The following is a 72,089-nucleotide window of genomic DNA, read 5'->3' as shown; positions in this document are numbered from 1 at the left end:
GGTCCAGCCTATCCGGCCAGTTCAGCAGAGCCCTCCATTTTCCTCATGGACAGACAATGGCCCCTTGCGTCTTTGGCCACAAAATCGAGGGCACCCAGGGAATAACTTCACAGTAGGCAACCCCTGATGTGAACACCTTCGACACACTGGGACAGCAGGCAGGTACCTCTTTTCCACCTACGCTAGGATATCAGTAGGCAAGGCGCCCTTCCTCTGCATCTATGGCCTCTCTGTATATGTTCATTCAGAGGAATCTCTTCATTCTACCCCTGAGACACATCACAAGTATGAGGGGCCTGAGAGAGAGCCTGGAGATGAAACGGGGGAGGCTTCTGGCTGGACCGCTCCCCAGTGGGTACAGAACAGCAGGTAGTCTCTCTGGAAGGTCTTAGCTTCTGTTGATTGACATGTGCAATACAGTAGGGGCGGACCCTGGCCAGGTGGAGCTTGTGGGCAGATGCAACATCTCTGGCCACGAATAATTCCGCTGCTGCTTTGTATGGCGAAAACCTCTCCCCGCCAAGGGGGATGGGTAGAGAACATTGACCCACACCCACCAGGGACCTTTCCTGGGACTAAAGATTACCAACATGGTCTCAACGTCGTCACCCTCTCAGCACACACCCTTCCTGCACACGTAATCCTGCCTTTCTCCGTCAGGGCCCTATCCCACCAGGAAAAAAAGCAAGCTGCTCAAAAAGGCCAATGTCAGGGAGATCGAGGAAACACTGCCATTTTCCACATTTTTGCTGTCTACATGTCCCCGCCTCCGGTGCAAGGCTGCGTATGTGGCCGGGCTGCGAAGGCAAGGCCGAAATCCTGGCAGCCTGGGCCCCAGCAGACCAATGGTTTATGGACATGGGGACACGGATGACCTGTTTGCCACATACAGGAGGGATCCTTGGGCCCCTCACTGGCTCGCCATTCAGCTCCACGACGTCCACTGCTGGCCCTGGCCTTTGCTTTGGCTGGTGCCCCATTGAACGTGTGCTCCGGAGCCATGTTTCTCCACCCATCACTATCATTCTGCCACCAGGGGATATGTGAGTGTGGGAGTCACCATTTGTCACTGGCAGCAGTGTCCCAAGTCACTAGACTTCCAGGTACCCGCTGACCTAGGCTGCCTCCTGCCCCAGGCAAGGTCCCCAATCCTTTATCCCACATGCTGACACCTAGGCACTGGCGGACATTCATTTTTATCAACACAGAGGTCTGAGTGAGGGTCAGCGGGCCAGGTAGGTGAAGTCAAGGCCAGGTGGGCGGGGCTGAGGATTCTTTGCCATCACCATAGAGACAGTCCCCCCACCGCAAGAGTGGGCGGAGCTTGTGATGGGCCTGGTGACAAGACTCAGCCAATGGCAGAGATCCGGCCCGCCAGGTAGATGACACAGGGCCCTCCATTGTGACCTATGACACCTAGTGGCCACAGCGTTGGAGCACACCCTGGGAAAGGCTACGTAGGCACAAGGGAGCCCCTGGTGCGGACTGCTTCAGGGCAGTGGCAGAGCAGGCCAGATACCTCTTTCCCACTTTCCTGAGGTTATCAGTACGCAAGGCATCCCCACTCAGCATCTCTTCCCTCTCTCTCTCTCGGTCTCTCTCGGGATGTTTTCATTCTCTGAAATCTCTTTCCTTCTCCCCCTGAGTCACTTCATAGCTTGGAGTGCCTGACAGAGTGCCTAGAGACAAAAGAGCAAAGGGGGAAGGCCTCTGGCTCTACTGGTTGCCCATGGGCAGAGAAGATCTGCTCGTCTATCTGGAAGGTCTAGAGAGTAGTGATTGATTGGGGAGCTACATCCTGGGCGGACCTGGCCAGGTGAAGCTTGCTGACACGTGGCAGCCTCTCTGGAGACTACTAATCCCACTGATAACATTCTATGCAAATAGCCGGCTGAGTGCCATGGGCAGAAAACATTGACACATACCTGCCAGAGGCCTATTCTGGGTCTCAAGAGTCCACCCTGGTCTCCAGCAACTCATCATCTCAGCACACACTTTGCCTGCACGCATGGAAACCGCCTCTCTCCACGAATGCCTTCACCTGCTAGGAAACACACGATATCACTCAGCCAAAGGACAGCACAGGCAAAGTCAACTGAAGGCCCCATTTTCAAGATTTTGCCCTCTGCTGCTCCACAGCCTCTGGTGGCACACTGCATGTGCGTCACTTCTCGGTAGACAAGGCCCAAATCCGGGCATCCAGGGCCCCAGCCCTCCACAGTCTACGGATGGCGGCATATGGATCACCTCTTTGCCTCGTACGGCAGGGAGGCCTGGGTCCTAGACTGGCTCTGCTAGAGCTCCATGACCTCAGCTATTTTCCCTGACCTTTGGCCCGTGCCCTCGTGAGCGTGTCATCTCTAGTTACACTTCTCTTCCGACCACACTGAATCCGCCACCTGCGGATACCTGAGCGTGGAAGTCAACATCTATCACTGGCTGCAGCGTCACAGGTCACTAGGTGTCTAGGCTCAGGCTGACCTTGGCTGTCTTCTGCCCAGGCAAGGAGCCTAATCCTTCCAAGGAAATCAGGACACGTGCTCTCTGGCCGACTTCCTTTCTTTCATCCACACAGCGGTCTAGATGAGGTTAAAGAGGCCAGGTAGGCCAGGGGAAGGCTGAGTGCGGGGGCTAAGGCTTCTTTCCCAATCACCATGGAGACACCACCGGAAGGCTGGGCGGAACTTCTCACAGGGACGAGTCACAAACACTGAGCCAATAGGAGAGGTCCAGCCTATCCGGCCAGTTCAGAAGAGCCCTCCATTTTCCTCATGGACAGACAATGGCCCCTTGCGTCTTTGGCCACAAAATCGAGGGCACCCAGGGAATAACTTCACAGTAGGCAACCCCTGATGTGAACACCTTCGACACACTGGGACAGCAGGCAGGTACCTCTTTTCCACCTACGCTAGGATATCAGTAGGCAAGGCGCCCTTCCTCTGCATCTATGGCCTCTCTGTATATGTTCATTCAGAGGAATCTCTTCATTCTACCCCTGAGACACATCACAAGTATGAGGGGCCTGAGAGAGAGCCTGGAGATGAAACGGGGGAGGCTTCTGGCTGGACCGCTCCCCAGTGGGTAGAGAACAGCAGGTAGTCTCTCTGGAAGGTCTTAGCTTCTGTTGATTGACATGTGCAATACAGTAGGGGCGGACCCTGGCCAGGTGGAGCTTGTGGGCAGATGCAACATCTCTGGCCACGAATAATTCCGCTGCTGCTTTGTATGGCGAAAACCTCTCCCCGCCAAGGGGGATGGGTAGAGAACATTGACCCACACCCACCAGGGACCTTTCCTGGGACTAAAGATTACCAACATGGTCTCAACGTCGGCACCCTCTCAGCACACACCCTTCCTGCACACGTAATCCTGCCTTTCTCCGTCAGGGCCCTATCCCACCAGGAAAAAAAGCAAGCTGCTCAAAAAGGCCAATGCCAGGGAGATCGAGGAAACACTGCCATTTTCCACATTTTTGCTGTCTACATGTCCCCGCCTCCGGTGCAAGGCTGCGTATGTGGCCGGGCTGCGAAGGCAAGGCCGAAATCCTGGCAGCCTGGGCCCCAGCAGACCAATGGTTTATGGACATGGGGACACGGATGACCTGTTTGCCACATACAGGAGGGATCCTTGGGCCCCTCACTGGCTCGCCATTCAGCTCCACGACGTCCACTGCTGGCCCTGGCCTTTGCTTTGGCTGCTGCCCCATTGAACGTGTGCTCCGGAGCCATGTTTCTCCACCCATCACTATCATTCTGCCACCAGGGGATATGTGAGTGTGGAAGTCACCATTTGTCACTGGCAGCAGTGTCCCAAGTCACTAGACTTCCAGGTACCCGCTGACCTAGGCTGCCTCCTGCCCCAGGCAAGGTCCCCAATCCTTTATCCCACATGCTGACACCTAGACACTGGCGGACATTCATTTTTATCAACACAGAGGTCCTAGTGAGGGTCAGCGGGCCAGGTAGGTGAAGTCAAGGCCAGGTGGGCGGGGCTGAGGATTCTTTGCCATCACCATAGAGACAGTCCCCCCACCGCAAGAGTGGGCGGAGCTTGTGATGGGCCTGGTGACAAGACTCAGCCAATGGCAGAGATCCGGCCCGCCAGGCAGATGACACAGGGCCCTCCATTGTGACCTATGACACCTAGTGGCCACAGCGTTGGAGCACACCCTGGGAAAGGCTACGTAGGCACAAGGGAGCCCCTGGTGCGGACTGCTTCAGGGCAGTGGCAGAGCAGGCCAGATACCTCTTTCCCACTTTCCTGAGGATATCAGTACGCAAGGCATCCCCACTCAGCATCTCTTCCCTCTCTCTCTCTCGGTCTCTCTCGGGATGTTTTCATTCTCTGAAATCTCTTTCCTTCTCCCCCTGAGTCACTTCATAGCTTGGAGTGCCTGACAGAGTGCCTAGAGACAAAAGAGCAAAGGGGGAAGGCCTCTGGCTCTACTGGTTGCCCATGGGCAGAGAAGATCTGCTCGTCTATCTGGAAGGTCTAGAGACTAGTGATTGATTGGGGAGCTACATCCTGGGCGGACCTGGCCAGGTGAAGCTTGCTGACACGTGGCAGCCTCTCTGGAGACTACTAATCCCGCTGATAACATTCTATGCAAAGAGCCGGCTGAGTGCCATGGGCAGAAAACATTGACACATACCTGCCAGAGGCCTATTCTGGGTCTCAAGAGTCCACCCTGGTCTCCAGCAACTCATCATCTCAGCACACACTTTGCCTGCACGCATGGAAACCGCCTCTCTCCACGAATGCCTTCACCTGCTAGGAAACACACGATGTCACTCAGCCAAAGGAGAGCACAGGCAAAGACAACTGAAGGCCCCATTTTCAAGATTTTGCCCTCTGCTGCTCCACAGCCTCCGGTGGCACACTGCATGTGCGTCACTTCTCGGTAGACAAGGCCCAAATCCGGGCATCCAGGGCCCCAGCCCTCCACAGTCTACGGATGGCGGCATATGGATCACCTCTTTGCCTCGTACGGCAGGGAGGCCTGGGTCCTAGACTGGCTCTGCTAGAGCTCCACGACCTCAGCTATTTTCCCTGACCTTTGGCCCGTGCCCTCGTGAGCGTGTCATCTCTAGTTACACTTCTCTTCCGACCACACTGAATCCGCCACCTGCAGATAACTGAGCGTGGAAGTCAACATCTATCACTGGCTGCAGCGTCACAGGTCACTAGGTGTCTAGGCTCAGGCTGACCTTGGCTGTCTTCTGCCCAGGCAAGGAGCCTAATCCTTCCAAGGAAATCAGGACACGTGCTCTCTGGCCGACTTCCTTTCTTTCATCCACACAGCGGTCTAGAAGAGGTTAAAGAGGCCAGGTAGGCCAGGGGAAGGCTGAGTGCGGGGGCTAAGGCTTCTTTCCCAATCACCATGGAGACACCACCGCAAGGCTGGGCGGAACTTCTGACGGGGACGAGTCACAAACACTGAGGCAATAGGAGAGGTCCAGCCTATCCGGCCAGTTCCGCAGAGCCCTCCATTTTCCTCATGGACAGACAATGGCCCCTTGCGTCTTTGGCCACAAAATCGAGGGCACCCAGGGAATAACTTCACAGTAGGCAACCCCTGATGTGAACACCTTGACACACTGGGACAGCAGGCAGGTACCTCTTTTCCACCTACGCTAGGATATCAGTAGGCAAGGCGCCCTTCCTCTGCATCTATGGCCTCTCTGTATATGTTCATTCAGAGGAATCTCTTCATTCTACCCCTGAGACACATCACAAGTATGAGGGGCCTGAGAGAGAGCCTGGAGATGAAACGGGGGAGGCTTCTCGCTGGACCGCTCCCCAGTGGGTAGAGAACAGCAGGTAGTCTCTCTGGAAGGTCTTAGCTTCTGTTGATTGACATGTGCAATACAGTAGGGGCGGACCCTGGCCAGGTGGAGCTTGTGGGCAGATGCAACATCTCTGGCCACGAATAATTCCGCTGCTGCTTTGTATGGCGAAAACCTCTCCCCGCCAAGGGGGATGGGTAGAGAACATTGACCCACACCCACCAGGGACCTTTCCTGGGACTAAAGATTACCAACATGGTCTCAACGTCGTCACCCTCTCAGCACACACCCTTCCTGCACACGTAATCCTGCCTTTCTCCGTCAGGGCCCTATCCCACCAGGAAAAAAAGCAAGCTGCTCAAAAAGGCCAATGTCAGGGAGATCGAGGAAACACTGCCATTTTCCACATTTTTGCTGTCTACATGTCCCCGCCTCCGGTGCAAGGCTGCGTATGTGGCCGGGCTGCGAAGGCAAGGCCGAAATCCTGGCAGCCTGGGCCCCAGCAGACCAATGGTTTATGGACATGGGGACACGGATGACCTGTTTGCCACATACAGGAGGGATCCTTGGGCCCCTCACTGGCTCGCCATTCAGCTCCACGACGTCCACTGCTGGCCCTGGCCTTTGCTTTGGCTGGTGCCCCATTGAACGTGTGCTCCGGAGCCATGTTTCTCCACCCATCACTATCATTCTGCCACCAGGGGATATGTGAGTGTGGGAGTCACCATTTGTCACTGGCAGCAGTGTCCCAAGTCACTAGACTTCCAGGTACCCGCTGACCTAGGCTGCCTCCTGCCCCAGGCAAGGTCCCCAATCCTTTATCCCACTTGCTGACACCTAGGCACTGGTGGACATTCATTTTTATCAACACAGAGGTCTGAGTGAGGGTCAGCGGGCCAGGTAGGTGAAGTCAAGGCCAGGTGGGCGGGGCTGAGGATTCTTTGCCATCACCATAGAGACAGTCCCCCCACCGCAAGAGTGGGCGGAGCTTGTGATGGGCCTGGTGACAAGACTCAGCCAATGGCAGAGATCCGGCCCGCCAGGTAGATGACACAGGGCCCTCCATTGTGACCTATGACACCTAGTGGCCACAGCGTTGGAGCACACCCTGGGAAAGGCTACGTAGGCACAAGGGAGCCCCTGGTGCGGACTGCTTCAGGGCAGTGGCAGAGCAGGCCAGATACCTCTTTCCCACTTTCCTGCGGATATCAGTTCGCAAGGCATCCCCACTCAGCATCTCTTCCCTCTCTCTCTCGGTCTCTCTCGGGATGTTTTCGTTCTCTGAAATCTCTTTCCTTCTCCCCCTGAGTCACTTCATAGCTTGGAGTGCCTGACAGAGTGCCTAGAAACAAAAGAGCAAAGGGGGAAGGCCTCTGGCTCTACTGGTTGCCCATGGGCAGAGAAGATCTGCTCATCTATCTGGAAGGTCTAGAGACTAGTGATTGATTGGGGAGCTACATCCTGGGCGGACCTGGCCAGGTGAAGCTTGCTGACACGTGGCAGCCTCTCTGGAGACTACTAATCCCGCTGATAACATTCTATGCAAAGAGCCGGCTGAGTGCCATGGGCAGAAAACATTGACACATACCTGCCAGAGGCCTATTCTGGGTCTCAAGAGTCCACCCTGGTCTCCAGCAACTCATCATCTCAGCACACACTTTGCCTGCACGCATGGAAACCGCCTCTCTCCACGAATGCCTTCACCTGCTAGGAAACACACGATATCACTCAGCCAAAGGACAGCACAGGCAAAGTCAACTGAAGGCCCCATTTTCAAGATTTTGCCCTCTGCTGCTCCACAGCCTCTGGTGGCACACTGCATGTGCGTCACTTCTCGGTAGACAAGGCCCAAATCCGGGCATCCAGGGCCCCAGCCCTCCACAGTCTACGGATGGCGGCATATGGATCACCTCTTTGCCTCGTACGGCAGGGAGGCCTGGGTCCTAGACTGGCTCTGCTAGAGCTCCATGACCTCAGCTATTTTCCCTGACCTTTGGCCCGTGCCCTCGTGAGCGTGTCATCTCTAGTTACACTTCTCTTCCGACCACACTGAATCCGCCACCTGCGGATACCTGAGCGTGGAAGTCAACATCTATCACTGGCTGCAGCGTCACAGGTCACTAGGTGTCTAGGCTCAGGCTGACCTTGGCTGTCTTCTGCCCAGGCAAGGAGCCTAATCCTTCCAAGGAAATCAGGACACGTGCTCTCTGGCCGACTTCCTTTCTTTCATCCACACAGCGGTCTAGATGAGGTTAAAGAGGCCAGGTAGGCCAGGGGAAGGCTGAGTGCGGGGGCTAAGGCTTCTTTCCCAATCACCATGGAGACACCACCGGAAGGCTGGGCGGAACTTCTCACAGGGACGAGTCACAAACACTGAGCCAATAGGAGAGGTCCAGCCTATCCGGCCAGTTCAGAAGAGCCCTCCATTTTCCTCATGGACAGACAATGGCCCCTTGCGTCTTTGGCCACAAAATCGAGGGCACCCAGGGAATAACTTCACAGTAGGCAACCCCTGATGTGAACACCTTCGACACACTGGGACAGCAGGCAGGTACCTCTTTTCCACCTACGCTAGGATATCAGTAGGCAAGGCGCCCTTCCTCTGCATCTATGGCCTCTCTGTATATGTTCATTCAGAGGAATCTCTTCATTCTACCCCTGAGACACATCACAAGTATGAGGGGCCTGAGAGAGAGCCTGGAGATGAAACGGGGGAGGCTTCTGGCTGGACCGCTCCCCAGTGGGTAGAGAACAGCAGGTAGTCTCTCTGGAAGGTCTTAGCTTCTGTTGATTGACATGTGCAATACAGTAGGGGCGGACCCTGGCCAGGTGGAGCTTGTGGGCAGATGCAACATCTCTGGCCACGAATAATTCCGCTGCTGCTTTGTATGGCGAAAACCTCTCCCCGCCAAGGGGGATGGGTAGAGAACATTGACCCACACCCACCAGGGACCTTTCCTGGGACTAAAGATTACCAACATGGTCTCAACGTCGGCACCCTCTCAGCACACACCCTTCCTGCACACGTAATCCTGCCTTTCTCCGTCAGGGCCCTATCCCACCAGGAAAAAAAGCAAGCTGCTCAAAAAGGCCAATGCCAGGGAGATCGAGGAAACACTGCCATTTTCCACATTTTTGCTGTCTACATGTCCCCGCCTCCGGTGCAAGGCTGCGTATGTGGCCGGGCTGCGAAGGCAAGGCCGAAATCCTGGCAGCCTGGGCCCCAGCAGACCAATGGTTTATGGACATGGGGACACGGATGACCTGTTTGCCACATACAGGAGGGATCCTTGGGCCCCTCACTGGCTCGCCATTCAGCTCCACGACGTCCACTGCTGGCCCTGGCCTTTGCTTTGGCTGCTGCCCCATTGAACGTGTGCTCCGGAGCCATGTTTCTCCACCCATCACTATCATTCTGCCACCAGGGGATATGTGAGTGTGGAAGTCACCATTTGTCACTGGCAGCAGTGTCCCAAGTCACTAGACTTCCAGGTACCCGCTGACCTAGGCTGCCTCCTGCCCCAGGCAAGGTCCCCAATCCTTTATCCCACATGCTGACACCTAGACACTGGCGGACATTCATTTTTATCAACACAGAGGTCCTAGTGAGGGTCAGCGGGCCAGGTAGGTGAAGTCAAGGCCAGGTGGGCGGGGCTGAGGATTCTTTGCCATCACCATAGAGACAGTCCCCCCACCGCAAGAGTGGGCGGAGCTTGTGATGGGCCTGGTGACAAGACTCAGCCAATGGCAGAGATCCGGCCCGCCAGGCAGATGACACAGGGCCCTCCATTGTGACCTATGACACCTAGTGGCCACAGCGTTGGAGCACACCCTGGGAAAGGCTACGTAGGCACAAGGGAGCCCCTGGTGCGGACTGCTTCAGGGCAGTGGCAGAGCAGGCCAGATACCTCTTTCCCACTTTCCTGAGGATATCAGTACGCAAGGCATCCCCACTCAGCATCTCTTCCCTCTCTCTCTCTCGGTCTCTCTCGGGATGTTTTCATTCTCTGAAATCTCTTTCCTTCTCCCCCTGAGTCACTTCATAGCTTGGAGTGCCTGACAGAGTGCCTAGAGACAAAAGAGCAAAGGGGGAAGGCCTCTGGCTCTACTGGTTGCCCATGGGCAGAGAAGATCTGCTCGTCTATCTGGAAGGTCTAGAGACTAGTGATTGATTGGGGAGCTACATCCTGGGCGGACCTGGCCAGGTGAAGCTTGCTGACACGTGGCAGCCTCTCTGGAGACTACTAATCCCGCTGATAACATTCTATGCAAAGAGCCGGCTGAGTGCCATGGGCAGAAAACATTGACACATACCTGCCAGAGGCCTATTCTGGGTCTCAAGAGTCCACCCTGGTCTCCAGCAACTCATCATCTCAGCACACACTTTGCCTGCACGCATGGAAACCGCCTCTCTCCACGAATGCCTTCACCTGCTAGGAAACACACGATGTCACTCAGCCAAAGGAGAGCACAGGCAAAGACAACTGAAGGCCCCATTTTCAAGATTTTGCCCTCTGCTGCTCCACAGCCTCCGGTGGCACACTGCATGTGCGTCACTTCTCGGTAGACAAGGCCCAAATCCGGGCATCCAGGGCCCCAGCCCTCCACAGTCTACGGATGGCGGCATATGGATCACCTCTTTGCCTCGTACGGCAGGGAGGCCTGGGTCCTAGACTGGCTCTGCTAGAGCTCCACGACCTCAGCTATTTTCCCTGACCTTTGGCCCGTGCCCTCGTGAGCGTGTCATCTCTAGTTACACTTCTCTTCCGACCACACTGAATCCGCCACCTGCAGATAACTGAGCGTGGAAGTCAACATCTATCACTGGCTGCAGCGTCACAGGTCACTAGGTGTCTAGGCTCAGGCTGACCTTGGCTGTCTTCTGCCCAGGCAAGGAGCCTAATCCTTCCAAGGAAATCAGGACACGTGCTCTCTGGCCGACTTCCTTTCTTTCATCCACACAGCGGTCTAGAAGAGGTTAAAGAGGCCAGGTAGGCCAGGGGAAGGCTGAGTGCGGGGGCTAAGGCTTCTTTCCCAATCACCATGGAGACACCACCGCAAGGCTGGGCGGAACTTCTGACGGGGACGAGTCACAAACACTGAGGCAATAGGAGAGGTCCAGCCTATCCGGCCAGTTCCGCAGAGCCCTCCATTTTCCTCATGGACAGACAATGGCCCCTTGCGTCTTTGGCCACAAAATCGAGGGCACCCAGGGAATAACTTCACAGTAGGCAACCCCTGATGTGAACACCTTGACACACTGGGACAGCAGGCAGGTACCTCTTTTCCACCTACGCTAGGATATCAGTAGGCAAGGCGCCCTTCCTCTGCATCTATGGCCTCTCTGTATATGTTCATTCAGAGGAATCTCTTCATTCTACCCCTGAGACACATCACAAGTATGAGGGGCCTGAGAGAGAGCCTGGAGATGAAACGGGGGAGGCTTCTCGCTGGACCGCTCCCCAGTGGGTAGAGAACAGCAGGTAGTCTCTCTGGAAGGTCTTAGCTTCTGTTGATTGACATGTGCAATACAGTAGGGGCGGACCCTGGCCAGGTGGAGCTTGTGGGCAGATGCAACATCTCTGGCCACGAATAATTCCGCTGCTGCTTTGTATGGCGAAAACCTCTCCCCGCCAAGGGGGATGGGTAGAGAACATTGACCCACACCCACCAGGGACCTTTCCTGGGACTAAAGATTACCAACATGGTCTCAACGTCGTCACCCTCTCAGCACACACCCTTCCTGCACACGTAATCCTGCCTTTCTCCGTCAGGGCCCTATCCCACCAGGAAAAAAAGCAAGCTGCTCAAAAAGGCCAATGTCAGGGAGATCGAGGAAACACTGCCATTTTCCACATTTTTGCTGTCTACATGTCCCCGCCTCCGGTGCAAGGCTGCGTATGTGGCCGGGCTGCGAAGGCAAGGCCGAAATCCTGGCAGCCTGGGCCCCAGCAGACCAATGGTTTATGGACATGGGGACACGGATGACCTGTTTGCCACATACAGGAGGGATCCTTGGGCCCCTCACTGGCTCGCCATTCAGCTCCACGACGTCCACTGCTGGCCCTGGCCTTTGCTTTGGCTGGTGCCCCATTGAACGTGTGCTCCGGAGCCATGTTTCTCCACCCATCACTATCATTCTGCCACCAGGGGATATGTGAGTGTGGGAGTCACCATTTGTCACTGGCAGCAGTGTCCCAAGTCACTAGACTTCCAGGTACCCGCTGACCTAGGCTGCCTCCTGCCCCAGGCAAGGTCCCCAATCCTTTATCCCACTTGCTGACACCTAGGCACTGGTGGACATTCATTTTTATCAACACAGAGGTCTGAGTGAGGGTCAGCGGGCCAGGTAGGTGAAGTCAAGGCCAGGTGGGCGGGGCTGAGGATTCTTTGCCATCACCATAGAGACAGTCCCCCCACCGCAAGAGTGGGCGGAGCTTGTGATGGGCCTGGTGACAAGACTCAGCCAATGGCAGAGATCCGGCCCGCCAGGTAGATGACACAGGGCCCTCCATTGTGACCTATGACACCTAGTGGCCACAGCGTTGGAGCACACCCTGGGAAAGGCTACGTAGGCACAAGGGAGCCCCTGGTGCGGACTGCTTCAGGGCAGTGGCAGAGCAGGCCAGATACCTCTTTCCCACTTTCCTGCGGATATCAGTTCGCAAGGCATCCCCACTCAGCATCTCTTCCCTCTCTCTCTCGGTCTCTCTCGGGATGTTTTCGTTCTCTGAAATCTCTTTCCTTCTCCCCCTGAGTCACTTCATAGCTTGGAGTGCCTGACAGAGTGCCTAGAAACAAAAGAGCAAAGGGGGAAGGCCTCTGGCTCTACTGGTTGCCCATGGGCAGAGAAGATCTGCTCATCTATCTGGAAGGTCTAGAGACTAGTGATTGATTGGGGAGCTACATCCTGGGCGGACCTGGCCAGGTGAAGCTTGCTGACACGTGGCAGCCTCTCTGGAGACTACTAATCCCGCTGATAACATTCTATGCAAAGAGCCGGCTGAGTGCCATGGGCAGAAAACATTGACACATACCTGCCAGAGGCCTATTCTGGGTCTCAAGAGTCCACCCTGGTCTCCAGCAACTCATCATCTCAGCACACACTTTGCCTGCACGCATGGAAACCGCCTCTCTCCACGAATGCCTTCACCTGCTAGGAAACACACGATGTCACTCAGCCAAAGGAGAGCACAGGCAAAGACAACTGAAGGCCCCATTTTCAAGATTTTGCCCTCTGCTGCTCCACAGCCTCCGGTGGCACACTGCATGTGCGTCACTTCTCGGTAGACAAGGCCCAAATCCGGGCATCCAGGGCCCCAGCCCTCCACAGTCTACGGATGGCGGCATATGGATCACCTCTTTGCCTCGTACGGCAGGGAGGCCTGGGTCCTAGACTGGCTCTGCTAGAGCTCCACGACCTCAGCTATTTTCCCTGACCTTTGGCCCGTGCCCTCGTGAGCGTGTCATCTCTAGTTACACTTCTCTTCCGACCACACTGAATCCGCCACCTGCAGATAACTGAGCGTGGAAGTCAACATCTATCACTGGCTGCAGCGTCACAGGTCACTAGGTGTCTAGGCTCAGGCTGACCTTGGCTGTCTTCTGCCCAGGCAAGGAGCCTAATCCTTCCAAGGAAATCAGGACACGTGCTCTCTGGCCGACTTCCTTTCTTTCATCCACACAGCGGTCTAGAAGAGGTTAAAGAGGCCAGGTAGGCCAGGGGAAGGCTGAGTGCAGGGGCTAAGGCTTCTTTCCCAATCACCATGGAGACACCACCGCAAGGCTGGGCGGAACTTCTGACGGGGACGAGTCACAAACACTGAGGCAATAGGAGAGGTCCAGCCTATCCGGCCAGTTCAGCAGAGCCCTCCATTTTCCTCATGGACAGACAATGGCCCCTTGCGTCTTTGGCCACAAAATCGAGGGCACCCAGGGAATAACTTCACAGTAGGCAACCCCTGATGTGAACACCTTGACACACTGGGACAGCAGGCAGGTACCTCTTTTCCACCTACGCTAGGATATCAGTAGGCAAGGCGCCCTTCCTCTGCATCTATGGCCTCTCTGTATATGTTCATTCAGAGGAATCTCTTCATTCTACCCCTGAGACACATCACAAGTATGAGGGGCCTGAGAGAGAGCCTGGAGATGAAACGGGGGAGGCTTCTGGCTGGACCGCTCCCCAGTGGGTAGAGAACAGCAGGTAGTCTCTCTGGAAGGTCTTAGCTTCTGTTGATTGACATGTGCAATACAGTAGGGGCGGACCCTGGCCAGGTGGAGCTTGTGGGCAGATGCAACATCTCTGGCCACGAATAATTCCGCTGCTGCTTTGTATGGCGAAAACCTCTCCCCGCCAAGGGGGATGGGTAGAGAACATTGACCCACACCCACCAGGGACCTTTCCTGGGACTAAAGATTACCAACATGGTCTCAACGTCGTCACCCTCTCAGCACACACCCTTCCTGCACACGTAATCCTGCCTTTCTCCGTCAGGGCCCTATCCCACCAGGAAAAAAAGCAAGCTGCTCAAAAAGGCCAATGTCAGGGAGATCGAGGAAACACTGCCATTTTCCACATTTTTGCTGTCTACATGTCCCCGCCTCCGGTGCAAGGCTGCGTATGTGGCCGGGCTGCGAAGGCAAGGCCGAAATCCTGGCAGCCTGGGCCCCAGCAGACCAATGGTTTATGGACATGGGGACACGGATGACCTGTTTGCCACATACAGGAGGGATCCTTGGGCCCCTCACTGGCTCGCCATTCAGCTCCACGACGTCCACTGCTGGCCCTGGCCTTTGCTTTGGCTGGTGCCCCATTGAACGTGTGCTCCGGAGCCATGTTTCTCCACCCATCACTATCATTCTGCCACCAGGGGATATGTGAGTGTGGGAGTCACCATTTGTCACTGGCAGCAGTGTCCCAAGTCACTAGACTTCCAGGTACCCGCTGACCTAGGCTGCCTCCTGCCCCAGGCAAGGTCCCCAATCCTTTATCCCACTTGCTGACACCTAGGCACTGGTGGACATTCATTTTTATCAACACAGAGGTCTGAGTGAGGGTCAGCGGGCCAGGTAGGTGAAGTCAAGGCCAGGTGGGCGGGGCTGAGGATTCTTTGCCATCACCATAGAGACAGTCCCCCCACCGCAAGAGTGGGCGGAGCTTGTGATGGGCCTGGTGACAAGACTCAGCCAATGGCAGAGATCCGGCCCGCCAGGTAGATGACACAGGGCCCTCCATTGTGACCTATGACACCTAGTGGCCACAGCGTTGGAGCACACCCTGGGAAAGGCTACGTAGGCACAAGGGAGCCCCTGGTGCGGACTGCTTCAGGGCAGTGGCAGAGCAGGCCAGATACCTCTTTCCCACTTTCCTGCGGATATCAGTTCGCAAGGCATCCCCACTCAGCATCTCTTCCCTCTCTCTCTCGGTCTCTCTCGGGATGTTTTCGTTCTCTGAAATCTCTTTCCTTCTCCCCCTGAGTCACTTCATAGCTTGGAGTGCCTGACAGAGTGCCTAGAAACAAAAGAGCAAAGGGGGAAGGCCTCTGGCTCTACTGGTTGCCCATGGGCAGAGAAGATCTGCTCATCTATCTGGAAGGTCTAGAGACTAGTGATTGATTGGGGAGCTACATCCTGGGCGGACCTGGCCAGGTGAAGCTTGCTGACACGTGGCAGCCTCTCTGGAGACTACTAATCCCGCTGATAACATTCTATGCAAAGAGCCGGCTGAGTGCCATGGGCAGAAAACATTGACACATACCTGCCAGAGGCCTATTCTGGGTCTCAAGAGTCCACCCTGGTCTCCAGCAACTCATCATCTCAGCACACACTTTGCCTGCACGCATGGAAACCGCCTCTCTCCACGAATGCCTTCACCTGCTAGGAAACACACGATGTCACTCAGCCAAAGGAGAGCACAGGCAAAGTCAACTGAAGGCCCCATTTTCAAGATTCTGCCCTCTGCTGCTCCACAGCCTCCGGTGGCACACTGCATGTGCGTCACTTCTCGGTAGACAAGGCCCATATCCGGGCATCCAGGGCCCCAGCCCTCCACAGTCTACGGATGGCGGCATATGGATCACCTCTTTGCCTCGTACGGCAGGGAGGCCTGGGTCCTAGACTGGCTCTGCTAGAGCTCCACGACCTCAGCTATTTTCCCTGACCTTTGGCCCGTGCCCTCGTGAGCGTGTCATCTCTAGTTACACTTCTCTTCCGACCACACTGAATCCGCCACCTGCGGATACCTGAGCGTGGAAGTCAACATCTATCACTGGCTGCAGCGTCACAGGTCACTAGGTGTCTAGGCTCAGGCTGACCTTGGCTGTCTTCTGCCCAGGCAAGGAGCCTAATCCTTCCAAGGAAATCAGGACACGTGCTCTCTGGCCGACTTCCTTTCTTTCATCCACACAGCGGTCTAGATGAGGTTAAAGAGGCCAGGTAGGCCAGGGGAAGGCTGAGTGCGGGGGCTAAGGCTTCTTTCCCAATCACCATGGAGACACCACCGGAAGGCTGGGCGGAACTTCTGACAGGGACGAGTCACAAACACTGAGCCAATAGGAGAGGTCCAGCCTATCCGGCCAGTTCAGAAGAGCCCTCCATTTTCCTCATGGACAGACAATGGCCCCTTGCGTCTTTGGCCACAAAATCGAGGGCACCCAGGGAGTAACTTCACAGTAGGCAACCCCTGATGTGAACACCTTCGACACACTGGGACAGCAGGCAGGTACCTCTTTTCCACCTACGCTAGGATATCAGTAGGCAAGGCGCCCTTCCTCTGCATCTATGGCCTCTCTGTATATGTTCATTCAGAGGAATCTCTTCATTCTACCCCTGAGACACATCACAAGTATGAGGGGCCTGAGAGAGAGCCTGGAGATGAAACGGGGGAGGCTTCTGGCTGGACCGCTCCCCAGTGGGTAGAGAACAGCAGGTAGTCTCTCTGGAAGGTCTTAGCTTCTGTTGATTGACATGTGCAATACAGTAGGGGCGGACCCTGGCCAGGTGGAGCTTGTGGGCAGATGCAACCTCTCTGGCCTCGAATAATTCCGCTGCTGCTTTGTATGGCGAAAACCTCTCCCCGCCAAGGGGGATGGGTAGAGAACATTGACCCACACCCACCAGGGACCTTTCCTGGGACTATAGATCCCAACATGGTCTCAACGTCGTCACCCTCTCAGCACACACCCTTCCTGCACACGTAATCCTGCCTTTCTCCGTCAGGGCCCTATCCCACCAGGAAAAAAAGCAAGCTGCTCAAAAAGGCCAATGTCAGGGAAATTGAGGAAACACTGCCATTTTCCACATTTTTGCTGTCTACATGTCCCCGCCTCCGGTGCAAGGCTGCGTATGTGGCCGGGCTGCGAAGGCAAGGCCGAAATCCTGGCAGCCTGGGCCCCAGCAGACCAATGGTTTATGGACATGGGGACACGGATGACCTGTTTGCCACATACAGGAGGGATCCTTGGGCCCCTCACTGGCTCGCCATTCAGCTCCACGACGTCCACTGCTGGCCCTGGCCTTTGCTTTGGCTGGTGCCCCATTGAACGTGTGCTCCGGAGCCATGTTTCTCCACCCATCACTATCATTCTGCCACCAGGGGATATGTGAGTGTGGGAGTCACCATTTGTCACTGGCAGCAGTGTCCCAAGTCACTAGACTTCCAGGTACCCGCTGACCTAGGCTGCCTCCTGCCCCAGGCAAGGTCCCCAATCCTTTATCCCACATGCTGACACCTAGGCACTGGCGGACATTCATTTTTATCAACACAGAGGTCTGAGTGAGGGTCAGCGGGCCAGGTAGGTGAAGTCAAGGCCAGGTGGGCGGGGCTGAGGATTCTTTGCCATCACCATAGAGACAGTCCCCCCACCGCAAGAGTGGGCGGAGCTTGTGATGGGCCTGGTGACAAGACTCAGCCAATGGCAGAGATCCGGCCCGCCAGGCAGATGACACAGGGCCCTCCATTGTGACCTATGACACCTAGTGGCCACAGCGTTGGAGCACACCCTGGGAAAGGCTACGTAGGCACAAGGGAGCCCCTGGTGCGGACTGCTTCAGGGCAGTGGCAGAGCAGGCCAGATACCTCTTTCCCACTTTCCTGCGGATATCAGTACGCAAGGCATCCCCACTCAGCATCTCTTCCCTCTCTCTCTCGGTCTCTCTCGGGATGTTTTCATTCTCTGAAATCTCTTTCCTTCTCCCCCTGAGTCACTTCATAGCTTGGAGTGCCTGACAGAGTGCCTAGAAACAAAAGAGCAAAGGGGGAAGGCCTCTGGCTCTACTGGTTGCCCATGGGCAGAGAAAATCTGCTCATCTATCTGGAAGGTCTAGAGACTAGTGATTGATTGGGGAGCTACATCCTGGGCGGACCTGGCCAGGTGAAGCTTGCTGACACGTGGCAGCCTCTCTGGAGACTACTAATCCCGCTGATAACATTCTATGCAAAGAGCCGGCTGAGTGCCATGGGCAGAAAACATTGACACATACCTGCCAGAGGCCTATTCTGGGTCTCAAGAGTCCACCCTGGTCTCCAGCAACTCATCATCTCAGCACACACTTTGCCTGCACGCATGGAAACCGCCTCTCTCCACGAATGCCTTCACCTGCTAGGAAACACACGATGTCACTCAGCCAAAGGAGAGCACAGGCAAAGTCAACTGAAGGCCCCATTTTCAAGATTCTGCCCTCTGCTGCTCCACAGCCTCCGGTGGCACACTGCATGTGCGTCACTTCTCGGTAGACAAGGCCCAAATCCGGGCATCCAGGGCCCCAGCCCTCCACAGTCTACGGATGGCGGCATATGGATCACCTCTTTGCCTCGTACGGCAGGGAGGCCTGGGTCCTAGACTGGCTCTGCTAGAGCTCCACGACCTCAGCTATTTTCCCTGACCTTTGGCCCGTGCCCTCGTGAGCGTGTCATCTCTAGTTACACTTCTCTTCCGACCACACTGAATCCGCCACCTGCGGATACCTGAGCGTGGAAGTCAACATCTATCACTGGCTGCAGCGTCACAGGTCACTAGGTGTCTAGGCTCAGGCTGACCTTGGCTGTCTTCTGCCCAGGCAAGGAGCCTAATCCTTCCAAGGAAATCAGGACACGTGCTCTCTGGCCGACTTCCTTTCTTTCATCCACACAGCGGTCTAGATGAGGTTAAAGAGGCCAGGTAGGCCAGAGGAAGGCTGAGTGCGGGGGCTAAGGCTTCTTTCCCAATCACCATGGAGACACCACCGGAAGGCTGGGCGGAACTTCTGACAGGGGCGAGTCACAAACACTGAGCCAATAGGAGAGGTCCAGCCTATCCGGCCAGTTCAGAAGAGCCCTCCATTTTCCTCATGGACAGACAATGGCCCCTTGCGTCTTTGGCCACAAAATCGAGGGCACCCAGGGAATAACTTCACAGTAGGCAACCCCTGATGTGAACACCTTCGACACACTGGGACAGCAGGCAGGTACCTCTTTTCCACCTACGCTAGGATATCAGTAGGCAAGGCGCCCTTCCTCTGCATCTATGGCCTCTCTGTATATGTTCATTCAGAGGAATCTCTTCATTCTACCCCTGAGACACATCACAAGTATGAGGGGCCTGAGAGAGAGCCTGGAGATGAAACGGGGGAGGCTTCTGGCTGGACCGCTCCCCAGTGGGTAGAGAACAGCAGGTAGTCTCTCTGGAAGGTCTTAGCTTCTGTTGATTGACATGTGCAATACAGTAGGGGCGGACCCTGGCCAGGTGGAGCTTGTGGGCAGATGCAACCTCTCTGGCCTCGAATAATTCCGCTGCTGCTTTGTATGGCGAAAACCTCTCCCCGCCAAGGGGGATGGGTAGAGAACATTGACCCACACCCACCAGGGACCTTTCCTGGGACTATAGATCCCAACATGGTCTCAACGTCGTCACCCTCTCAGCACACACCCTTCCTGCACACGTAATCCTGCCTTTCTCCGTCAGGGCCCTATCCCACCAGGAAAAAAAGCAAGCTGCTCAAAAAGGCCAATGTCAGGGAAATCGAGGAAACACTGCCATTTTCCACATTTTTGCTGTCTACATGTCCCCGCCTCCGGTGCAAGGCTGCGTATGTGGCCGGGCTGCGAAGGCAAGGCCGAAATCCTGGCAGCCTGGGCCCCAGCAGACCAATGGTTTATGGACATGGGGACACGGATGACCTGTTTGCCACATACAGGAGGGATCCTTGGGCCCCTCACTGGCTCGCCATTCAGCTCCACGACGTCCACTGCTGGCCCTGGCCTTTGCTTTGGCTGGTGCCCCATTGAACGTGTGCTCCGGAGCCATGTTTCTCCACCCATCACTATCATTCTGCCACCAGGGGATATGTGAGTGTGGGAGTCACCATTTGTCACTGGCAGCAGTGTCCCAAGTCACTAGACTTCCAGGTACCCGCTGACCTAGGCTGCCTCCTGCCCCAGGCAAGGTCCCCAATCCTTTATCCCACATGCTGACACCTAGGCACTGGCGGACATTCATTTTTATCAACACAGAGGTCTGAGTGAGGGTCAGCGGGCCAGGTAGGTGAAGTCAAGGCCAGGTGGGCGGGGCTGAGGATTCTTTGCCATCACCATAGAGACAGTCCCCCCACCGCAAGAGTGGGCGGAGCTTGTGATGGGCCTGGTGACAAGACTCAGCCAATGGCAGAGATCCGGCCCGCCAGGCAGATGACACAGGGCCCTCCATTGTGACCTATGACACCTAGTGGCCACAGCGTTGGAGCACACCCTGGGAAAGGCTACGTAGGCACAAGGGAGCCCCTGGTGCGGACTGCTTCAGGGCAGTGGCAGAGCAGGCCAGATACCTCTTTCCCACTTTCCTGAGGATATCAGTACGCAAGGCATCCCCACTCAGCATCTCTTCCCTCTCTCTCTCGGTCTCTCTCGGGATGTTTTCATTCTCTGAAATCTCTTTCCTTCTCCCCCTGAGTCACTTCATAGCTTGGAGTGCCTGACAGAGTGCCTAGAAACAAAAGAGCAAAGGGGGAAGGCCTCTGGCTCTACTGGTTGCCCATGGGCAGAGAAGATCTGCTCGTCTATCTGGAAGGTCTAGAGACTAGTGATTGATTGGGGAGCTACATCCTGGGGGGACCTGGCCAGGTGAAGCTTGCTGACACGTGGCAGCCTCTCTGGAGACTACTAATCCCGCTGATAACATTCTATGCAAAGAGCCGGCTGAGTGCCATGGGCAGAAAACATTGACACATACCTGCCAGAGGCCTATTCTGGGTCTCAAGAGTCCACCCTGGTCTCCAGCAACTCATCATCTCAGCACACACTTTGCCTGCACGCATGGAAACCGCCTCTCTCCACGAATGCCTTCACCTGCTAGGAAACACACGATGTCACTCAGCCAAAGGAGAGCATAGGCAAAGTCAACTGAAGGCCCTATTTTCAAGATTTTGCCCTCTGCTGCTCCACAGCCTCCGGTGGCACACTGCATGTGCGTCACTTCTCGGTAGACAAGGCCCAAATCCGGGCATCCAGGGCCCCAGCCCTCCACAGTCTACGGATGGCGGCATATGGATCACCTCTTTGCCTCGTACGGCAGGGAGGCCTGGGTCCTAGACTGGCTCTGCTAGAGCTCCACGACCTCAGCTATTTTCCCTGACCTTTGGCCCGTGCCCTCGTGAGCGTGTCATCTCTAGTTACACTTCTCTTCCGACCACACTGAATCCGCCACCTGCGGATACCTGAGCGTGGAAGTCAACATCTATCACTGGCTGCAGCGTCACAGGTCACTAGGTGTCTAGGCTCAGGCTGACCTTGGCTGTCTTCTGCCCAGGCAAGGAGCCTAATCCTTCCAAGGAAATCAGGACACGTGCTCTCTGGCCGACTTCCTTTCTTTCATCCACACAGCGGTCTAGATGAGGTTAAAGAGGCCAGGTAGGCCAGGGGAAGGCTGAGTGCGGGGGCTAAGGCTTCTTTCCCAATCACCATGGAGACACCACCGGAAGGCTGGGCGGAACTTCTGACAGGGGCGAGTCACAAACACTGAGCCAATAGGAGAGGTCCAGCCTATCCGGCCAGTTCAGAAGAGCCCTCCATTTTCCTCATGGACAGACAATGGCCCCTTGCGTCTTTGGCCACAAAATCGAGGGCACCCAGGGAATAACTTCACAGTAGGCAACCCCTGATGTGAACACCTTCGACACACTGGGACAGCAGGCAGGTACCTCTTTTCCACCTACGCTAGGATATCAGTAGGCAAGGCGCCCTTCCTCTGCATCTATGGCCTCTCTGTATATGTTCATTCAGAGGAATCTCTTCATTCTACCCCTGAGACACATCACAAGTATGAGGGGCCTGAGAGAGAGCCTGGAGATGAAACGGGGGAGGCTTCTGGCTGGACCGCTCCCCAGTGGGTAGAGAACAGCAGGTAGTCTCTCTGGAAGGTCTTAGCTTCTGTTGATTGACATGTGCAATACAGTAGGGGCGGACCCTGGCCAGGTGGAGCTTGTGGGCAGATGCAACCTCTCTGGCCACGAATAATTCCGCTGCTGCTTTGTATGGCGAAAACCTCTCCCCGCCAAGGGGGATGGGTAGAGAACATTGACCCACACCCACCAGGGACCTTTCCTGGGACTATAGATCCCAACATGGTCTCAACGTCGTCACCCTCTCAGCACACACCCTTCCTGCACACGTAATCCTGCCTTTCTCCGTCAGGGCCCTATCCCACCAGGAAAAAAAGCAAGCTGCTCAAAAAGGCCAATGTCAGGGAAATCGAGGAAACACTGCCATTTTCCACATTTTTGCTGTCTACATGTCCCCGCCTCCGGTGCAAGGCTGCGTATGTGGCCGGGCTGCGAAGGCAAGGCCGAAATCCTGGCAGCCTGGGCCCCAGCAGACCAATGGTTTATGGACATGGGGACACGGATGACCTGTTTGCCACATACAGGAGGGATCCTTGGGCCCCTCACTGGCTCGCCATTCAGCTCCACGACGTCCACTGCTGGCCCTGGCCTTTGCTTTGGCTGGTGCCCCATTGAACGTGTGCTCCGGAGCCATGTTTCTCCACCCATCACTATCATTCTGCCACCAGGGGATATGTGAGTGTGGGAGTCACCATTTGTCACTGGCAGCAGTGTCCCAAGTCACTAGACTTCCAGGTACCCGCTGACCTAGGCTGCCTCCTGCCCCAGGCAAGGTCCCCAATCCTTTATCCCACATGCTGACACCTAGGCACTGGCGGACATTCATTTTTATCAACACAGAGGTCTGAGTGAGGGTCAGCGGGCCAGGTAGGTGAAGTCAAGGCCAGGTGGGCGGGGCTGAGGATTCTTTGCCATCACCATAGAGACAGTCCCCCCACCGCAAGAGTGGGCGGAGCTTGTGATGGGCCTGGTGACAAGACTCAGCCAATGGCAGAGATCCGGCCCGCCAGGCAGATGACACAGGGCCCTCCATTGTGACCTATGACACCTAGTGGCCACAGCGTTGGAGCACACCCTGGGAAAGGCTACGTAGGCACAAGGGAGCCCCTGGTGCGGACTGCTTCAGGGCAGTGGCAGAGCAGGCCAGATACCTCTTTCCCACTTTCCTGCGGATATCAGTACGCAAGGCATCCCCACTCAGCATCTCTTCCCTCTCTCTCTCGGTCTCTCTCGGGATGTTTTCATTCTCTGAAATCTCTTTCCTTCTCCCCCTGAGTCACTTCATAGCTTGGAGTGCCTGACAGAGTGCCTAGAAACAAAAGAGCAAAGGGGGAAGGCCTCTGGCTCTACTGGTTGCCCATGGGCAGAGAAGATCTGCTCATCTATCTGGAAGGTCTAGAGACTAGTGATTGATTGGGGAGCTACATCCTGGGCGGACCTGGCCAGGTGAAGCTTGCTGACACGTGGCAGCCTCTCTGGAGACTACTAATCCCGCTGATAACATTCTATGCAAAGAGCCGGCTGAGTGCCATGGGCAGAAAACATTGACACATACCTGCCAGAGGCCTATTCTGGGTCTCAAGAGTCCACCCTGGTCTCCAGCAACTCATCATCTCAGCACACACTTTGCCTGCACGCATGGAAACCGCCTCTCTCCACGAATGCCTTCACCTGCTAGGAAACACACGATGTCACTCAGCCAAAGGAGAGCACAGGCAAAGTCAACTGAAGGCCCCATTTTCAAGATTCTGCCCTCTGCTGCTCCACAGCCTCCGGTGGCACACTGCATGTGCGTCACTTCTCGGTAGACAAGGCCCAAATCCGGGCATCCAGGGCCCCAGCCCTCCACAGTCTACGGATGGCGGCATATGGATCACCTCTTTGCCTCGTACGGCAGGGAGGCCTGGGTCCTAGACTGGCTCTGCTAGAGCTCCACGACCTCAGCTATTTTCCCTGACCTTTGGCCCGTGCCCTCGTGAGCGTGTCATCTCTAGTTACACTTCTCTTCCGACCACACTGAATCCGCCACCTGCGGATACCTGAGCGTGGAAGTCAACATCTATCACTGGCTGCAGCGTCACAGGTCACTAGGTGTCTAGGCTCAGGCTGACCTTGGCTGTCTTCTGCCCAGGCAAGGAGCCTAATCCTTCCAAGGAAATCAGGACACGTGCTCTCTGGCCGACTTCCTTTCTTTCATCCACACAGCGGTCTAGATGAGGTTAAAGAGGCCAGGTAGGCCAGAGGAAGGCTGAGTGCGGGGGCTAAGGCTTCTTTCCCAATCACCATGGAGACACCACCGGAAGGCTGGGCGGAACTTCTGACAGGGGCGAGTCACAAACACTGAGCCAATAGGAGAGGTCCAGCCTATCCGGCCAGTTCAGAAGAGCCCTCCATTTTCCTCATGGACAGACAATGGCCCCTTGCGTCTTTGGCCACAAAATCGAGGGCACCCAGGGAATAACTTCACAGTAGGCAACCCCTGATGTGAACACCTTCGACACACTGGGACAGCAGGCAGGTACCTCTTTTCCACCTACGCTAGGATATCAGTAGGCAAGGCGCCCTTCCTCTGCATCTATGGCCTCTCTGTATATGTTCATTCAGAGGAATCTCTTCATTCTACCCCTGAGACACATCACAAGTATGAGGGGCCTGAGAGAGAGCCTGGAGATGAAACGGGGGAGGCTTCTGGCTGGACCGCTCCCCAGTGGGTAGAGAACAGCAGGTAGTCTCTCTGGAAGGTCTTAGCTTCTGTTGATTGACATGTGCAATACAGTAGGGGCGGACCCTGGCCAGGTGGAGCTTGTGGGCAGATGCAACCTCTCTGGCCTCGAATAATTCCGCTGCTGCTTTGTATGGCGAAAACCTCTCCCCGCCAAGGGGGATGGGTAGAGAACATTGACCCACACCCACCAGGGACCTTTCCTGGGACTATAGATCCCAACATGGTCTCAACGTCGTCACCCTCTCAGCACACACCCTTCCTGCACACGTAATCCTGCCTTTCTCCGTCAGGGCCCTATCCCACCAGGAAAAAAAGCAAGCTGCTCAAAAAGGCCAATGTCAGGGAAATCGAGGAAACACTGCCATTTTCCACATTTTTGCTGTCTACATGTCCCCGCCTCCGGTGCAAGGCTGCGTATGTGGCCGGGCTGCGAAGGCAAGGCCGAAATCCTGGCAGCCTGGGCCCCAGCAGACCAATGGTTTATGGACATGGGGACACGGATGACCTGTTTGCCACATACAGGAGGGATCCTTGGGCCCCTCACTGGCTCGCCATTCAGCTCCACGACGTCCACTGCTGGCCCTGGCCTTTGCTTTGGCTGGTGCCCCATTGAACGTGTGCTCCGGAGCCATGTTTCTCCACCCATCACTATCATTCTGCCACCAGGGGATATGTGAGTGTGGGAGTCACCATTTGTCACTGGCAGCAGTGTCCCAAGTCACTAGACTTCCAGGTACCCGCTGACCTAGGCTGCCTCCTGCCCCAGGCAAGGTCCCCAATCCTTTATCCCACATGCTGACACCTAGGCACTGGCGGACATTCATTTTTATCAACACAGAGGTCTGAGTGAGGGTCAGCGGGCCAGGTAGGTGAAGTCAAGGCCAGGTGGGCGGGGCTGAGGATTCTTTGCCATCACCATAGAGACAGTCCCCCCACCGCAAGAGTGGGCGGAGCTTGTGATGGGCCTGGTGACAAGACTCAGCCAATGGCAGAGATCCGGCCCGCCAGGCAGATGACACAGGGCCCTCCATTGTGACCTATGACACCTAGTGGCCACAGCGTTGGAGCACACCCTGGGAAAGGCTACGTAGGCACAAGGGAGCCCCTGGTGCGGACTGCTTCAGGGCAGTGGCAGAGCAGGCCAGATACCTCTTTCCCACTTTCCTGAGGATATCAGTACGCAAGGCATCCCCACTCAGCATCTCTTCCCTCTCTCTCTCGGTCTCTCTCGGGATGTTTTCATTCTCTGAAATCTCTTTCCTTCTCCCCCTGAGTCACTTCATAGCTTGGAGTGCCTGACAGAGTGCCTAGAAACAAAAGAGCAAAGGGGGAAGGCCTCTGGCTCTACTGGTTGCCCATGGGCAGAGAAGATCTGCTCGTCTATCTGGAAGGTCTAGAGACTAGTGATTGATTGGGGAGCTACATCCTGGGGGGACCTGGCCAGGTGAAGCTTGCTGACACGTGGCAGCCTCTCTGGAGACTACTAATCCCGCTGATAACATTCTATGCAAAGAGCCGGCTGAGTGCCATGGGCAGAAAACATTGACACATACCTGCCAGAGGCCTATTCTGGGTCTCAAGAGTCCACCCTGGTCTCCAGCAACTCATCATCTCAGCACACACTTTGCCTGCACGCATGGAAACCGCCTCTCTCCACGAATGCCTTCACCTGCTAGGAAACACACGATGTCACTCAGCCAAAGGAGAGCATAGGCAAAGTCAACTGAAGGCCCTATTTTCAAGATTTTGCCCTCTGCTGCTCCACAGCCTCCGGTGGCACACTGCATGTGCGTCACTTCTCGGTAGACAAGGCCCAAATCCGGGCATCCAGGGCCCCAGCCCTCCACAGTCTACGGATGGCGGCATATGGATCACCTCTTTGCCTCGTACGGCAGGGAGGCCTGGGTCCTAGACTGGCTCTGCTAGAGCTCCACGACCTCAGCTATTTTCCCTGACCTTTGGCCCGTGCCCTCGTGAGCGTGTCATCTCTAGTTACACTTCTCTTCCGACCACACTGAATCCGCCACCTGCGGATACCTGAGCGTGGAAGTCAACATCTATCACTGGCTGCAGCGTCACAGGTCACTAGGTGTCTAGGCTCAGGCTGACCTTGGCTGTCTTCTGCCCAGGCAAGGAGCCTAATCCTTCCAAGGAAATCAGGACACGTGCTCTCTGGCCGACTTCCTTTCTTTCATCCACACAGCGGTCTAGATGAGGTTAAAGAGGCCAGGTAGGCCAGGGGAAGGCTGAGTGCGGGGGCTAAGGCTTCTTTCCCAATCACCATGGAGACACCACCGGAAGGCTGGGCGGAACTTCTGACAGGGGCGAGTCACAAACACTGAGCCAATAGGAGAGGTCCAGCCTATCCGGCCAGTTCAGAAGAGCCCTCCATTTTCCTCATGGACAGACAATGGCCCCTTGCGTCTTTGGCCACAAAATCGAGGGCACCCAGGGAATAACTTCACAGTAGGCAACCCCTGATGTGAACACCTTCGACACACTGGGACAGCAGGCAGGTACCTCTTTTCCACCTACGCTAGGATATCAGTAGGCAAGGCGCCCTTCCTCTGCATCTATGGCCTCTCTGTATATGTTCATTCAGAGGAATCTCTTCATTCTACCCCTGAGACACATCACAAGTATGAGGGGCCTGAGAGAGAGCCTGGAGATGAAACGGGGGAGGCTTCTGGCTGGACCGCTCCCCAGTGGGTAGAGAACAGCAGGTAGTCTCTCTGGAAGGTCTTAGCTTCTGTTGATTGACATGTGCAATACAGTAGGGGCGGACCCTGGCCAGGTGGAGCTTGTGGGCAGATGCAACCTCTCTGGCCACGAATAATTCCGCTGCTGCTTTGTATGGCGAAAACCTCTCCCCGCCAAGGGGGATGGGTAGAGAACATTGACCCACACCCACCAGGGACCTTTCCTGGGACTATAGATCCCAACATGGTCTCAACGTCGTCACCCTCTCAGCACACACCCTTCCTGCACACGTAATCCTGCCTTTCTCCGTCAGGGCCCTATCCCACCAGGAAAAAAAGCAAGCTGCTCAAAAAGGCCAATGTCAGGGAAATCGAGGAAACACTGCCATTTTCCACATTTTTGCTGTCTACATGTCCCCGCCTCCGGTGCAAGGCTGCGTATGTGGCCGGTCTGCGAAGGCAAGGCCGAAATCCTGGCAGCCTGGGCCCCAGCAGACCAATGGTTTATGGACATGGGGACACGGATGACCTGTTTGCCACATACAGGAGGGATCCTTGGGCCCCTCACTGGCTCGCCATTCAGCTCCACGACGTCCACTGCTGGCCCTGGCCTTTGCTTTGGCTGGTGCCCCATTGAACGTGTGCTCCGGAGCCATGTTTCTCCACCCATCACTATCATTCTGCCACCAGGGGATATGTGAGTGTGGGAGTCACCATTTGTCACTGGCAGCAGTGTCCCAAGTCACTAGACTTCCAGGTACCCGCTGACCTAGGCTGCCTCCTGCCCCAGGCAAGGTCCCCAATCCTTTATCGCACATGCTGACACCTAGGCACTGGCGGACATTCATTTTTATCAACACAGAGGTCTGAGTGAGGGTCAGCGGGCCAGGTAGGTGAAGTCAAGGCCAGGTGGGCGGGGCTGAGGATTCTTTGCCATCACCATAGAGACAGTCCCCCCACCGCAAGAGTGGGCGGAGCTTGTGATGGGCCTGGTGACAAGACTCAGCCAATGGCAGAGATCCGGCCCGCCAGGCAGATGACACAGGGCCCTCCATTGTGACCTATGACACCTAGTGGCCACAGCGTTGGAGCACACCCTGGGAAAGGCTACGTAGGCACAAGGGAGCCCCTGGTGCGGACTGCTTCAGGGCAGTGGCAGAGCAGGCCAGATACCTCTTTCCCACTTTCCCGAGGATATCAGTACGCAAGGCATCCCCACTCAGCATCTCTTCCCTCTCTCTCTCGGTCTCTCTCGGGATGTTTTCATTCTCTGAAATCTCTTTCCTTCTCCCCCTGAGTCACTTCATAGCTTGGAGTGCCTGACAGAGTGCCTAGAAACAAAAGAGCAAAGGGGGAAGGCCTCTGGCTCTACTGGTTGCCCATGGGCAGAGAAGATCTGCTCGTCTATCTGGAAGGTCTAGAGACTAGTGATTGATTGGGGAGCTACATCCTGGGGGGACCTGGCCAGGTGAAGCTTGCTGACACGTGGCAGCCTCTCTGGAGACTACTAATCCCGCTGATAACATTCTATGCAAAGAGCCGGCTGAGTGCCATGGGCAGAAAACATTGACACATACCTGCCAGAGGCCTATTCTGGGTCTCAAGAGTCCACCCTGGTCTCCAGCAACTCATCATCTCAGCACACACTTTGCCTGCACGCATGGAAACCGCCTCTCTCCACGAATGCCTTCACCTGCTAGGAAACACACGATGTCACTCAGCCAAAGGAGAGCATAGGCAAAGTCAACTGAAGGCCCTATTTTCAAGATTTTGCCCTCTGCTGCTCCACAGCCTCCGGTGGCACACTGCATGTGCGTCACTTCTCGGTAGACAAGGCCCAAATCCGGGCATCCAGGGCCCCAGCCCTCCACAGTCTACGGATGGCGGCATATGGATCACCTCTTTGCCTCGTACGGCAGGGAGGCCTGGGTCCTAGACTGGCTCTGCTAGAGCTCCACGACCTCAGCTATTTTCCCTGACCTTTGGCCCGTGCCCTCGTGAGCGTGTCATCTCTAGTTACACTTCTCTTCCGACCACACTGAATCCGCCACCTGCGGATACCTGAGCGTGGAAGTCAACATCTATCACTGGCTGCAGCGTCACAGGTCACTAGGTGTCTAGGCTCAGGCTGACCTTGGCTGTCTTCTGCCCAGGCAAGGAGCCTAATCCTTCCAAGGAAATCAGGACACGTGCTCTCTGGCCGACTTCCTTTCTTTCATCCACACAGCGGTCTAGATGAGGTTAAAGAGGCCAGGTAGGCCAGGGGAAGGCTGAGTGCGGGGGCTAAGGCTTCTTTCCCAATCACCATGGAGACACCACCGGAAGGCTGGGCGGAACTTCTGACAGGGGCGAGTCACAAACACTGAGCCAATAGGAGAGGTCCAGCCTATCCGGCCAGTTCAGAAGAGCCCTCCATTTTCCTCATGGACAGACAATGGCCCCTTGCGTCTTTGGCCACAAAATCGAGGGCACCCAGGGAATAACTTCACAGTAGGCAACCCCTGATGTGAACACCTTCGACACACTGGGACAGCAGGCAGGTACCTCTTTTCCACCTACGCTAGGATATCAGTAGGCAAGGCGCCCTTCCTCTGCATCTATGGCCTCTCTGTATATGTTCATTCAGAGGAATCTCTTCATTCTACCCCTGAGACACATCACAAGTATGAGGGGCCTGAGAGAGAGCCTGGAGATGAAACGGGGGAGGCTTCTGGCTGGACCGCTCCCCAGTGGGTAGAGAACAGCAGGTAGTCTCTCTGGAAGGTCTTAGCTTCTGTTGATTGACATGTGCAATACAGTAGGGGCGGACCCTGGCCAGGTGGAGCTTGTGGGCAGATGCAACCTCTCTGGCCTCGAATAATTCCGCTGCTGCTTTGTATGGCGAAAACCTCTCCCCGCCAAGGGGGATGGGTAGAGAACATTGACCCACACCCACCAGGGACCTTTCCTGGGACTATAGATCCCAACATGGTCTCAACGTCGTCACCCTCTCAGCACACACCCTTCCTGCACACGTAATCCTGCCTTTCTCCGTCAGGGCCCTATCCCACCAGGAAAAAAAGCAAGCTGCTCAAAAAGGCCAATGTCAGGGAAATCGAGGAAACACTGCCATTTTCCACATTTTTGCTGTCTACATGTCCCCGCCTCCGGTGCAAGGCTGCGTATGTGGCCGGGCTGCGAAGGCAAGGCCGAAATCCTGGCAGCCTGGGCCCCAGCAGACCAATGGTTTATGGACATGGGGACACGGATGACCTGTTTGCCACATACAGGAGGGATCCTTGGGCCCCTCACTGGCTCGCCATTCAGCTCCACGACGTCCACTGCTGGCCCTGGCCTTTGCTTTGGCTGGTGCCCCATTGAACGTGTGCTCCGGAGCCATGTTTCTCCACCCATCACTATCATTCTGCCACCAGGGGATATGTGAGTGTGGGAGTCACCATTTGTCACTGGCAGCAGTGTCCCAAGTCACTAGACTTCCAGGTACCCGCTGACCTAGGCTGCCTCCTGCCCCAGGCAAGGTCCCCAATCCTTTATCCCACATGCTGACACCTAGGCACTGGCGGACATTCATTTTTATCAACACAGAGGTCTGAGTGAGGGTCAGCGGGCCAGGTAGGTGAAGTCAAGGCCAGGTGGGCGGGGCTGAGGATTCTTTGCCATCACCATAGAGACAGTCCCCCCACCGCAAGAGTGGGCGGAGCTTGTGATGGGCCTGGTGACAAGACTCAGCCAATGGCAGAGATCCGGCCCGCCAGGCAGATGACACAGGGCCCTCCATTGTGACCTATGACACCTAGTGGCCACAGCGTTGGAGCACACCCTGGGAAAGGCTACGTAGGCACAAGGGAGCCCCTGGTGCGGACTGCTTCAGGGCAGTGGCAGAGCAGGCCAGATACCTCTTTCCCACTTTCCCGAGGATATCAGTACGCAAGGCATCCCCACTCAGCATCTCTTCCCTCTCTCTCTCGGTCTCTCTCGGGATGTTTTCATTCTCTGAAATCTCTTTCCTTCTCCCCCTGAGTCACTTCATAGCTTGGAGTGCCTGACAGAGTGCCTAGAAACAAAAGAGCAAAGGGGGAAGGCCTCTGGCTCTACTGGTTGCCCATGGGCAGAGAAGATCTGCTCGTCTATCTGGAAGGTCTAGAGACTAGTGATTGATTGGGGAGCTACATCCTGGGGGGACCTGGCCAGGTGAAGCTTGCTGACACGTGGCAGCCTCTCTGGAGACTACTAATCCCGCTGATAACATTCTATGCAAAGAGCCGGCTGAGTGCCATGGGCAGAAAACATTGACACATACCTGCCAGAGGCCTATTCTGGGTCTCAAGAGTCCACCCTGGTCTCCAGCAACTCATCATCTCAGCACACACTTTGCCTGCACGCATGGAAACCGCCTCTCTCCACGAATGCCTTCACCTGCTAGGAAACACACGATGTCACTCAGCCAAAGGAGAGCATAGGCAAAGTCAACTGAAGGCCCTATTTTCAAGATTTTGCCCTCTGCTGCTCCACAGCCTCCGGTGGCACACTGCATGTGCGTCACTTCTTGGTAGACAAGGCCCAAATCCGGGCATCCAGGGCCCCAGCCCTCCACAGTCTACGGATGGCGGCATATGGATCACCTCTTTGCCTCGTACGGCAGGGAGGCCTGGGTCCTAGACTGGCTCTGCTAGAGCTCCACGACCTCAGCTATTTTCCCTGACCTTTGGCCCGTGCCCTCGTGAGCGTGTCATCTCTAGTTACACTTCTCTTCCGACCACACTGAATCCGCCACCTGCGGATACCTGAGCGTGGAAGTCAACATCTATCACTGGCTGCAGCGTCACAGGTCACTAGGTGTCTAGGCTCAGGCTGACCTTGGCTGTCTTCTGCCCAGGCAAGGAGCCTAATCCTTCCAAGGAAATCAGGACACGTGCTCTCTGGCCGACTTCCTTTCTTTCATCCACACAGCGGTCTAGATGAGGTTAAAGAGGCCAGGTAGGCCAGGGGAAGGCTGAGTGCGGGGGCTAAGGCTTCTTTCCCAATCACCATGGAGACACCACCGGAAGGCTGGGCGGAACTTCTGACAGGGGCGAGTCACAAACACTGAGCCAATAGGAGAGGTCCAGCCTATCCGGCCAGTTCAGAAGAGCCCTCCATTTTCCTCATGGACAGACAATGGCCCCTTGCGTCTTTGGCCACAAAATCGAGGGCACCCAGGGAATAACTTCACAGTAGGCAACCCCTGATGTGAACACCTTCGACACACTGGGACAGCAGGCAGGTACCTCTTTTCCACCTACGCTAGGATATCAGTAGGCAAGGCGCCCTTCCTCTGCATCTATGGCCTCTCTGTATATGTTCATTCAGAGGAATCTCTTCATTCTACCCCTGAGACACATCACAAGTATGAGGGGCCTGAGAGAGAGCCTGGAGATGAAACGGGGGAGGCTTCTGGCTGGACCGCTCCCCAGTGGGTAGAGAACAGCAGGTAGTCTCTCTGGAAGGTCTTAGCTTCTGTTGATTGACATGTGCAATACAGTAGGGGCGGACCCTGGCCAGGTGGAGCTTGTGGGCAGATGCAACCTCTCTGGCCACGAATAATTCCGCTGCTGCTTTGTATGGCGAAAACCTCTCCCCGCCAAGGGGGATGGGTAGAGAACATTGACCCACACCCACCAGGGACCTTTCCTGGGACTATAGATCCCAACATGGTCTCAACGTCGTCACCCTCTCAGCACACACCCTTCCTGCACACGTAATCCTGCCTTTCTCCGTCAGGGCCCTATCCCACCAGGAAAAAAAGCAAGCTGCTCAAAAAGGCCAATGTCAGGGAAATCGAGGAAACACTGCCATTTTCCACATTTTTGCTGTCTACATGTCCCCGCCTCCGGTGCAAGGCTGCGTATGTGGCCGGTCTGCGAAGGCAAGGCCGAAATCCTGGCAGCCTGGGCCCCAGCAGACCAATGGTTTATGGACATGGGGACACGGATGACCTGTTTGCCACATACAGGAGGGATCCTTGGGCCCCTCACTGGCTCGCCATTCAGCTCCACGACGTCCACTGCTGGCCCTGGCCTTTGCTTTGGCTGGTGCCCCATTGAACGTGTGCTCCGGAGCCATGTTTCTCCACCCATCACTATCATTCTGCCACCAGGGGATATGTGAGTGTGGGAGTCACCATTTGTCACTGGCAGCAGTGTCCCAAGTCACTAGACTTCCAGGTACCCGCTGACCTAGGCTGCCTCCTGCCCCAGGCAAGGTCCCCAATCCTTTATCCCACATGCTGACACCTAGGCACTGGCGGACATTCATTTTTATCAACACAGAGGTCTGAGTGAGGGTCAGCGGGCCAGGTAGGTGAAGTCAAGGCCAGGTGGGCGGGGCTGAGGATTCTTTGCCATCACCATAGAGACAGTCCCCCCACCGCAAGAGTGGGCGGAGCTTGTGATGGGCCTGGTGACAAGACTCAGCCAATGGCAGAGATCCGGCCCGCCAGGCAGATGACACAGGGCCCTCCATTGTGACCTATGACACCTAGTGGCCACAGCGTTGGAGCACACCCTGGGAAAGGCTACGTAGGCACAAGGGAGCCCCTGGTGCGGACTGCTTCAGGGCAGTGGCAGAGCAGGCCAGATACCTCTTTCCCACTTTCCTGAGGATATCAGTACGCAAGGCATCCCCACTCAGCATCTCTTCCCTCTCTCTCTCGGTCTCTCTCGGGATGTTTTCATTCTCTGAAATCTCTTTCCTTCTCCCCCTGAGTCACTTCATAGCTTGGAGTGCCTGACAGAGTGCCTAGAAACAAAAGAGCAAAGGGGGAAGGCCTCTGGCTCTACTGGTTGCCCATGGGCAGAGAAGATCTGCTCGTCTATCTGGAAGGTCTAGAGACTAGTGATTGATTGGGGAGCTACATCCTGGGGGGACCTGGCCAGGTGAAGCTTGCTGACACGTGGCAGCCTCTCTGGAGACTACTAATCCCGCTGATAACATTCTATGCAAAGAGCCGGCTGAGTGCCATGGGCAGAAAACATTGACACATACCTGCCAGAGGCCTATTCTGGGTCTCAAGAGTCCACCCTGGTCTCCAGCAACTCATCATCTCAGCACACACTTTGCCTGCACGCATGGAAACCGCCTCTCTCCACGAATGCCTTCACCTGCTAGGAAACACACGATGTCACTCAGCCAAAGGAGAGCATAGGCAAAGTCAACTGAAGGCCCTATTTTCAAGATTTTGCCCTCTGCTGCTCCACAGCCTCCGGTGGCACACTGCATGTGCGTCACTTCTCGGTAGACAAGGCCCAAATCCGGGCATCCAGGGCCCCAGCCCTCCACAGTCTACGGATGGCGGCATATGGATCACCTCTTTGCCTCGTACGGCAGGGAGGCCTGGGTCCTAGACTGGCTCTGCTAGAGCTCCACGACCTCAGCTATTTTCCCTGACCTTTGGCCCGTGCCCTCGTGAGCGTGTCATCTCTAGTTACACTTCTCTTCCGACCACACTGAATCCGCCACCTGCGGATACCTGAGCGTGGAAGTCAACATCTATCACTGGCTGCAGCGTCACAGGTCACTAGGTGTCTAGGCTCAGGCTGACCTTGGCTGTCTTCTGCCCAGGCAAGGAGCCTAATCCTTCCAAGGAAATCAGGACACGTGCTCTCTGGCCGACTTCCTTTCTTTCATCCACACAGCGGTCTAGATGAGGTTAAAGAGGCCAGGTAGGCCAGGGGAAGGCTGAGTGCGGGGGCTAAGGCTTCTTTCCCAATCACCATGGAGACACCACCGGAAGGCTGGGCGGAACTTCTGACAGGGGCGAGTCACAAACACTGAGCCAATAGGAGAGGTCCAGCCTATCCGGCCAGTTCAGAAGAGCCCTCCATTTTCCTCATGGACAGACAATGGCCCCTTGCGTCTTTGGCCACAAAATCGAGGGCACCCAGGGAATAACTTCACAGTAGGCAACCCCTGATGTGAACACCTTCGACACACTGGGACAGCAGGCAGGTACCTCTTTTCCACCTACGCTAGGATATCAGTAGGCAAGGCGCCCTTCCTCTGCATCTATGGCCTCTCTGTATATGTTCATTCAGAGGAATCTCTTCATTCTACCCCTGAGACACATCACAAGTATGAGGGGCCTGAGAGAGAGCCTGGAGATGAAACGGGGGAGGCTTCTGGCTGGACCGCTCCCCAGTGGGTAGAGAACAGCAGGTAGTCTCTCTGGAAGGTCTTAGCTTCTGTTGATTGACATGTGCAATACAGTAGGGGCGGACCCTGGCCAGGTGGAGCTTGTGGGCAGATGCAACCTCTCTGGCCTCGAATAATTCCGCTGCTGCTTTGTATGGCGAAAACCTCTCCCCGCCAAGGGGGATGGGTAGAGAACATTGACCCACACCCACCAGGGACCTTTCCTGGGACTATAGATCCCAACATGGTCTCAACGTCGTCACCCTCTCAGCACACACCCTTCCTGCACACGTAATCCTGCCTTTCTCCGTCAGGGCCCTATCCCACCAGGAAAAAAAGCAAGCTGCTCAAAAAGGCCAATGTCAGGGAAATCGAGGAAACACTGCCATTTTCCACATTTTTGCTGTCTACATGTCCCCGCCTCCGGTGCAAGGCTGCGTATGTGGCCGGGCTGCGAAGGCAAGGCCGAAATCCTGGCAGCCTGGGCCCCAGCAGACCAATGGTTTATGGACATGGGGACACGGATGACCTGTTTGCCACATACAGGAGGGATCCTTGGGCCCCTCACTGGCTCGCCATTCAGCTCCACGACGTCCACTGCTGGCCCTGGCCTTTGCTTTGGCTGGTGCCCCATTGAACGTGTGCTCCGGAGCCATGTTTCTCCACCCATCACTATCATTCTGCCACCAGGGGATATGTGAGTGTGGGAGTCACCATTTGTCACTGGCAGCAGTGTCCCAAGTCACTAGACTTCCAGGTACCCGCTGACCTAGGCTGCCTCCTGCCCCAGGCAAGGTCCCCAATCCTTTATCCCACATGCTGACACCTAGGCACTGGCGGACATTCATTTTTATCAACACAGAGGTCTGAGTGAGGGTCAGCGGGCCAGGTAGGTGAAGTCAAGGCCAGGTGGGCGGGGCTGAGGATTCTTTGCCATCACCATAGAGACAGTCCCCCCACCGCAAGAGTGGGCGGAGCTTGTGATGGGCCTGGTGACAAGACTCAGCCAATGGCAGAGATCCGGCCCGCCAGGCAGATGACACAGGGCCCTCCATTGTGACCTATGACACCTAGTGGCCACAGCGTTGGAGCACACCCTGGGAAAGGCTATGTAGGCACAAGGGAGCCCCTGGTGCGGACTGCTTCAGGGCAGTGGCAGAGCAGGCCAGATACCTCTTTCCCACTTTCCTGAGGATATCAGTACGCAAGGCATCCCCACTCAGCATCTCTTCCCTCTCTCTCTCGGTCTCTCTCGGGATGTTTTCATTCTCTGAAATCTCTTTCCTTCTCCCCCTGAGTCACTTCATAGCTTGAAGTGCCTGACAGAGTGCCTAGAAACAAAAGAGCAAAGGGGGAAGGCCTCTGGCTCTACTGGTTGCCCATGGGCAGAGAAGATCTGCTCGTCTATCTGGAAGGTCTAGAGACTAGTGATTGATTGGGGAGCTACATCCTGGGGGGACCTGGCCAGGTGAAGCTTGCTGACACGTGGCAGCCTCTCTGGAGACTACTAATCCCGCTGATAACATTCTATGCAAAGAGCCGGCTGAGTGCCATGGGCAGAAAACATTGACACATACCTGCCAGAGGCCTATTCTGGGTCTCAAGAGTCCACCCTGGTCTCCAGCAACTCATCATCTCAGCACACACTTTGCCTGCACGCATGGAAACCGCCTCTCTCCACGAATGCCTTCACCTGCTAGGAAACACACGATGTCACTCAGCCAAAGGAGAGCATAGCCAAAGTCAACTGAAGGCCCCATTTTCAAGATTTTGCCCTCTGCTGCTCCACAGCCTCCGGTGGCACACTGCATGTGCGTCACTTCTCGGTAGACAAGGCCCAAATCCGGGCATCCAGGGCCCCAGCCCTCCACAGTCTACGGATGGCGGCATATGGATCACCTCTTTGCCTCGTACGGCAGGGAGGCCTGGGTCCTAGACTGGCTCTGCTAGAGCTCCACGACCTCAGCTATTTTCCCTGACCTTTGGCCCGTGCCCTCGTGAGCGTGTCATCTCTAGTTACACTTCTCTTCCGACCACACTGAATCCGCCACCTGCGGATACCTGAGCGTGGAAGTCAACATCTATCACTGGCTGCAGCGTCACAGGTCACTAGGTGTCTAGGCTCAGGCTGACCTTGGCTGTCTTCTGCCCAGGCAAGGAGCCTAATCCTTCCAAGGAAATCAGGACACGTGCTCTCTGGCCGACTTCCTTTCTTTCATCCACACAGCGGTCTAGATGAGGTTAAAGAGGCCAGGTAGGCCAGGGGAAGGCTGAGTGCGGGGGCTAAGGCTTCTTTCCCAATCACCATGGAGACACCACCGGAAGGCTGGGCGGAACTTCTGACAGGGACGAGTCACAAACACTGAGCCAATAGGAGAGGTCCAGCCTATCCGGCCAGTTCAGAAGAGCCCTCCATTTTCCTCATGGACAGACAATGGCCCCTTGCGTCTTTGGCCACAAAATCGAGGGCACCCAGGGAGTAACTTCACAGTAGGCAACCCCTGATGTGAACACCTTCGACACACTGGGACAGCAGGCAGGTACCTCTTTTCCACCTACGCTAGGATATCAGTAGGCAAGGCGCCCTTCCTCTGCATCTATGGCCTCTCTGTATATGTTCATTCAGAGGAATCTCTTCATTCTACCCCTGAGACACATCACAAGTATGAGGGGCCTGAGAGAGAGCCTGGAGATGAAACGGGGGAGGCTTCTGGCTGGACCGCTCCCCAGTGGGTAGAGAACAGCAGGTAGTCTCTCTGGAAGGTCTTAGCTTCTGTTGATTGACATGTGCAATACAGTAGGGGCGGACCCTGGCCAGGTGGAGCTTGTGGGCAGATGCAACCTCTCTGGCCTCGAATAATTCCGCTGCTGCTTTGTATGGCGAAAACCTCTCCCCGCCAAGGGGGATGGGTAGAGAACATTGACCCACACCCACCAGGGACCTTTCCTGGGACTATAGATCCCAACATGGTCTCAACGTCGTCACCCTCTCAGCACACACCCTTCCTGCACACGTAATCCTGCCTTTCTCCGTCAGGGCCCTATCCCACCAGGAAAAAAAGCAAGCTGCTCAAAAAGGCCAATGTCAGGGAAATCGAGGAAACACTGCCATTTTCCACATTTTTGCTGTCTACATGTCCCCGCCTCCGGTGCAAGGCTGCGTATGTGGCCGGTCTGCGAAGGCAAGGCCGAAATCCTGGCAGCCTGGGCCCCAGCAGACCAATGGTTTATGGACATGGGGACACGGATGACCTGTTTGCCACATACAGGAGGGATCCTTGGGCCCCTCACTGGCTCGCCATTCAGCTCCACGACGTCCACTGCTGGCCCTGGCCTTTGCTTTGGCTGGTGCCCCATTGAACGTGTGCTCCGGAGCCATGTTTCTCCACCCATCACTATCATTCTGCCACCAGGGGATATGTGAGTGTGGGAGTCACCATTTGTCACTGGCAGCAGTGTCCCAAGTCACTAGACTTCCAGGTACCCGCTGACCTAGGCTGCCTCCTGCCCCAGGCAAGGTCCCCAATCCTTTATCCCACATGCTGACACCTAGGCACTGGCGGACATTCATTTTTATCAACACAGAGGTCTGAGTGAGGGTCAGCGGGCCAGGTAGGTGAAGTCAAGGACAGGTGGGCGGGGCTGAGGATTCTTTGCCATCACCATAGAGACAGTCCCCCCACCGCAAGAGTGGGCGGAGCTTGTGATGGGCCTGGTGACAAGACTCAGCCAATGGCAGAGATCCGGCCCGCCAGGCAGATGACACAGGGCCCTCCATTGTGACCTATGACACCTAGTGGCCACAGCGTTGGAGCACACCCTGGGAAAGGCTACGTAGGCACAAGGGAGCCCCTGGTGCGGACTGCTTCAGGGCAGTGGCAGAGCAGGCCAGATACCTCTTTCCCACTTTCCTGAGGATATCAGTACGCAAGGCATCCCCACTCAGCATCTCTTCCCTCTCTCTCTCGGTCTCTCTCGGGATGTTTTCATTCTCTGAAATCTCTTTCCTTCTCCCCCTGAGTCACTTCATAGCTTGGAGTGCCTGACAGAGTGCCTAGAAACAAAAGAGCAAAGGGGGAAGGCCTCTGGCTCTACTGGTTGCCCATGGGCAGAGAAGATCTGCTCGTCTATCTGGAAGGTCTAGAGACTAGTGATTGATTGGGGAGCTACATCCTGGGGGGACCTGGCCAGGTGAAGCTTGCTGACACGTGGCAGCCTCTCTGGAGACTACTAATCCCGCTGATAACATTCTATGCAAAGAGCCGGCTGAGTGCCATGGGCAGAAAACATTGACACATACCTGCCAGAGGCCTATTCTGGGTCTCAAGAGTCCACCCTGGTCTCCAGCAACTCATCATCTCAGCACACACTTTGCCTGCACGCATGGAAACCGCCTCTCTCCACGAATGCCTTCACCTGCTAGGAAACACACGATGTCACTCAGCCAAAGGAGAGCATAGGCAAAGTCAACTGAAGGCCCTATTTTCAAGATTTTGCCCTCTGCTGCTCCACAGCCTCCGGTGGCACACTGCATGTGCGTCACTTCTCGGTAGACAAGGCCCAAATCCGGGCATCCAGGGCCCCAGCCCTCCACAGTCTACGGATGGCGGCATATGGATCACCTCTTTGCCTCGTACGGCAGGGAGGCCTGGGTCCTAGACTGGCTCTGCTAGAGCTCCACGACCTCAGCTATTTTCCCTGACCTTTGGCCCGTGCCCTCGTGAGCGTGTCATCTCTAGTTACACTTCTCTTCCGACCACACTGAATCCGCCACCTGCGGATACCTGAGCGTGGAAGTCAACATCTATCACTGGCTGCAGCGTCACAGGTCACTAGGTGTCTAGGCTCAGGCTGACCTTGGCTGTCTTCTGCCCAGGCAAGGAGCCTAATCCTTCCAAGGAAATCAGGACACGTGCTCTCTGGCCGACTTCCTTTCTTTCATCCACACAGCGGTCTAGATGAGGTTAAAGAGGCCAGGTAGGCCAGGGGAAGGCTGAGTGCGGGGGCTAAGGCTTCTTTCCCAATCACCATGGAGACACCACCGGAAGGCTGGGCGGAACTTCTGACAGGGGCGAGTCACAAACACTGAGCCAATAGGAGAGGTCCAGCCTATCCGGCCAGTTCAGAAGAGCCCTCCATTTTCCTCATGGACAGACAATGGCCCCTTGCGTCTTTGGCCACAAAATCGAGGGCACCCAGGGAATAACTTCACAGTAGGCAACCCCTGATGTGAACACCTTCGACACACTGGGACAGCAGGCAGGTACCTCTTTTCCACCTACGCTAGGATATCAGTAGGCAAGGCGCCCTTCCTCTGCATCTATGGCCTCTCTGTATATGTTCATTCAGAGGAATCTCTTCATTCTACCCCTGAGACACATCACAAGTATGAGGGGCCTGAGAGAGAGCCTGGAGATGAAACGGGGGAGGCTTCTGGCTGGACCGCTCCCCAGTGGGTAGAGAACAGCAGGTAGTCTCTCTGGAAGGTCTTAGCTTCTGTTGATTGACATGTGCAATACAGTAGGGGCGGACCCTGGCCAGGTGGAGCTTGTGGGCAGATGCAACCTCTCTGGCCTCGAATAATTCCGCTGCTGCTTTGTATGGCGAAAACCTCTCCCCGCCAAGGGGGATGGGTAGAGAACATTGACCCACACCCACCAGGGACCTTTCCTGGGACTATAGATCCCAACATGGTCTCAACGTCGTCACCCTCTCAGCACACACCCTTCCTGCACACGTAATCCTGCCTTTCTCCGTCAGGGCCCTATCCCACCAGGAAAAAAAGCAAGCTGCTCAAAAAGGCCAATGTCAGGGAAATCGAGGAAACACTGCCATTTTCCACATTTTTGCTGTCTACATGTCCCCGCCTCCGGTGCAAGGCTGCGTATGTGGCCGGGCTGCGAAGGCAAGGCCGAAATCCTGGCAGCCTGGGCCCCAGCAGACCAATGGTTTATGGACATGGGGACACGGATGACCTGTTTGCCACATACAGGAGGGATCCTTGGGCCCCTCACTGGCTCGCCATTCAGCTCCACGACGTCCACTGCTGGCCCTGGCCTTTGCTTTGGCTGGTGCCCCATTGAACGTGTGCTCCGGAGCCATGTTTCTCCACCCATCACTATCATTCTGCCACCAGGGGATATGTGAGTGTGGGAGTCACCATTTGTCACTGGCAGCAGTGTCCCAAGTCACTAGACTTCCAGGTACCCGCTGACCTAGGCTGCCTCCTGCCCCAGGCAAGGTCCCCAATCCTTTATCCCACATGCTGACACCTAGGCACTGGCGGACATTCATTTTTATCAACACAGAGGTCTGAGTGAGGGTCAGCGGGCCAGGTAGGTGAAGTCAAGGCCAGGTGGGCGGGGCTGAGGATTCTTTGCCATCACCATAGAGACAGTCCCCCCACCGCAAGAGTGGGCGGAGCTTGTGATGGGCCTGGTGACAAGACTCAGCCAATGGCAGAGATCCGGCCCGCCAGGCAGATGACACAGGGCCCTCCATTGTGACCTATGACACCTAGTGGCCACAGCGTTGGAGCACACCCTGGGAAAGGCTATGTAGGCACAAGGGAGCCCCTGGTGCGGACTGCTTCAGGGCAGTGGCAGAGCAGGCCAGATACCTCTTTCCCACTTTCCTGAGGATATCAGTACGCAAGGCATCCCCACTCAGCATCTCTTCCCTCTCTCTCTCGGTCTCTCTCGGGATGTTTTCATTCTCTGAAATCTCTTTCCTTCTCCCCCTGAGTCACTTCATAGCTTGAAGTGCCTGACAGAGTGCCTAGAAACAAAAGAGCAAAGGGGGAAGGCCTCTGGCTCTACTGGTTGCCCATGGGCAGAGAAGATCTGCTCGTCTATCTGGAAGGTCTAGAGACTAGTGATTGATTGGGGAGCTACATCCTGGGGGGACCTGGCCAGGTGAAGCTTGCTGACACGTGGCAGCCTCTCTGGAGACTACTAATCCCGCTGATAACATTCTATGCAAAGAGCCGGCTGAGTGCCATGGGCAGAAAACATTGACACATACCTGCCAGAGGCCTATTCTGGGACTCAAGAGTCCACCCTGGTCTCCAGCAACTCATCATCTCAGCACACACTTTGCCTGCACGTATGGAAACCGCCTCTCTCCACGAATGCCTTCACCTGCTAGGAAACACACGATGTCACTCAGCCAAAGGAGAGCATAGCCAAAGTCAACTGAAGGCCCCATTTTCAAGATTTTGCCCTCTGCTGCTCCACAGCCTCCGGTGGCACACTGCATGTGCGTCACTTCTCGGTAGACAAGGCCCAAATCCGGGCATCCAGGGCCCCAGCCCTCCACAGTCTACGGATGGCGGCATATGGATCACCTCTTTGCCTCGTACGGCAGGGAGGCCTGGGTCCTAGACTGGCTCTGCTAGAGCTCCACGACCTCAGCTATTTTCCCTGACCTTTGGCCCGTGCCCTCGTGAGCGTGTCATCTCTAGTTACACTTCTCTTCCGACCACACTGAATCCGCCACCTGCGGATACCTGAGCGTGGAAGTCAACATCTATCACTGGCTGCAGCGTCACAGGTCACTAGGTGTCTAGGCTCAGGCTGACCTTGGCTGTCTTCTGCCCAGGCAAGGAGCCTAATCCTTCCAAGGAAATCAGGACACGTGCTCTCTGGCCGACTTCCTTTCTTTCATCCACACAGCGGTCTAGATGAGGTTAAAGAGGCCAGGTAGGCCAGGGGAAGGCTGAGTGCGGGGGCTAAGGCTTCTTTCCCAATCACCATGGAGACACCACCGGAAGGCTGGGCGGAACTTCTGACAGGGACGAGTCACAAACACTGAGCCAATAGGAGAGGTCCAGCCTATCCGGCCAGTTCAGAAGAGCCCTCCATTTTCCTCATGGACAGACAATGGCCCCTTGCGTCTTTGGCCACAAAATCGAGGGCACCCAGGGAGTAACTTCACAGTAGGCAACCCCTGATGTGAACACCTTCGACACACTGGGACAGCAGGCAGGTACCTCTTTTCCACCTACGCTAGGATATCAGTAGGCAAGGCGCCCTTCCTCTGCATCTATGGCCTCTCTGTATATGTTCATTCAGAGGAATCTCTTCATTCTACCCCTGAGACACATCACAAGTATGAGGGGCCTGAGAGAGAGCCTGGAGATGAAACGGGGGAGGCTTCTGGCTGGACCGCTCCCCAGTGGGTAGAGAACAGCAGGTAGTCTCTCTGGAAGGTCTTAGCTTCTGTTGATTGACATGTGCAATACAGTAGGGGCGGACCCTGGCCAGGTGGAGCTTGTGGGCAGATGCAACCTCTCTGGCCTCGAATAATTCCGCTGCTGCTTTGTATGGCGAAAACCTCTCCCCGCCAAGGGGGATGGGTAGAGAACATTGACCCACACCCACCAGGGACCTTTCCTGGGACTATAGATCCCAACATGGTCTCAACGTCGTCACCCTCTCAGCACACACCCTTCCTGCACACGTAATCCTGCCTTTCTCCGTCAGGGCCCTATCCCACCAGGAAAAAAAGCAAGCTGCTCAAAAAGGCCAATGTCAGGGAAATCGAGGAAACACTGCCATTTTCCACATTTTTGCTGTCTACATGTCCCCGCCTCCGGTGCAAGGCTGCGTATGTGGCCGGTCTGCGAAGGCAAGGCCGAAATCCTGGCAGCCTGGGCCCCAGCAGACCAATGGTTTATGGACATGGGGACACGGATGACCTGTTTGCCACATACAGGAGGGATCCTTGGGCCCCTCACTGGCTCGCCATTCAGCTCCACGACGTCCACTGCTGGCCCTGGCCTTTGCTTTGGCTGGTGCCCCATTGAACGTGTGCTCCGGAGCCATGTTTCTCCACCCATCACTATCATTCTGCCACCAGGGGATATGTGAGTGTGGGAGTCACCATTTGTCACTGGCAGCAGTGTCCCAAGTCACTAGACTTCCAGGTACCCGCTGACCTAGGCTGCCTCCTGCCCCAGGCAAGGTCCCCAATCCTTTATCCCACATGCTGACACCTAGGCACTGGCGGACATTCATTTTTATCAACACAGAGGTCTGAGTGAGGGTCAGCGGGCCAGGTAGGTGAAGTCAAGGCCAGGTGGGCGGGGCTGAGGATTCTTTGCCATCACCATAGAGACAGTCCCCCCACCGCAAGAGTGGGCGGAGCTTGTGATGGGCCTGGTGACAAGACTCAGCCAATGGCAGAGATCCGGCCCGCCAGGCAGATGACACAGGGCCCTCCATTGTGACCTATGACACCTAGTGGCCACAGCGTTGGAGCACACCCTGGGAAAGGCTATGTAGGCACAAGGGAGCCCCTGGTGCGGACTGCTTCAGGGCAGTGGCAGAGCAGGCCAGATACCTCTTTCCCACTTTCCTGAGGATATCAGTACGCAAGGCATCCCCACTGAGCATCGCTTCCCTCGCTCTCTCTCGGTCTCTCTCGGGATGTTTTCATTCTCTGAAATCTCTTTCCTTCTCCCCCTGAGTCACTTCATAGCTTGGAGTGCCTGACAGAGTGCCTAGAGACAAAAGAGCAAAGGGGGAAGGCCTCTGGCTCTACTGGTTGCCCATGGGCAGAGAAGATCTGCTCGTCTATCTGGAAGGTCTAGAGACTAGTGATTGATTGGGGAGCTACATCCTGGGCGGACCTGGCCAGGTGAATCTTGCTGACACGTGGCAGCCTCTCTGGAGACTACTAATCCCGCTGATAACATTCTATGCAAATAGCCGGCTGAGTGCCATGGGCAGAAAACATTGACACATACCTGCCAGAGGCCTATTCTGGGTCTCAAGAGTCCACCCTGGTCTCCAGCAACTCATCATCTCAGCACACACTTTGCCTGCACGCATGGAAACCGCCTCTCTCCACGAATGCCTTCACCTGCTAGGAAACACACCATGTCACTCAGCCAAAGGACAGCACAGGCAAAGTCAACTGAAGGCCCCATTTTCAAGATTTTGCCCTCTGCTGCTCCACAGCCTCCGGTGGCACACTGCATGTGCGTCACTTCTCGGTAGACAAGGCCCAAATCCGGGCATCCAGGGCCCCAGCCCTCCACAGTCTACGGATGGCGGCATATGGATCACCTCTTTGCCTCGTACGGCAGGGAGGCCTGGGTCCTAGACTGGCTCTGCTAGAGCTCCACGACCTCAGCTATTTTCCCTGACCTTTGGCCCGTGCCCTCGTGAGCGTGTCATCTCTAGTTACACTTCTCTTCCGACCACACTGAATCCGCCACCTGCGGATACCTGAGCGTGGAAGTCAACATCTATCACTGGCTGCAGCGTCACAGGTCACTAGGTGTCTAGGCTCAGGCTGACCTTGGCTGTCTTCTGCCCAGGCAAGGAGCCTAATCCTTCCAAGGAAATCAGGACACGTGCTCTCTGGCCGACTTCCTTTCTTTCATCCACACAGCGGTCTAGAAGAGGTTAAAGAGGCCAGGTAGGCCAGGGGAAGGCTGAGTGCGGGGGCTAAGGCTTCTTTCCCAATCACCATGGAGACACCACCGCAAGGCTGGGCGGAACTTCTGACGGGGACGAGTCACAAACACTGAGCCAATAGGAGAGGTCCAGCCTATCCGGCCAGTTCAGCAGAGCCCTCCATTTTCCTCATGGACAGACAATGGCCCCTTGCGTCTTTGGCCACAAAATCGAGGGCACCCAGGGAATAACTTCACAGTAGGCAACCCCTGATGTGAACACCTTCGACACACTGGGACAGCAGGCAGGTACCTCTTTTCCACCTACGCTAGGATATCAGTAGGCAAGGCGCCCTTCCTCTGCATCTATGGCCTCTCTGTATATGTTCATTCAGAGGAATCTCTTCATTCTACCCCTGAGACACATCACAAGTATGAGGGGCCTGAGAGAGAGCCTGGAGATGAAACGGGGGAGGCTTCTGGCTGGACCGCTCCCCAGTGGGTAGAGAACAGCAGGTAGTCTCTCTGGAAGGTCTTAGCTTCTGTTGATTGACATGTGCAATACAGTAGGGGCGGACCCTGGCCAGGTGGAGCTTGTGGGCAGATGCAACCTCTCTGGCCTCGAATAATTCCGCTGCTGCTTTGTATGGCGAAAACCTCTCCCCGCCAAGGGGGATGGGTAGAGAACATTGACCCACACCCACCAGGGACCTTTCCTGGGACTATAGATCCCAACATGGTCTCAACGTCGTCACCCTCTCAGCACACACCCTTCCTGCACACGTAATCCTGCCTTTCTCCGTCAGGGCCCTATCCCACCAGGAAAAAAAGCAAGCTGCTCAAAAAGGCCAATGTCAGGGAAATCGAGGAAACACTGCCATTTTCCACATTTTTGCTGTCTACATGTCCCCGCCTCCGGTGCAAGGCTGCGTATGTGGCCGGTCTGCGAAGGCAAGGCCGAAATCCTGGCAGCCTGGGCCCCAGCAGACCAATGGTTTATGGACATGGGGACACGGATGACCTGTTTGCCACATACAGGAGGGATCCTTGGGCCCCTCACTGGCTCGCCATTCAGCTCCACGACGTCCACTGCTGGCCCTGGCCTTTGCTTTGGCTGGTGCCCCATTGAACGTGTGCTCCGGAGCCATGTTTCTCCACCCATCACTATCATTCTGCCACCAGGGGATATGTGAGTGTGGGAGTCACCATTTGTCACTGGCAGCAGTGTCCCAAGTCACTAGACTTCCAGGTACCCGCTGACCTAGGCTGCCTCCTGCCCCAGGCAAGGTCCCCAATCCTTTATCCCACATGCTGACACCTAGGCACTGGCGGACATTCATTTTTATCAACACAGAGGTCTGAGTGAGGGTCAGCGGGCCAGGTAGGTGAAGTCAAGGCCAGGTGGGCGGGGCTGAGGATTCTTTGCCATCACCATAGAGACAGTCCCCCCACCGCAAGAGTGGGCGGAGCTTGTGATGGGCCTGGTGACAAGACTCAGCCAATGGCAGAGATCCGGCCCGCCAGGCAGATGACACAGGGCCCTCCATTGTGACCTATGACACCTAGTGGCCACAGCGTTGGAGCACACCCTGGGAAAGGCTATGTAGGCACAAGGGAGCCCCTGGTGCGGACTGCTTCAGGGCAGTGGCAGAGCAGGCCAGATACCTCTTTCCCACTTTCCTGAGGATATCAGTACGCAAGGCATCCCCACTGAGCATCGCTTCCCTCGCTCTCTCTCGGTCTCTCTCGGGATGTTTTCATTCTCTGAAATCTCTTTCCTTCTCCCCCTGAGTCACTTCATAGCTTGGAGTGCCTGACAGAGTGCCTAGAGACAAAAGAGCAAAGGGGGAAGGCCTCTGGCTCTACTGGTTGCCCATGGGCAGAGAAGATCTGCTCGTCTATCTGGAAGGTCTAGAGACTAGTGATTGATTGGGGAGCTACATCCTGGGCGGACCTGGCCAGGTGAATCTTGCTGACACGTGGCAGCCTCTCTGGAGACTACTAATCCCGCTGATAACATTCTATGCAAATAGCCGGCTGAGTGCCATGGGCAGAAAACATTGACACATACCTGCCAGAGGCCTATTCTGGGTCTCAAGAGTCCACCCTGGTCTCCAGCAACTCATCATCTCAGCACACACTTTGCCTGCACGCATGGAAACCGCCTCTCTCCACGAATGCCTTCACCTGCTAGGAAACACACCATGTCACTCAGCCAAAGGACAGCACAGGCAAAGTCAACTGAAGGCCCCATTTTCAAGATTTTGCCCTCTGCTGCTCCACAGCCTCCGGTGGCACACTGCATGTGCGTCACTTCTCGGTAGACAAGGCCCAAATCCGGGCATCCAGGGCCCCAGCCCTCCACAGTCTACGGATGGCGGCATATGGATCACCTCTTTGCCTCGTACGGCAGGGAGGCCTGGGTCCTAGACTGGCTCTGCTAGAGCTCCACGACCTCAGCTATTTTCCCTGACCTTTGGCCCGTGCCCTCGTGAGCGTGTCATCTCTAGTTACACTTCTCTTCCGACCACACTGAATCCGCCACCTGCGGATACCTGAGCGTGGAAGTCAACATCTATCACTGGCTGCAGCGTCACAGGTCACTAGGTGTCTAGGCTCAGGCTGACCTTGGCTGTCTTCTGCCCAGGCAAGGAGCCTAATCCTTCCAAGGAAATCAGGACACGTGCTCTCTGGCCGACTTCCTTTCTTTCATCCACACAGCGGTCTAGAAGAGGTTAAAGAGGCCAGGTAGGCCAGGGGAAGGCTGAGTGCGGGGGCTAAGGCTTCTTTCCCAATCACCATGGAGACACCACCGCAAGGCTGGGCGGAACTTCTGACGGGGACGAGTCACAAACACTGAGCCAATAGGAGAGGTCCAGCCTATCCGGCCAGTTCAGCAGAGCCCTCCATTTTCCTCATGGACAGACAATGGCCCCTTGCGTCTTTGGCCACAAAATCGAGGGCACCCAGGGAATAACTTCACAGTAGGCAACCCCTGATGTGAACACCTTCGACACACTGGGACAGCAGGCAGGTACCTCTTTTCCACCTACGCTAGGATATCAGTAGGCAAGGCGCCCTTCCTCTGCATCTATGGCCTCTCTGTATATGTTCATTCAGAGGAATCTCTTCATTCTACCCCTGAGACACATCACAAGTATGAGGGGCCTGAGAGAGAGCCTGGAGATGAAACGGGGGAGGCTTCTGGCTGGACCGCTCCCCAGTGGGTAGAGAACAGCAGGTAGTCTCTCTGGAAGGTCTTAGCTTCTGTTGATTGACATGTGCAATACAGTAGGGGCGGACCCTGGCCAGGTGGAGCTTGTGGGCAGATGCAACCTCTCTGGCCTCGAATAATTCCGCTGCTGCTTTGTATGGCGAAAACCTCTCCCCGCCAAGGGGGATGGGTAGAGAACATTGACCCACACCCACCAGGGACCTTTCCTGGGACTAAAGATTACCAACATGGTCTCAACGTCGTCACCCTCTCAGCACACACCCTTCCTGCACACGTAATCCTGCCTTTCTCCGTCAGGGCCCTATCCCACCAGGAAAAAAAGCAAGCTGCTCAAAAAGGCCAATGCCAGGGAGATCGAGGAAACACTGCCATTTTCCACATTTTTGCTGTCTACATGTCCCCGCCTCCGGTGCAAGGCTGCGTATGTGGCCGGGCTGCGAAGGCAAGGCCGAAATCCTGGCAGCCTGGGCCCCAGCAGACCAATGGTTTATGGACATGGGGACACGGATGACCTGTTTGCCACATACAGGAGGGATCCTTGGGCCCCTCACTGGCTCGCCATTCAGCTCCACGACGTCCACTGCTGGCCCTGGCCTTTGCTTTGGCTGGTGCCCCATTGAACGTGTGCTCCGGAGCCATGTTTCTCCACCCATCACTATCATTCTGCCACCAGGGGATATGTGAGTGTGGGAGTCACCATTTGTCACTGGCAGCAGTGTCCCAAGTCACTAGACTTCCAGGTACCCGCTGACCTAGGCTGCCTCCTGCCCCAGGCAAGGTCCCCAATCCTTTATCGCACATGCTGACACCTAGGCACTGGCGGACATTCATTTTTATCAACACAGAGGTCTGAGTGAGGGTCAGCGGGCCAGGTAGGTGAAGTCAAGGCCAGGTGGGCGGGGCTGAGGATTCTTTGCCATCACCATAGAGACAGTCCCCCCACCGCAAGAGTGGGCGGAGCTTGTGATGGGCCTGGTGACAAGACTCAGCCAATGGCAGAGATCCGGCCCGCCAGGCAGATGACACAGGGCCCTCCATTGTGACCTATGACACCTAGTGGCCACAGCGTTGGAGCACACCCTGGGAAAGGCTACGTAGGCACAAGGGAGCCCCTGGTGCGGACTGCTTCAGGGCAGTGGCAGAGCAGGCCAGATACCTCTTTCCCACTTTCCTGAGGATATCAGTACGCAAGGCATCCCCACTCAGCATCTCTTCCCTCTCTCTCTCTCGGTCTCTCTCGGGATGTTTTCATTCTCTGAAATCTCTTTCCTTCTCCCCCTGAGTCACTTCATAGCTTGGAGTGCCTGACAGAGTGCCTAGAGACAAAAGAGCAAAGGGGGAAGGCCTCTGGCTCTACTGGTTGCCCATGGGCAGAGAAGATCTGCTCGTCTATCTGGAAGGTCTAGAGACTTGTGATTGATTGGGGAGCTACATCCTGGGCGGACCTGGCCAGGTGAAGCTTGCTGACACGTGGCAGCCTCTCTGGAGACTACTAATCCCGCTGATAACATTCTATGCAAATAGCCGGCTGAGTGCCATGGGCAGAAAACATTGACACATACCTGCCAGAGGCCTATTCTGGGTCTCAAGAGTCCACCCTGGTCTCCAGCAACTCATCATCTCAGCACACACTTTGCCTGCACGCATGGAAACCGCCTCTCTCCACGAATGCCTTCACCTGCTAGGAAACACACCATGTCACTCAGCCAAAGGACAGCACAGGCAAAGTCAACTGAAGGCCCCATTTTCAAGATTTTGCCCTCTGCTGCTCCACAGCCTCCGGTGGCACACTGCATGTGCGTCACTTCTCGGTAGACAAGGCCCAAACCCGGGCATCCAGGGCCCCAGCCCTCCACAGTCTACGGATGGCGGCATATGGATCACCTCTTTGCCTCGTACGGCAGGGAGGCCTGGGTCCTAGACTGGCTCTGCTAGAGCTCCACGACCTCAGCTATTTTCCCTGACCTTTGGCCCGTGCCCTCGTGAGCGTGTCATCTCTAGTTACACTTCTCTTCCGACCACACTGAATCCGCCACCTGCAGATAACTGAGCGTGGAAGTCAACATCTATCACTGGCTGCAGCGTCACAGGTCACTAGGTGTCTAGGCTCAGGCTGACCTTGGCTGTCTTCTGCCCAGGCAAGGAGCCTAATCCTTCCAAGGAAATCAGGACACGTGCTCTCTGGCCGACTTCCTTTCTTTCATCCACACAGCGGTCTAGAAGAGGTTAAAGAGGCCAGGTAGGCCAGGGGAAGGCTGAGTGCGGGGGCTAAGGCTTCTTTCCCAATCACCATGGAGACACCACCGCAAGGCTGGGCGGAACTTCTGACGGGGACGAGTCACAAACACTGAGGCAATAGGAGAGGTCCAGCCTATCCGGCCAGTTCCGCAGAGCCCTCCATTTTCCTCATGGACAGACAATGGCCCCTTGCGTCTTTGGCCACAAAATCGAGGGCACCCAGGGAATAACTTCACAGTAGGCAACCCCTGATGTGAACACCTTGACACACTGGGACAGCAGGCAGGTACCTCTTTTCCACCTACGCTAGGATATCAGTAGGCAAGGCGCCCTTCCTCTGCATCTATGGCCTCTCTGTATATGTTCATTCAGAGGAATCTCTTCATTCTACCCCTGAGACACATCACAAGTATGAGGGGCCTGAGAGAGAGCCTGGAGATGAAACGGGGGAGGCTTCTGGCTGGACCGCTCCCCAGTGGGTAGAGAACAGCAGGTAGTCTCTCTGGAAGGTCTTAGCTTCTGTTGATTGACATGTGCAATACAGTAGGGGCGGACCCTGGCCAGGTGGAGCTTGTGGGCAGATGCAACATCTCTGGCCACGAATAATTCCGCTGCTGCTTTGTATGGCGAAAACCTCTCCCCGCCAAGGGGGATGGGTAGAGAACATTGACCCACACCCACCAGGGACCTTTCCTGGGACTAAAGATTACCAACATGGTCTCAACGTCGTCACCCTCTCAGCACACACCCTTCCTGCACACGTAATCCTGCCTTTCTCCGTCAGGGCCCTATCCCACCAGGAAAAAAAGCAAGCTGCTCAAAAAGGCCAATGTCAGGGAGATCGAGGAAACACTGCCATTTTCCACATTTTTGCTGTCTACATGTCCCCGCCTCCGGTGCAAGGCTGCGTATGTGGCCGGGCTGCGAAGGCAAGGCCGAAATCCTGGCAGCCTGGGCCCCAGCAGACCAATGGTTTATGGACATGGGGACACGGATGACCTGTTTGCCACATACAGGAGGGATCCTTGGGCCCCTCACTGGCTCGCCATTCAGCTCCACGACGTCCACTGCTGGCCCTGGCCTTTGCTTTGGCTGGTGCCCCATTGAACGTGTGCTCCGGAGCCATGTTTCTCCACCCATCACTATCATTCTGCCACCAGGGGATATGTGAGTGTGGGAGTCACCATTTGTCACTGGCAGCAGTGTCCCAAGTCACTAGACTTCCAGGTACCCGCTGACCTAGGCTGCCTCCTGCCCCAGGCAAGGTCCCCAATCCTTTATCCCACATGCTGACACCTAGGCACTGGCGGACATTCATTTTTATCAACACAGAGGTCTGAGTGAGGGTCAGCGGGCCAGGTAGGTGAAGTCAAGGCCAGGTGGGCGGGGCTGAGGATTCTTTGCCATCACCATAGAGACAGTCCCCCCACCGCAAGAGTGGGCGGAGCTTGTGATGGGCCTGGTGACAAGACTCAGCCAATGGCAGAGATCCGGCCCGCCAGGCAGATGACACAGGGCCCTCCATTGTGACCTATGACACCTAGTGGCCACAGCGTTGGAGCACACCCTGGGAAAGGCTACGTAGGCACAAGGGAGCCCCTGGTGCGGACTGCTTCAGGGCAGTGGCAGAGCAGGCCAGATACCTCTTTCCCACTTTCCTGAGGTTAAAAGTACGCAAGGCATCCCCACTCAGCATCTCTTCCCTCTCTCTCTCTCGGTCTCTCTCGGGATGTTTTCATTCTCTGAAATCTCTTTCCTTCTCCCCCTGAGTCACTTCATAGCTTGGAGTGCCTGACAGAGTGCCTAGAGACAAAAGAGCAAAGGGGGAAGGCCTCTGGCTCTACTGGTTGCCCATGGGCAGAGAAGATCTGCTCGTCTATCTGGAAGGTCTAGAGAGTAGTGATTGATTGGGGAGCTACATCCTGGGCGGACCTGGCCAGGTGAAGCTTGCTGACACGTGGCAGCCTCTCTGGAGACTACTAATCCCACTGATAACATTCTATGCAAATAGCCGGCTGAGTGCCATGGGCAGAAAACATTGACACATACCTGCCAGAGGCCTATTCTGGGTCTCAAGAGTCCACCCTGGTCTCCAGCAACTCATCATCTCAGCACACACTTTGCCTGCACGCATGGAAACCGCCTCTCTCCACGAATGCCTTCACCTGCTAGGAAACACACGATATCACTCAGCCAAAGGACAGCACAGGCAAAGTCAACTGAAGGCCCCATTTTCAAGATTTTGCCCTCTGCTGCTCCACAGCCTCTGGTGGCACACTGCATGTGCGTCACTTCTCGGTAGACAAGGCCCAAATCCGGGCATCCAGGGCCCCAGCCCTCCACAGTCTACGGATGGCGGCATAAGGATCACCTCTTTGCCTCGTACGGCAGGGAGGCCTGGGTCCTAGACTGGCTCTGCTAGAGCTCCATGACCTCAGCTATTTTCCCTGACCTTTGGCCCGTGCCCTCGTGAGCGTGTCATCTCTAGTTACACTTCTCTTCCGACCACACTGAATCCGCCACCTGCGGATACCTGAGCGTGGAAGTCAACATCTATCACTGGCTGCAGCGTCACAGGTCACTAGGTGTCTAGGCTCAGGCTGACCTTGGCTGTCTTCTGCCCAGGCAAGGAGCCTAATCCTTCCAAGGAAATCAGGACACGTGCTCTCTGGCCGACTTCCTTTCTTTCATCCACACAGCGGTCTAGATGAGGTTAAAGAGGCCAGGTAGGCCAGGGGAAGGCTGAGTGCGGGGGCTAAGGCTTCTTTCCCAATCACCATGGAGACACCACCGGAAGGCTGGGCGGAACTTCTCACAGGGACGAGTCACAAACACTGAGCCAATAGGAGAGGTCCAGCCTATCCGGCCAGTTCAGAAGAGCCCTCCATTTTCCTCATGGACAGACAATGGCCCCTTGCGTCTTTGGCCACAAAATCGAGGGCACCCAGGGAATAACTTCACAGTAGGCAACCCCTGATGTGAACACCTTCGACACACTGGGACAGCAGGCAGGTACCTCTTTTCCACCTACGCTAGGATATCAGTAGGCAAGGCGCCCTTCCTCTGCATCTATGGCCTCTCTGTATATGTTCATTCAGAGGAATCTCTTCATTCTACCCCTGAGACACATCACAAGTATGAGGGGCCTGAGAGAGAGCCTGGAGATGAAACGGGGGAGGCTTCTGGCTGGACCGCTCCCCAGTGGGTAGAGAACAGCAGGTAGTCTCTCTGGAAGGTCTTAGCTTCTGTTGATTGACATGTGCAATACAGTAGGGGCGGACCCTGGCCAGGTGGAGCTTGTGGGCAGATGCAACATCTCTGGCCACGAATAATTCCGCTGCTGCTTTGTATGGCGAAAACCTCTCCCCGCCAAGGGGGATGGGTAGAGAACATTGACCCACACCCACCAGGGACCTTTCCTGGGACTAAAGATTACCAACATGGTCTCAACGTCGTCACCCTCTCAGCACACACCCTTCCTGCACACGTAATCCTGCCTTTCTCCGTCAGGGCCCTATCCCACCAGGAAAAAAAGCAAGCTGCTCAAAAAGGCCAATGCCAGGGAGATCGAGGAAACACTGCCATTTTCCACATTTTTGCTGTCTACATGTCCCCGCCTCCGGTGCAAGGCTGCGTATGTGGCCGGGCTGCGAAGGCAAGGCCGAAATCCTGGCAGCCTGGGCCCCAGCAGACCAATGGTTTATGGACATGGGGACACGGATGACCTGTTTGCCACATACAGGAGGGATCCTTGGGCCCCTCACTGGCTCGCCATTCAGCTCCACGACGTCCACTGCTGGCCCTGGCCTTTGCTTTGGCTGCTGCCCCATTGAACGTGTGCTCCGGAGCCATGTTTCTCCACCCATCACTATCATTCTGCCACCAGGGGATATGTGAGTGTGGAAGTCACCATTTGTCACTGGCAGCAGTGTCCCAAGTCACTAGACTTCCAGGTACCCGCTGACCTAGGCTGCCTCCTGCCCCAGGCAAGGTCCCCAATCCTTTATCCCACATGCTGACACCTAGACACTGGCGGACATTCATTTTTATCAACACAGAGGTCCTAGTGAGGGTCAGCGGGCCAGGTAGGTGAAGTCAAGGCCAGGTGGGCGGGGCTGAGGATTCTTTGCCATCACCATAGAGACAGTCCCCCCACCGCAAGAGTGGGCGGAGCTTGTGATGGGCCTGGTGACAAGACTCAGCCAATGGCAGAGATCCGGCCCGCCAGGCAGATGACACAGGGCCCTCCATTGTGACCTATGACACCTAGTGGCCACAGCGTTGGAGCACACCCTGGGAAAGGCTACGTAGGCACAAGGGAGCCCCTGGTGCGGACTGCTTCAGGGCAGTGGCAGAGCAGGCCAGATACCTCTTTCCCACTTTCCTGAGGATATCAGTACGCAAGGCATCCCCACTCAGCATCTCTTCCCTCTCTCTCTCTCGGTCTCTCTCGGGATGTTTTCATTCTCTGAAATCTCTTTCCTTCTCCCCCTGAGTCACTTCATAGCTTGGAGTGCCTGACAGAGTGCCTAGAGACAAAAGAGCAAAGGGGGAAGGCCTCTGGCTCTACTGGTTGCCCATGGGCAGAGAAGATCTGCTCGTCTATCTGGAAGGTCTAGAGACTAGTGATTGATTGGGGAGCTACATCCTGGGCGGACCTGGCCAGGTGAAGCTTGCTGACACGTGGCAGCCTCTCTGGAGACTACTAATCCCGCTGATAACATTCTATGCAAAGAGCCGGCTGAGTGCCATGGGCAGAAAACATTGACACATACCTGCCAGAGGCCTATTCTGGGTCTCAAGAGTCCACCCTGGTCTCCAGCAACTCATCATCTCAGCACACACTTTGCCTGCACGCATGGAAACCGCCTCTCTCCACGAATGCCTTCACCTGCTAGGAAACACACGATGTCACTCAGCCAAAGGAGAGCACAGGCAAAGACAACTGAAGGCCCCATTTTCAAGATTTTGCCCTCTGCTGCTCCACAGCCTCCGGTGGCACACTGCATGTGCGTCACTTCTCGGTAGACAAGGCCCAAATCCGGGCATCCAGGGCCCCAGCCCTCCACAGTCTACGGATGGCGGCATATGGATCACCTCTTTGCCTCGTACGGCAGGGAGGCCTGGGTCCTAGACTGGCTCTGCTAGAGCTCCACGACCTCAGCTATTTTCCCTGACCTTTGGCCCGTGCCCTCGTGAGCGTGTCATCTCTAGTTACACTTCTCTTCCGACCACACTGAATCCGCCACCTGCAGATAACTGAGCGTGGAAGTCAACATCTATCACTGGCTGCAGCGTCACAGGTCACTAGGTGTCTAGGCTCAGGCTGACCTTGGCTGTCTTCTGCCCAGGCAAGGAGCCTAATCCTTCCAAGGAAATCAGGACACGTGCTCTCTGGCCGACTTCCTTTCTTTCATCCACACAGCGGTCTAGAAGAGGTTAAAGAGGCCAGGTAGGCCAGGGGAAGGCTGAGTGCGGGGGCTAAGGCTTCTTTCCCAATCACCATGGAGACACCACCGCAAGGCTGGGCGGAACTTCTGACGGGGACGAGTCACAAACACTGAGGCAATAGGAGAGGTCCAGCCTATCCGGCCAGTTCCGCAGAGCCCTCCATTTTCCTCATGGACAGACAATGGCCCCTTGCGTCTTTGGCCACAAAATCGAGGGCACCCAGGGAATAACTTCACAGTAGGCAACCCCTGATGTGAACACCTTGACACACTGGGACAGCAGGCAGGTACCTCTTTTCCACCTACGCTAGGATATCAGTAGGCAAGGCGCCCTTCCTCTGCATCTATGGCCTCTCTGTATATGTTCATTCAGAGGAATCTCTTCATTCTACCCCTGAGACACATCACAAGTATGAGGGGCCTGAGAGAGAGCCTGGAGATGAAACGGGGGAGGCTTCTGGCTGGACCGCTCCCCAGTGGGTAGAGAACAGCAGGTAGTCTCTCTGGAAGGTCTTAGCTTCTGTTGATTGACATGTGCAATACAGTAGGGGCGGACCCTGGCCAGGTGGAGCTTGTGGGCAGATGCAACATCTCTGGCCACGAATAATTCCGCTGCTGCTTTGTATGGCGAAAACCTCTCCCCGCCAAGGGGGATGGGTAGAGAACATTGACCCACACCCACCAGGGACCTTTCCTGGGACTAAAGATTACCAACATGGTCTCAACGTCGTCACCCTCTCAGCACACACCCTTCCTGCACACGTAATCCTGCCTTTCTCCGTCAGGGCCCTATCCCACCAGGAAAAAAAGCAAGCTGCTCAAAAAGGCCAATGTCAGGGAGATCGAGGAAACACTGCCATTTTCCACATTTTTGCTGTCTACATGTCCCCGCCTCCGGTGCAAGGCTGCGTATGTGGCCGGGCTGCGAAGGCAAGGCCGAAATCCTGGCAGCCTGGGCCCCAGCAGACCAATGGTTTATGGACATGGGGACACGGATGACCTGTTTGCCACATACAGGAGGGATCCTTGGGCCCCTCACTGGCTCGCCATTCAGCTCCACGACGTCCACTGCTGGCCCTGGCCTTTGCTTTGGCTGCTGCCCCATTGAACGTGTGCTCCGGAGCCATGTTTCTCCACCCATCACTATCATTCTGCCACCAGGGGATATGTGAGTGTGGGAGTCACCATTTGTCACTGGCAGCAGTGTCCCAAGTCACTAGACTTCCAGGTACCCGCTGACCTAGGCTGCCTCCTGCCCCAGGCAAGGTCCCCAATCCTTTATCCCACATGCTGACACCTAGGCACTGGCGGACATTCATTTTTATCAACACAGAGGTCTGAGTGAGGGTCAGCGGGCCAGGTAGGTGAAGTCAAGGCCAGGTGGGCGGGGCTGAGGATTCTTTGCCATCACCATAGAGACAGTCCCCCCACCGCAAGAGTGGGCGGAGCTTGTGATGGGCCTGGTGACAAGACTCAGCCAATGGCAGAGATCCGGCCCGCCAGGTAGATGACACAGGGCCCTCCATTGTGACCTATGACACCTAGTGGCCACAGCGTTGGAGCACACCCTGGGAAAGGCTACGTAGGCACAAGGGAGCCCCTGGTGCGGACTGCTTCAGGGCAGTGGCAGAGCAGGCCAGATACTCTTTCCCACTTTCCTGAGGTTATCAGTACGCAAGGCATCCCCACTCAGCATCTCTTCCCTCTCTCTCTCTCGGTCTCTCTCGGGATGTTTTCATTCTCTGAAATCTCTTTCCTTCTCCCCCTGAGTCACTTCATAGCTTGGAGTGCCTGACAGAGTGCCTAGAGACAAAAGAGCAAAGGGGGAAGGCCTCTGGCTCTACTGGTTGCCCATGGGCAGAGAAGATCTGCTCGTCTATCTGGAAGGTCTAGAGAGTAGTGATTGATTGGGGAGCTACATCCTGGGCGGACCTGGCCAGGTGAAGCTTGCTGACACGTGGCAGCCTCTCTGGAGACTACTAATCCCACTGATAACATTCTATGCAAATAGCCGGCTGAGTGCCATGGGCAGAAAACATTGACACATACCTGCCAGAGGCCTATTCTGGGTCTCAAGAGTCCACCCTGGTCTCCAGCAACTCATCATCTCAGCACACACTTTGCCTGCACGCATGGAAACCGCCTCTCTCCACGAATGCCTTCACCTGCTAGGAAACACACGATATCACTCAGCCAAAGGACAGCACAGGCAAAGTCAACTGAAGGCCCCATTTTCAAGATTTTGCCCTCTGCTGCTCCACAGCCTCTGGTGGCACACTGCATGTGCGTCACTTCTCGGTAGACAAGGCCCAAATCCGGGCATCCAGGGCCCCAGCCCTCCACAGTCTACGGATGGCGGCATATGGATCACCTCTTTGCCTCGTACGGCAGGGAGGCCTGGGTCCTAGACTGGCTCTGCTAGAGCTCCATGACCTCAGCTATTTTCCCTGACCTTTGGCCCGTGCCCTCGTGAGCGTGTCATCTCTAGTTACACTTCTCTTCCGACCACACTGAATCCGCCACCTGCGGATACCTGAGCGTGGAAGTCAACATCTATCACTGGCTGCAGCGTCACAGGTCACTAGGTGTCTAGGCTCAGGCTGACCTTGGCTGTCTTCTGCCCAGGCAAGGAGCCTAATCCTTCCAAGGAAATCAGGACACGTGCTCTCTGGCCGACTTCCTTTCTTTCATCCACACAGCGGTCTAGATGAGGTTAAAGAGGCCAGGTAGGCCAGGGGAAGGCTGAGTGCGGGGGCTAAGGCTTCTTTCCCAATCACCATGGAGACACCACCGGAAGGCTGGGCGGAACTTCTCACAGGGACGAGTCACAAACACTGAGCCAATAGGAGAGGTCCAGCCTATCCGGCCAGTTCAGAAGAGCCCTCCATTTTCCTCATGGACAGACAATGGCCCCTTGCGTCTTTGGCCACAAAATCGAGGGCACCCAGGGAGTAACTTCACAGTAGGCAACCCCTGATGTGAACACCTTCGACACACTGGGACAGCAGGCAGGTACCTCTTTTCCACCTACGCTAGGATATCAGTAGGCAAGGCGCCCTTCCTCTGCATCTATGGCCTCTCTGTATATGTTCATTCAGAGGAATCTCTTCATTCTACCCCTGAGACACATCACAAGTATGAGGGGCCTGAGAGAGAGCCTGGAGATGAAACGGGGGAGGCTTCTGGCTGGACCGCTCCCCAGTGGGTAGAGAACAGCAGGTAGTCTCTCTGGAAGGTCTTAGCTTCTGTTGATTGACATGTGCAATACAGTAGGGGCGGACCCTGGCCAGGTGGAGCTTGTGGGCAGATGCAACATCTCTGGCCACGAATAATTCCGCTGCTGCTTTGTATGGCGAAAACCTCTCCCCGCCAAGGGGGATGGGTAGAGAACATTGACCCACACCCACCAGGGACCTTTCCTGGGACTAAAGATTACCAACATGGTCTCAACGTCGTCACCCTCTCAGCACACACCCTTCCTGCACACGTAATCCTGCCTTTCTCCGTCAGGGCCCTATCCCACCAGGAAAAAAAGCAAGCTGCTCAAAAAGGCCAATGTCAGGGAGATCGAGGAAACACTGCCATTTTCCACATTTTTGCTGTCTACATGTCCCCGCCTCCGGTGCAAGGCTGCGTATGTGGCCGGGCTGCGAAGGCAAGGCCGAAATCCTGGCAGCCTGGGCCCCAGCAGACCAATGGTTTATGGACATGGGGACACGGATGACCTGTTTGCCACATACAGGAGGGATCCTTGGGCCCCTCACTGGCTCGCCATTCAGCTCCACGACGTCCACTGCTGGCCCTGGCCTTTGCTTTGGCTGCTGCCCCATTGAACGTGTGCTCCGGAGCCATGTTTCTCCACCCATCACTATCATTCTGCCACCAGGGGATATGTGAGTGTGGAAGTCACCATTTGTCACTGGCAGCAGTGTCCCAAGTCACTAGACTTCCAGGTACCCGCTGACCTAGGCTGCCTCCTGCCCCAGGCAAGGTCCCCAATCCTTTATCCCACATGCTGACACCTAGACACTGGCGGACATTCATTTTTATCAACACAGAGGTCCTAGTGAGGGTCAGCGGGCCAGGTAGGTGAAGTCAAGGCCAGGTGGGCGGGGCTGAGGATTCTTTGCCATCACCATAGAGACAGTCCCCCCACCGCAAGAGTGGGCGGAGCTTGTGATGGGCCTGGTGACAAGACTCAGCCAATGGCAGAGATCCGGCCCGCCAGGCAGATGACACAGGGCCCTCCATTGTGACCTATGACACCTAGTGGCCACAGCGTTGGAGCACACCCTGGGAAAGGCTACGTAGGCACAAGGGAGCCCCTGGTGCGGACTGCTTCAGGGCAGTGGCAGAGCAGGCCAGATACCTCTTTCCCACTTTCCTGAGGATATCAGTACGCAAGGCATCCCCACTCAGCATCTCTTCCCTCTCTCTCTCTCGGTCTCTCTCGGGATGTTTTCATTCTCTGAAATCTCTTTCCTTCTCCCCCTGAGTCACTTCATAGCTTGGAGTGCCTGACAGAGTGCCTAGAAACAAAAGAGCAAAGGGGGAAGGCCTCTGGCTCTACTGGTTGCCCATGGGCAGAGATCTGCTCGTCTATCTGGAAGGTCTAGAGAGTAGTGATTGATTGGGGAGCTACATCCTGGGCGGACCTGGCCAGGTGAAGCTTGCTGACACGTGGCAGCCTCTCTGGAGACTATTAATCCCGCTGATAACATTCTATGCAAACAGCCGGCTGAGTGCCATGGGCAGAAAACATTGACACATACCTGCCAGAGGCCTATTCTGGGTCTCAAGAGTCCACCCTGGTCTCCAGCAACTCATCATCTCAGCACACACTTTGCCTGCACGCATGGAAACCGCCTCTCTCCACGAATGCCTTCATCTGCTAGGAAACACACGATGTCACTCAGCCAAAGGAGAGCACAGGCAAAGTCAACTGAAGGCCCCATTTTCAAGATTCTGCCCTCTGCTGCTCCACAGCCTCTGGTGGCACACTGCATGTGCGTCACTTCTCGGTAGACAAGGCCCAAATCCGGGCATCCAGGGCCCTAGCCCTCCACAGTCTACGGATGGCGGCATATGGATCACCTCTTTGCCTCGTACGGCAGGGAGGCCTGGGTCCTAGACTGGCTCTGCTAGAGCTCCACGACCTCAGCTATTTTCCCTGACCTTTGGCCCGTGCCCTCGTGAGCGTGTCATCTCTAGTTACACTTCTCTTCCGACCACACTGAATCCGCCACCTGCGGATACCTGAGCGTGGAAGTCAACATCTATCACTGGCTGCAGCGTCACAGGTCACTAGGTGTCTAGGCTCAGGCTGACCTTGGCTGTCTTCTGCCCAGGCAAGGAGCCTAATCCTTCCAAGGAAATCAGGACACGTGCTCTCTTGCCGACTTCCTTTCTTTCATCCACACAGCGGTCTAGAAGAGGTTAAAGAGGCCAGGTAGGCCAGGGGAAGGCTGAGTGCGGGGGCTAAGGCTTCTTTCCCAATCACCATGGAGACACCACCGCAAGGCTGGGCGGAACTTCTGACGGGGACGAGTCACAAACACTGAGCCAATAGGAGAGGTCCAGCCTATCCGGCCAGTTCAGAAGAGCCCTCCATTTTCCTCATGGACAGACAATGGCCCCTTGCGTCTTTGGCCACAAAATCGAGGGCACCCAGGGAGTAACTTCACAGTAGGCAACCCCTGATGTGAACACCTTCGACACACTGGGACAGCAGGCAGGTACCTCTTTTCCACCTACGCTAGGATATCAGTAGGCAAGGCGCCCTTCCTCTGCATCTATGGCCTCTCTGTATATGTTCATTTAGAGGAATCTCTTCATTCTACCCCTGAGACACATCACAAGTATGAGGGGCCTGAGAGAGAGCCTGGAGATGAAACGGGGGAGGCTTCTGGCTGCACCGCTCCCCAGTGGGTAGAGAACAGCAGGTAGTCTCTCTGGAAGGTCTTAGCTTCTGTTGATTGACATGTGCAATACAGTAGGGGCGGACCCTGGCCAGGTGGAGCTTGTGGGCAGATGCAACCTCTCTGGCCACGAATAATTCCGCTGCTGCTTTGTATGGCGAAAACCTCTCCCCGCCAAGGGGGATGGGTAGAGAACATTGACCCACACCCACCAGGGACCTTTCCTGGGACTAAAGATTACCAACATGGTCTCAACTTCGTCACCCTCTCAGCACACACCCTTCCTGCACACGTAATCCTGCCTTTCTCCGTCAGGGCCCTATCCCACCAGGAAAAAAAGCAAGCTGCTCAAAAAGGCCAATGCCAGGGAAATTGAGGAAACACTGCCATTTTCCACATTTTTGCTGTCTACATGTCCCCGCCTCCGGTGCAAGGCTGCGTATGTGGCCGGGCTGCGAAGGCAAGGCCGAAATCCTGGCAGCCTGGGCCCCAGCAGACCAATGGTTTATGGACATGGGGACACGGATGACCTGTTTGCCACATACAGGAGGGATCCTTGGGCCCCTCACTGGCTCGCCATTCAGCTCCACGACGTCCACTGCTGGCCCTGGCCTTTGCTTTGGCTGGTGCCCCATTGAACGTGTGCTCCGGAGCCATGTTTCTCCACCCATCACTATCATTCTGCCACCAGGGGATATGTGAGTGTGGGAGTCACCATTTGTCACTGGCAGCAGTGTCCCAAGTCACTAGACTTCCAGGTACCCGCTGACCTAGGCTGCCTCCTGCCCCAGGCAAGGTCCCCAATCCTTTATCCCACTTGCTGACACCTAGGCACTGGCGGACATTCATTTTTATCAACACAGAGGTCTGAGTGAGGGTCAGCGGGCCAGGTAGGTGAAGTCAAGGCCAGGTGGGCGGGGCTGAGGATTCTTTGCCATCACCATAGAGACAGTCCCCCCACCGCAAGAGTGGGCGGAGCTTGTGATGGGCCTGGTGACAAGACTCAGCCAATGGCAGAGATCCGGCCCGCCAGGTAGATGACACAGGGCCCTCCATTGTGACCTATGACACCTAGTGGCCACAGCGTTGGAGCACACCCTGGGAAAGGCTACGTAGGCACAAGGGAGCCCCTGGTGCGGACTGCTTCAGGGCAGTGGCAGAGCAGGCCAGATACCTCTTTCCCACTTTCCTGCGGATATCAGTTCGCAAGGCATCCCCACTCAGCATCTCTTCCCTCTCTCTCTCGGTCTCTCTCGGGATGTTTTCGTTCTCTGAAATCTCTTTCCTTCTCCCCCTGAGTCACTTCATAGCTTGGAGTGCCTGACAGAGTGCCTAGAAACAAAAGAGCAAAGGGGGAAGGCCTCTGGCTCTACTGGTTGCCCATGGGCAGAGAAGATCTGCTCATCTATCTGGAAGGTCTAGAGACTAGTGATTGATTGGGGAGCTACATCCTGGGCGGACCTGGCCAGGTGAAGCTTGCTGACACGTGGCAGCCTCTCTGGAGACTACTAATCCCGCTGATAACATTCTATGCAAAGAGCCGGCTGAGTGCCATGGGCAGAAAACATTGACACATACCTGCCAGAGGCCTATTCTGGGTCTCAAGAGTCCACCCTGGTCTCCAGCAACTCATCATCTCAGCACACACTTTGCCTGCACGCATGGAAACCGCCTCTCTCCACGAATGCCTTCACCTGCTAGGAAACACACGATGTCACTCAGCCAAAGGAGAGCACAGGCAAAGTCAACTGAAGGCCCCATTTTCAAGATTCTGCCCTCTGCTGCTCCACAGCCTCCGGTGGCACACTGCATGTGCGTCACTTCTCGGTAGACAAGGCCCATATCCGGGCATCCAGGGCCCCAGCCCTCCACAGTCTACGGATGGCGGCATATGGATCACCTCTTTGCCTCGTACGGCAGGGAGGCCTGGGTCCTAGACTGGCTCTGCTAGAGCTCCACGACCTCAGCTATTTTCCCTGACCTTTGGCCCGTGCCCTCGTGAGCGTGTCATCTCTAGTTACACTTCTCTTCCGACCACACTGAATCCGCCACCTGCGGATACCTGAGCGTGGAAGTCAAAATCTATCACTGGCTGCAGCGTCACAGGTCACTAGGTGTCTAGGCTCAGGCTGACCTTGGCTGTCTTCTGCCCAGGCAAGGAGCCTAATCCTTCCAAGGAAATCAGGACACGTGCTCTCTGGCCGACTTCCTTTCTTTCATCCACACAGCGGTCTAGATGAGGTTAAAGAGGCCAGGTAGGCCAGGGGAAGGCTGAGTGCGGGGGCTAAGGCTTCTTTCCCAATCACCATGGAGACACCACCGGAAGGCTGGGCGGAACTTCTGACAGGGGCGAGTCACAAACACTGAGCCAATAGGAGAGGTCCAGCCTATCCGGCCAGTTCAGAAGAGCCCTCCATTTTCCTCATGGACAGACAATGGCCCCTTGCATCTTTGGCCACAAAATCGAGGGCACCCAGGGAATAACTTCACAGTAGGCAACCCCTGATGTGAACACCTTCGACACACTGGGACAGCAGGCAGGTACCTCTTTTCCACCTACGCTAGGATATCAGTAGGCAAGGCGCCCTTCCTCTGCATCTATGGCCTCTCTGTATATGTTCATTCAGAGGAATCTCTTCATTCTACCCCTGAGACACATCACAAGTATGAGGGGCCTGAGAGAGAGCCTGGAGATGAAACGGGGGAGGCTTCTGGCTGGACCGCTCCCCAGTGGGTAGAGAACAGCAGGTAGTCTCTCTGGAAGGTCTTAGCTTCTGTTGATTGACATGTGCAATACAGTAGGGGCGGACCCTGGCCAGGTGGAGCTTGTGGGCAGATGCAACCTCTCTGGCCTCGAATAATTCCGCTGCTGCTTTGTATGGCGAAAACCTCTCCCCGCCAAGGGGGATGGGTAGAGAACATTGACCCACACCCACCAGGGACCTTTCCTGGGACTATAGATCCCAACATGGTCTCAACGTCGTCACCCTCTCAGCACACACCGTTCCTGCACACGTAATCCTGCCTTTCTCCGTCAGGGCCCTATCCCACCAGGAAAAAAAGCAAGCTGCTCAAAAAGGCCAATGTCAGGGAAATCGAGGAAACACTGCCATTTTCCACATTTTTGCTGTCTACATGTCCCCGCCTCCGGTGCAAGGCTGCGTATGTGGCCGGGCTGCGAAGGCAAGGCCGAAATCCTGGCAGCCTGGGCCCCAGCAGACCAATGGTTTATGGACATGGGGACACGGATGACCTGTTTGCCACATACAGGAGGGATCCTTGGGCCCCTCACTGGCTCGCCATTCAGCTCCACGACGTCCACTGCTGGCCCTGGCCTTTGCTTTGGCTGGTGCCCCATTGAACGTGTGCTCCGGAGCCATGTTTCTCCACCCATCACTATCATTCTGCCACCAGGGGATATGTGAGTGTGGGAGTCACCATTTGTCACTGGCAGCAGTGTCCCAAGTCACTAGACTTCCAGGTACCCGCTGACCTAGGCTGCCTCCTGCCCCAGGCAAGGTCCCCAATCCTTTATCCCACATGCTGACACCTAGGCACTGGCGGACATTCATTTTTATCAACACAGAGGTCTGAGTGAGGGTCAGCGGGCCAGGTAGGTGAAGTCAAGGCCAGGTGGGCGGGGCTGAGGATTCTTTGCCATCACCATAGAGACAGTCCCCCCACCGCAAGAGTGGGCGGAGCTTGTGATGGGCCTGGTGACAAGACTCAGCCAATGGCAGAGATCCGGCCCGCCAGGCAGATGACACAGGGCCCTCCATTGTGACCTATGACACCTAGTGGCCACAGCGTTGGAGCACACCCTGGGAAAGGCTACGTAGGCACAAGGGAGCCCCTGGTGCGGACTGCTTCAGGGCAGTGGCAGAGCAGGCCAGATACCTCTTTCCCACTTTCCTGCGGATATCAGTTCGCAAGGCATCCCCACTCAGCATCTCTTCCCTCTCTCTCTCGGTCTCTCTCGGGATGTTTTCATTCTCTGAAATCTCTTTCCTTCTCCCCCTGAGTCACTTCATAGCTTGGAGTGCCTGACAGAGTGCCTAGAAACAAAAGAGCAAAGGGGGAAGGCCTCTGGCTCTACTGGTTGCCCATGGGCAGAGAAGATCTGCTCATCTATCTGGAAGGTCTAGAGACTAGTGATTGATTGGGGAGCTACATCCTGGGCGGACCTGGCCAGGTGAAGCTTGCTGACACGTGGCAGCCTCTCTGGAGACTACTAATCCCGCTGATAACATTCTATGCAAAGAGCCGGCTGAGTGCCATGGGCAGAAAACATTGACACATACCTGCCAGAGGCCTATTCTGGGTCTCAAGAGTCCACCCTGGTCTCCAGCAACTCATCATCTCAGCACACACTTTGCCTGCACGCATGGAAACCGCCTCTCTCCACGAATGCCTTCACCTGCTAGGAAACACACGATGTCACTCAGCCAAAGGAGAGCACAGGCAAAGTCAACTGAAGGCCCCATTTTCAAGATTCTGCCCTCTGCTGCTCCACAGCCTCCGGTGGCACACTGCATGTGCGTCACTTCTCGGTAGACAAGGCCCATATCCGGGCATCCAGGGCCCCAGCCCTCCACAGTCTACGGATGGCGGCATATGGATCACCTCTTTGCCTCGTACGGCAGGGAGGCCTGGGTCCTAGACTGGCTCTGCTAGAGCTCCACGACCTCAGCTATTTTCCCTGACCTTTGGCCCGTGCCCTCGTGAGCGTGTCATCTCTAGTTACACTTCTCTTCCGACCACACTGAATCCGCCACCTGCGGATACCTGAGCGTGGAAGTCAAAATCTATCACTGGCTGCAGCGTCACAGGTCACTAGGTGTCTAGGCTCAGGCTGACCTTGGCTGTCTTCTGCCCAGGCAAGGAGCCTAATCCTTCCAAGGAAATCAGGACACGTGCTCTCTGGCCGACTTCCTTTCTTTCATCCACACAGCGGTCTAGATGAGGTTAAAGAGGCCAGGTAGGCCAGGGGAAGGCTGAGTGCGGGGGCTAAGGCTTCTTTCCCAATCACCATGGAGACACCACCGGAAGGCTGGGCGGAACTTCTGACAGGGGCGAGTCACAAACACTGAGCCAATAGGAGAGGTCCAGCCTATCCGGCCAGTTCAGAAGAGCCCTCCATTTTCCTCATGGACAGACAATGGCCCCTTGCATCTTTGGCCACAAAATCGAGGGCACCCAGGGAATAACTTCACAGTAGGCAACCCCTGATGTGAACACCTTCGACACACTGGGACAGCAGGCAGGTACCTCTTTTCCACCTACGCTAGGATATCAGTAGGCAAGGCGCCCTTCCTCTGCATCTATGGCCTCTCTGTATATGTTCATTCAGAGGAATCTCTTCATTCTACCCCTGAGACACATCACAAGTATGAGGGGCCTGAGAGAGAGCCTGGAGATGAAACGGGGGAGGCTTCTGGCTGGACCGCTCCCCAGTGGGTAGAGAACAGCAGGTAGTCTCTCTGGAAGGTCTTAGCTTCTGTTGATTGACATGTGCAATACAGTAGGGGCGGACCCTGGCCAGGTGGAGCTTGTGGGCAGATGCAACCTCTCTGGCCTCGAATAATTCCGCTGCTGCTTTGTATGGCGAAAACCTCTCCCCGCCAAGGGGGATGGGTAGAGAACATTGACCCACACCCACCAGGGACCTTTCCTGGGACTATAGATCCCAACATGGTCTCAACGTCGTCACCCTCTCAGCACACACCCTTCCTGCACACGTAATCCTGCCTTTCTCCGTCAGGGCCCTATCCCACCAGGAAAAAAAGCAAGCTGCTCAAAAAGGCCAATGTCAGGGAAATCGAGGAAACACTGCCATTTTCCACATTTTTGCTGTCTACATGTCCCCGCCTCCGGTGCAAGGCTGCGTATGTGGCCGGGCTGCGAAGGCAAGGCCGAAATCCTGGCAGCCTGGGCCCCAGCAGACCAATGGTTTATGGACATGGGGACACGGATGACCTGTTTGCCACATACAGGAGGGATCCTTGGGCCCCTCACTGGCTCGCCATTCAGCTCCACGACGTCCACTGCTGGCCCTGGCCTTTGCTTTGGCTGGTGCCCCATTGAACGTGTGCTCCGGAGCCATGTTTCTCCACCCATCACTATCATTCTGCCACCAGGGGATATGTGAGTGTGGAAGTCACCATTTGTCACTGGCAGCAGTGTCCCAAGTCACTAGACTTCCAGGTACCCGCTGACCTAGGCTGCCTCCTGCCCCAGGCAAGGTCCCCAATCCTTTATCCCACATGCTGACACCTAGGCACTGGCGGACATTCATTTTTATCAACACAGAGGTCTGAGTGAGGGTCAGCGGGCCAGGTAGGTGAAGTCAAGGCCAGGTGGGCGGGGCTGAGGATTCTTTGCCATCACCATAGAGACAGTCCCCCCACCGCAAGAGTGGGCGGAGCTTGTGATGGGCCTGGTGACAAGACTCAGCCAATGGCAGAGATCCGGCCCGCCAGGCAGATGACACAGGGCCCTCCATTGTGACCTATGACACCTAGTGGCCACAGCGTTGGAGCACACCCTGGGAAAGGCTACGTAGGCACAAGGGAGCCCCTGGTGCGGACTGCTTCAGGGCAGTGGCAGAGCAGGCCAGATACCTCTTTCCCACTTTCCTGAGGATATCAGTACGCAAGGCATCCCCACTCAGCATCTCTTCCCTCTCTCTCTCGGTCTCTCTCGGGATGTTTTCATTCTCTGAAATCTCTTTCCTTCTCCCCCTGAGTCACTTCATAGCTTGGAGTGCCTGACAGAGTGCCTAGAAACAAAAGAGCAAAGGGGGAAGGCCTCTGGCTCTACTGGTTGCCCATGGGCAGAGAAGATCTGCTCGTCTATCTGGAAGGTCTAGAGACTAGTGATTGATTGGGGAGCTACATCCTGGGGGGACCTGGCCAGGTGAAGCTTGCTGACACGTGGCAGCCTCTCTGGAGACTACTAATCCCGCTGATAACATTCTATGCAAAGAGCCGGCTGAGTGCCATGGGCAGAAAACATTGACACATACCTGCCAGAGGCCTATTCTGGGTCTCAAGAGTCCACCCTGGTCTCCAGCAACTCATCATCTCAGCACACACTTTGCCTGCACGCATGGAAACCGCCTCTCTCCACGAATGCCTTCACCTGCTAGGAAACACACGATGTCACTCAGCCAAAGGAGAGCATAGGCAAAGTCAACTGAAGGCCCTATTTTCAAGATTTTGCCCTCTGCTGCTCCACAGCCTCCGGTGGCACACTGCATGTGCGTCACTTCTCGGTAGACAAGGCCCAAATCCGGGCATCCAGGGCCCCAGCCCTCCACAGTCTACGGATGGCGGCATATGGATCACCTCTTTGCCTCGTACGGCAGGGAGGCCTGGGTCCTAGACTGGCTCTGCTAGAGCTCCACGACCTCAGCTATTTTCCCTGACCTTTGGCCCGTGCCCTCGTGAGCGTGTCATCTCTAGTTACACTTCTCTTCCGACCACACTGAATCCGCCACCTGCGGATACCTGAGCGTGGAAGTCAACATCTATCACTGGCTGCAGCGTCACAGGTCACTAGGTGTCTAGGCTCAGGCTGACCTTGGCTGTCTTCTGCCCAGGCAAGGAGCCTAATCCTTCCAAGGAAATCAGGACACGTGCTCTCTGGCCGACTTCCTTTCTTTCATCCACACAGCGGTCTAGATGAGGTTAAAGAGGCCAGGTAGGCCAGGGGAAGGCTGAGTGCGGGGGCTAAGGCTTCTTTCCCAATCACCATGGAGACACCACCGGAAGGCTGGGCGGAAGTTCTGACAGGGGCGAGTCACAAACACTGAGCCAATAGGAGAGGTCCAGCCTATCCGGCCAGTTCAGAAGAGCCCTCCATTTTCCTCATGGACAGACAATGGCCCCTTGCGTCTTTGGCCACAAAATCGAGGGCACCCAGGGAATAACTTCACAGTAGGCAACCCCTGATGTGAACACCTTCGACACACTGGGACAGCAGGCAGGTACCTCTTTTCCACCTACGCTAGGATATCAGTAGGCAAGGCGCCCTTCCTCTGCATCTATGGCCTCTCTGTATATGTTCATTCAGAGGAATCTCTTCATTCTACCCCTGAGACACATCACAAGTATGAGGGGCCTGAGAGAGAGCCTGGAGATGAAACGGGGGAGGCTTCTGGCTGGACCGCTCCCCAGTGGGTAGAGAACAGCAGGTAGTCTCTCTGGAAGGTCTTAGCTTCTGTTGATTGACATGTGCAATACAGTAGGGGCGGACCCTGGCCAGGTGGAGCTTGTGGGCAGATGCAACCTCTCTGGCCTCGAATAATTCCGCTGCTGCTTTGTATGGCGAAAACCTCTCCCCGCCAAGGGGGATGGGTAGAGAACATTGACCCACACCCACCAGGGACCTTTCCTGGGACTATAGATCCCAACATGGTCTCAACGTCGTCACCCTCTCAGCACACACCCTTCCTGCACACGTAATCCTGCCTTTCTCCGTCAGGGCCCTATCCCACCAGGAAAAAAAGCAAGCTGCTCAAAAAGGCCAATGTCAGGGAAATCGAGGAAACACTGCCATTTTCCACATTTTTGCTGTCTACATGTCCCCGCCTCCGGTGCAAGGCTGCGTATGTGGCCGGGCTGCGAAGGCAAGGCCGAAATCCTGGCAGCCTGGGCCCCAGCAGACCAATGGTTTATGGACATGGGGACACGGATGACCTGTTTGCCACATACAGGAGGGATCCTTGGGCCCCTCACTGGCTCGCCATTCAGCTCCACGACGTCCACTGCTGGCCCTGGCCTTTGCTTTGGCTGGTGCCCCATTGAACGTGTGCTCCGGAGCCATGTTTCTCCACCCATCACTATCATTCTGCCACCAGGGGATATGTGAGTGTGGGAGTCACCATTTGTCACTGGCAGCAGTGTCCCAAGTCACTAGACTTCCAGGTACCCGCTGACCTAGGCTGCCTCCTGCCCCAGGCAAGGTCCCCAATCCTTTATCCCACATGCTGACACCTAGGCACTGGCGGACATTCATTTTTATCAACACAGAGGTCTGAGTGAGGGTCAGCGGGCCAGGTAGGTGAAGTCAAGGCCAGGTGGGCGGGGCTGA

This window comes from Elephas maximus, chromosome 14 (assembly GCF_024166365.1).
Source record: "Elephas maximus indicus isolate mEleMax1 chromosome 14, mEleMax1 primary haplotype, whole genome shotgun sequence".
Classification (NCBI taxonomy): Eukaryota; Metazoa; Chordata; class Mammalia; order Proboscidea; family Elephantidae; genus Elephas; species Elephas maximus.
Note: the sequence above shows the minus strand (reverse complement) of the source record.